The sequence below is a fragment of the Oncorhynchus gorbuscha genome, linkage group LG02 (genome assembly GCF_021184085.1).
Source record: "Oncorhynchus gorbuscha isolate QuinsamMale2020 ecotype Even-year linkage group LG02, OgorEven_v1.0, whole genome shotgun sequence".
NCBI classification, from domain to species: domain Eukaryota; kingdom Metazoa; phylum Chordata; class Actinopteri; order Salmoniformes; family Salmonidae; genus Oncorhynchus; species Oncorhynchus gorbuscha.
This window is the reverse complement of record NC_060174.1, coordinates 97215821-97287909: the sequence shown is the minus strand read 5'-3', so window position 1 is coordinate 97287909 and position 72089 is coordinate 97215821. Positions and strand designations below refer to the sequence as shown.

Sequence of the window (72089 nt, the reverse complement as noted above, 5' to 3'; positions counted from 1 at the left end):
TTTTACATTCTGAAATAGGCTATCTTCATAAGTATTGTATTGTGAGGCTTCATAACCTGGCCTCGTGGTAGAGATTGATTCAACTAGTGACCTGCAGCGTTGGTCATTATACCCCGATGAATACAGCTTGTCTGTCCAAACATTGGTTGTTCAACTATTGCATCTGAGCTCCTAGAGTGTGAGGCTTTCCTTTTCTTTTTCAAGGGCATGATTATAACCTTATCCTCAAACACTAACTACACACAGTGCTGATAGAAGTGCACGTGCGTGAAACAGAACATTCATTAGCTAGATGTTTCAGCCAGAGTTATGTTTGGCATTCGCTTGCATAAGAGGACACAACAGAGGGATGCTCCCAGGCATAATTGGGCTGACATTAGGTGTCAGTCTGATATGTCACGACCACAAGATTGGGGCAACACAGACAGAACACAACAACAGACTCCTTCCATGTTTCGCTGAGTCAGATCAGGGCTGCAGCACTGCAGTCCCACAGCTGTCCACATGGGGACCATGGCTGCCACAAGAGCCATAGTACCTTTTTTAAAAACTTTTATTTAACTAGGCAAGTCAGTTAAGAACAAATTCTTATTTTCAATTACGGCCTAGGAACAGTGGGTTAACTGCCTTGTTCAGGGGCAGAACGACACAATTTTACCTTGTCAGCTCAGGGATTCCATCTTGCAACCTTTCGGTTACTAGTCCAACGCTCTAACCACTAGGCTACCTGCCGCCCCAGCTACATCAGCCCATGATGTCACACCACAGGTTCCTCCCTGTGGTTCCTGGATGGAAATGTCCCCTTTATTTATTACGCATCAAGAGACAATCTGCCCTCACAGCACAAACGGACAGAGAGCGAGGACTTCACTGCGGTGAATCTTTGTTGCGTGGAGTGTAGTGACCTCTTTTTTGCTTGGCCTGTCCCTTTACTTGTGTACCATCCAGACTGTGCTTAGTTTGGTTGTGTATCTGGGAATGACCGGGACAGCTATGACTAAACAGTAATCATCCTCATTCAACCTAATGGACTTTCTCATCTCTGAGACAGAGGTATTACAGTATAGCAGGGCAGGAGACAGTGTCTCTGTCCCAAACAGTAATCATCCTCACTCAACCTAATGGACTTTCTCATCTCTGAGACAGAGGGATTACAGTATAGCTGGGCAGGACACAGTGTCTCTGTTCCAAACAGTAATCATCCTCACTCAACCTAAAATACTTTCTCATCTCTGAGACAGAGGGATTACAGTATAGCGGGGCAGGACACAGTGTCTCTGTCCCAAACAGTAATCATCCTCACTCAACCTAAAATACTTTCTCATCTCTGAGACAGAGGGATTACAGTATAGCGGGGCAGGACAGTGTCTCCGTCCCAAACAGTAATCATCCTCACTCAACCGAATGGACTTTCTCATCTCTGAGACAGAGGGATTACAGTATAGCGGGGGCAGGACACAGTGTCTCTGTCCCAAACAGTAATCATCCTCACTCAACCTAATGGACTTTGTCATCTCTGAGACAGAGGGATTACAGTATAGCGGGGCAGGACACAGTGTCTCTGTCCCAAACAGTAATCATCCTCACTCAACCTAAAATACTTTCTCATCTCTGAGACAGAGGGATTACAGTATAGCGGGGCAGGAGACAGTGTCTCTGTCCCAAACAGTAATCATCCTCACTCAACCTAATGGACTTTCTCATCTCTGAGACAGAGGGATTACAGTATAGCGGGGGCAGGACACAGTGTCTCTGTCCCAAACAGTAATCATCCTCACTCAACCTAATGGACTTTGTCATCTCTGAGACAGAGGAATTACAGTATAGCGGGGCAGGACACAGTGTCTCTGTCCCAAACAGTAATCATCCTCACTCAACCTAAAAGACTTTCTCATCTCTGAGACAGAGGGATTACAGTATAGCAGGGCAGGAGACAGTGTCTCTGTCCCAAACAGTAATCATCCTCACTCAACCTAAAAGACTTTCTCATCTCTGAGACAGAGGGATTACAGTATAGCGGGGCAGGACACAGTGTCTCTGTCCCAAATGGTACCTTATTCCCTTTGTAGTGCACTACTTTTTGAGCCCTAAAGGCTCTGGTCAAAAGTAGTGTACTACAGTGGGAATAGGGGGCCATTTGGAATAGTGAATCATCGCTTTGTTGCCCACAAGCTTAGCTGAGGTCAGTTCCAAATTGAGACATTCAGAAGCTATATATATGACAGAACCCACAAACCTCAATTCAACCACGGTTTAAAGGACAAGTCAAATCAAATCAAATTGTATTCATCACATGCACCGAATACAACAGGTTTAGACCTTATAGTGAAATGCTTACTTACAAGCCCTTAACCAATAATGCTTAAATATGTTAGGAAAAAAAGTGTTAAGTAAAAAATAGATAATAAAACTAACAAATAATTAAACAGCAGCAGTAAAATAACAATAGCGAGGCTATATACAGGGGGTACTGGTACAGAGTCAATGTGGAGGCTATATACAGGGGGTACTGGAACAGAGTCAATGTGGAGGCTATATACAGGGGGTACCGGTACAGAGTCAATGTGGAGGCTATATACAGGGGGTACTGGAACAGAGTCAATGAGGCTATATACAGGGGAGGCTACTGGAACAGAGTCAATGTGGAGGCTATATACAGGGGGTACCGGTACAGAGTCAATGTGGAGGCTATATACAGGGGTACCGGTACAGAGTCAATGTGGAGGCTATATACAGGGGTACCGGTACAGAGTCAATGTGGAGGCTATATACAGGGGGTACCGGTACAGAGTCAATGTGGAGGCTATATACAGGGGGTACCGGTACAGAGTCAATGTGGAGGCTATATACAGGGGGTACCGGTACAGAGTCAATGTGGAGGCTATATACAGGGGGTACCGGTACAGAGTCAATGTGGAGGCTATATACAGGGGGTACTGGAACAGAGTCAATGTGGAGGCTATATACAGGGGGTACCGGTACAGAGTCAATGTGGAGGCTATATACAGGGCGTACCGGTACAGAGTCAATGTGGATGCTATATACAGGGGGTACCGGTACAGAGTCAATGCGGAGGCTATATACAGGGGTACCGGTACAGAGTCAATGCGGAGGCTATATACAGGAGGTACCGGTACAGAGTCAATGTGGAGGCTATATACAGGGGGTACCGGTACAGAGTCAATGTGGAGGCTATATACAGGGGGTACCGGTACAGAGTCAATGCGGAGGCTATATACAGGAGGTACCGGTACAGAGTCAATGTGGAGGCTATATACAGGGGGTACCGGTACAGAGTCAATGTGGAGGCTATATACAGGGGGTACCGGCACAGAGTCAATGTGGAGGCTATATACAGGGGGTACCGGTACAGAGTCAATGTGGAGGCTATATACAGGGGGTACCGGTACAGAGTCAATGTGGAGGCTATATACAGGGGGTACCGGTACAGAGTCAATGTGGAGGCTATATACAGGGGGTACCGGTACAGAGTCAATGTGGAGGCTATATACAGGTGGTACCGGTACAGAGTCAATGTGGAGGCTATATACAGGGGGTACCAGTACAGAGTCAATGTGGAGGCTATATACAGGGGGTACTGGAACAGAGTCAATGTGGAGGCTATATACAGGGGGTACCGGTACAGAGTCAATGTGGAGGCTGTATACAGGGGGTACTGGAACAGAGTCAATGTGGAGGCTATATACAGGGGATACCGGTACAGAGTCAATGTGGAGGCTATATACAGGGGTACCTGTACAGAGTCAATGTGGAGGCTATATACAGGGGGTACCGGTACAGAGTCAATGTGGAGGCTATATACAGGGGGTACCGGTACAGAGTCAATGTGGAGGCTATAAACAGGGGGTACCGGTACAGAGTCAATGTGGAGGCTATATACAGGTGGTACCGGTACAGAGTCAATGTGGAGGCTATATACAGGGGGTACCAGTACAGAGTCAATGTGGAGGCTATATACAGGGGGTACTGGAACAGAGTCAATGTGGAGGCTATATACAGGGGGTACCGGTACAGAGTCAATGTGGAGGCTGTATACAGGGGATACTGGAACAGAGTCAATGTGGAGGCTATATACAGGGGGTACCGGTACAGAGTCAATGTGGAGGCTATATACAGGGGGTACCGGTACAGAGTCAATGTGGAGGCTATATACAGGGGTACCGGTACAGAGTCAATGTGGAGGCTATATACAGGTGGTACCGGTACAGAGTCAATGTGGAGGCTATATACAGGGGGTACCAGTACAGAGTCAATGTGGAGGCTATATACAGGGGGTACCGGAACAGAGTCAATGTGGAGGCTATATACAGGGGGTACCGGTACAGAGTCAATGTGGAGGCTGTATACAGGGGGTACTGGAACAGAGTCAATGTGGAGGCTATATACAGGGGATACCGGTACAGAGTCAATGTGGAGGCTATATACAGGGGGTACCGGTACAGAGTCAATGTGGAGGCTATATACAGGGGGTACCGGTACAGAGTCAATGTGGAGGCTATATACAGGGGGTACCGGTACAGAGTCAATGTGGAGGCTATATACAGGGGGTACCGGTACAGAGTCAATGTGGAGGCTATATACAGGTGGTACCGGTACAGAGTCAATGTGGAGGCTATATACAGGGGGTACCAGTACAGAGTCAATGTGGAGGCTATATACAGGGGGTACTGGAACAGAGTCAATGTGGAGGCTATATACAGGGGGTACCGGTACAGAGTCAATGTGGAGGCTGTATACAGGGGGTACTGGAACAGAGTCAATGTGGAGGCTATATACAGGGGATACCGGTACAGAGTCAATGTGGAGGCTATATACAGGGGGTACCGGTACAGAGTCAATGTGGAGGCTATATACAGGGGTACTGGAACAGAGTCAATGTGGAGGCTATATACAGGGGGTACTGGAACAGAGTCAATGTGGAGGCTATATACAGGGGGTACTGGAACAGAGTCAATGTGGAGGCTATATACAGGGGGTACTGGAACAGAGTCAATGTGGAGGCTATATACAGGGGGTACCGGTACAGAGTCAATGTGGAGGCTATATACAGGTGGTACCGGTACAGAGTCAATGTGGAGGCTATATACAGGGGGTACCAGTACAGAGTCAATGTGGAGGCTATATACAGGGGGTACTGGAACAGAGTCAATGTGGAGGCTATATACAGGGGGTACCGGTACAGAGTCAATGTGGAGGCTGTATACAGGGGGTACTGGAACAGAGTCAATGTGGAGGCTATATACAGGGGATACCGGTACAGAGTCAATGTGGAGGCTATATACAGGGGGTACCGGTACAGAGTCAATGTGGAGGCTATATACAGGGGGTACTGGAACAGAGTCAATGTGGAGGCTATATACAGGGGGTACTGGAACAGAGTCAATGTGGAGGCTATATACAGGGGGTACTGGAACAGAGTCAATGTGGAGGCTATATACAGGGGGTACTGGAACAGAGTCAATGTGGAGGCTATATACAGGGGGTACTGGAACAGAGTCAATGTGGAGGCTATATACAGGGGGTACCGGTACAGAGTCAATGTGGAGGCTATATACAGGGGGTACCGGTACAGAGTCAATGTGGTGGGGGTAGGTTATATGTACATGTAGGTAGAGTTAAAGTGACTATGCATAGATAATAAAGAGAGAGTAGCAGTAGCGTAAAAGAGGGGTCTGGGTAGCCCTTTGATTAGATGTTCAGGAGTCTTATGGCTTGGGGGTAGAAGCTGTTAAGAAGCCTTTTGGTCCTAGACTTGACGCTCCAGTACCATTTGCCCTGCGGTAGCAGAGAGAACAGTCCATGGCTAGGGTGGCTGGATTCTTTGACAAATTTTAGGGTCATAAACTGTATTATTCAGAGACAGGATGGATTAAATTATAACTCACATCACCAGATGGAATGTCTCTCAGGTGATCCAGAGCCACAGTCCAATCTAATCAAACGCAATCAAATGTATAATGCAGCCTGCATCAAAATGCAGAATTCATAGCCTTTCTTTGTCATTCAGATACCTCTGCATCCCAAACCAGTTTCATTGGTCGAAAAGGGGATTTTATTCCTGACATGTTTTGTCTATATTTGTTGTTTTATAAAGTACAGGTGGATACTGTATCAGTTCCACTTTTTTAAATAACTTTCTACAAGCCTGTTGAGAGGCAACACACACACACACACACACACACAATTGTAACAGTACAACATCATACCATCATGCCACTTATGGATGAGAAATGGAAGATTGTTTACATGATGTGATGTACAATTTAAGCTTTCTTCATTTACCCGGATGACAACCAATCATTGAAGAAAGATGATGAGATAGGCAATTCATAGTCAAGCCCAAACAAGAGAGAGGAACCTTTGATTGAATATTTTGAAATGAATCGGATTGTCTTATGTGCTGTATTTAGGTGTTTAGGGTGTCAGGCTGCAGCTCCACCTGATCCACTCAGACTCTTCCTTCCATAATTCATGGATGCACTTACCATGTAGTTGGCATAAACCCAAGACTCTCAGGAAGGTAAGTTTCTCAAGGACCACCTTTAATATGTACAGAATCATGTTTGTCAAATTGTAGTTGCCATGACACACTTCCATCTGTATGCCCCTCTGAATATATGTTGTGAGAGTCCTTTCTGAGTGCCAACTGTGCATGTTTTGTGGTAATATTCTATTCAGATCGCCATTATTAAAACTGTCAGGTACTGTGAGGTGCAGTTGATTACTGCAGACATCTGTAGTATGCAAGCAAGAGGAGAATTTACCTTCGCATCACCTAGATTTTGTAGGACTTCCTTGCCTTTGGTAGTTTTTATCTCTATGCCAGAATATTTATTGTCATAACAAGTGTCACTTTCTTTACATGGAGAGCTCTGATTTATAGGGTTACTCGCCTCCTGCGCGGTCTCCCGTTTAGCAGTCCTAGGGGTTTGGTTCCCCCTCTGACCGACACTCAGAACATCGAAATCAATTGTTTTGCTCTCGTATGCTCCCTCGACGTTGCAGAACATACCTCCGTATTTTTGTCGGCGTACCTGATCGGCCGTTCCGGGAATTGCGAGATACACCGGTAAGTCATCATTCTCCTCCTTGTTCCAATTCCGCTGACGCTCTGCCATAGTGATAGTAATGAGAGGAAAGAGGGCGAAAGTAGTCCTGCAACTGTTCTAGTGTGTAGCTGCGCCGTGCAAGGCAGATGAAGTAAACTAGAGTTTCAAGACCAGTGGTGGCAGTGTTGCCCTGGGTCGGATGACAACAAAGTGATACCTACGCAGCACAAGCCCTTTTTACGCAATCCGGCTGTTCAGTCACACGTTTTAGAGTTTCATCATTATCTTGAATGTTTCAATGATTAAAAAACTGCACCTGAAATTATGGTGTTAGAGGCTAACTGTCATATCATCTGAATAGGCCTAAAAAGTATTATTGTTTTGTAAGGGATAAACAAATGTATACATGTAAACGTGTTTGTTGCTCTCTTATGCACGTGTTTCTGCCACGCCCATCTTCGGCGCTGTCCTTTCAGTGACACACAGGCTATGAAAGTACCTGAGGTTGTCCTTGTAGCCAGGGGCGAAAAAATGTTTGTTTTTTTAAATTACATTTGTTTTGGGGGGGGGGTGCCTGTTTTTCACGTTATTTTGGCATTAATCCATGTCACATAACAGTTTGCAAACAATGTAAATATATATATATTTGTTCAGCACTTTTGAAATGTACAGCCACAGAATTCAGTGAGTTAATAAAGCTGCATACAAACATGGCCTCTTTTTTGTTTTCTTGAGTAAGGCAGCTCCAAAATGCAGGGTGTTTCAGCCTAGCTCAGCACGTTCTATAATAGTGAGACAAGCCAACAGAAAATACAGTGTTGGCTCAGTGTTCTGTCACTCATTGGGACACTACGTCATCGCCCAGTCTAAGAGTAGAGCTGGAAAATTTAAGCCCCTTGGGTGCTGTCAAAGAGTTACATTCGAAGGTTGATTTATTTTACCTTTATTTAACTAGGCAAGTCAGTTAAGAACAAATTCTTATTTTCAATGACGGCCTAAGAACAGTGGGTTAACCCAAGAAGGCTCGTCATTGGCCACAGATAAAATTGACGTCAAATCACATTAAATCTACAGTAGCTTTGATTGGACGGATCATATCAAAATTATACTTTCAAAATCTTAGCTAGCAGTCATCATCATGAATAAAGTTGACAATCTACTGGCAAATCCTTTTTAATTGTTGTCATGTGAAGATAAATTATAGATAAATTGTATCGGTGCTCATCGGCCATTCGACATAAACATTACACAACAAGTTGGAAATCGCAAATTCAACAATGAGGAAGGAATCAGTGGCTAACTGCAAGCATTGTAAAGCAATCATTAGTCTGCTATTCAATGGAGTGGCTGAGTGGTCCCAAGTCTTAGATCAAGAGTCTCTTTTCCTAGTTTAAAATAAACATTCAACATTGTCCATGCTGTCAATGAAGCAAGATATTTGCGTGCTACAAACAACTGTTAACTTGGAACTGCAAAATCTGACTTCAGTGAGTTCAAGACAACTGGGAAATTGGGAAAATGAGCTACGACTGGGATAATACATTTTGAACTTTCATCCAACTCGGAATTGTAAATCAGGAACTCTGACCTCTTTCTAGAGATACGATCTGAAGATCACTGACGTCATCATGATTCAACCTTTTATCAGAGTTCCCAGTTGTCTTGAAAGCACCATAAATCCAGAGAATGCCAGTTTGATGGCAAAAATTTGCCCGCGAAGGCCTGCCTCACCACCTTCCTGTTCAAGTGAGCACAGCAGAACAAGATGAGTCCAAAAATGTCTTGTATGCTGCTGCATTAATTATGTAATATGCCAGGGAGATATGTATACTGTAGCTAAGAAAGTAATACTAATAATACTAAGTGTATGTTGTGTAACAGCCACTATTGTAAAGTGGCTGTTCCACTGGATGTCATAAGGTGAATGCACCAATTTGTAAGTCGCTCTGGATAAGAGCGTCTGCTAAACGACTTAAATGTAAATGTAAATGTGTAGCAAGCTGTTAGTCGCCCATGTGCCTCACATTAATAATTTGGTCTATTTTCACCTCTTCATTTTGCCTACTGTTCTGACTTGGTGGTGCACATGTAGCCTATAACCTGTTTTTGAGAGATGTAATCATCGAATATTGTAAGAGCTTTCATTGTCTGCTTATATGCCCCCTTTATTTATCCTACGGTTCTGACTTGGTTCTGTAAATGGAGAACACTGTAAGAACGGCCCATGATCTGAATTCTGTCGCTGTACATTTCAAAAGTGCTGAACAAATAGTTATATTGACTATGTCCGTCTTAGCTTGCTCATTAATGGTCTTAATTGAAATTACGGATTGCCTCTTATCCACTTGTTGTCCCCTTATGCCATAGTCAGTACATCTCAATTGTCAGTAGAAACCACATTTGTTTAAGCAAGTCAGCTATATCAGCTATGTTTTTTTAAAGGCAGTAAATGAGGCTGAATGAACTGTTTCTCTGCCAGACAAGGTTCCGCTGCCAGGTGTAGCTGTGGTAAGGTGTTGGGACTGCTGTTCGGACTCTGAGGTTGGGACAGCTTTATGTTGGCCCTAACAGTTTTGTGGGCACCGTTTGTCACCGTTATAGTGCAATTCATGTATTGTTTAATGTTGTGTAGTGGGTTTGCTGGCATGCATCCCACATTTATTTTATTAATTTTTTGCCCCACCAAGATTTACATGCTAAAATCACCACTTCTCGTCTCTCATATCTACTGGACAGTGGTAATGGCAGTTCAAAGTTCAAACACACAATTTCCCTCGTATCACTCAGAAAAGCTATATCTTTAAGCACGTGTCTGAGCCTGCAGACGACAGCATCACTGTTCTCTGACACTGGCCTGATTAGCAGAATTATACAGGCGGGTCCAGTGAGCAGGAAGAAAGACGTCCACGTCTAAAAGTGCTAGAGACAAGCAGTCAGCAACTGAGGGATGAAACCTCATTCGACTGACTACGGAGAACCACACAAATGTTTTAAAGGCCCAATGCAGACGTTTTTATATCAATATTACATTTAGTCTTGGGTAACAATTAAGTACCTTACTGTAATAGATTCCCATTATAATGGTAAAACATAGCTTTTCAGTAACCTCTACGGGATTGCTGAGGCCTACTATTATCCATATCAAATATAGTTTAGCAATCTGTGACAAAGGTTTTGATCCTTTGTGGATGTGCTGGGTATCTGAGAGATTATAGTCTGGCCATGAATGTGCACTAAAATGAAGTGTATCTTGAGGGATACTTACTTGTAACTAATGTGTGCTCATACAGTACATTGCCCATCCTGACAACCTGGCCCTCATTTTCAACCATGTGGAAGTGAAAAGCAAGTGGGAGAATAAAAATACTAGTACACCACAAAGTACATGTAATACCTGCATAAGTACAATGTACTGTAGGTGTTACACAGGATTTGGCTAGTTATAGTGAAGTTTATCTTGAGGGGCACTTACTTGTAATTATAGTGTACCGATAGCCAGTGGTGGAAAAAGTACCCAATTGTCATATTTGAGTACAAGTAAAGGTACCTTAATAGAAAATGACTAAAGTAAAAGTGCAAGTCACCCAGTAAAATACTCCTTGAGTAAAAATCTTAAAGTACTTGGTTTTATTAAGTATAAATCATTTCATATTCCTTATATTAAGCAAACTAGACGCCACAAATAAAAAATATGAAAAATATGATGGATAATCTGGGGCACACTCAGACATAATTTACAAACAAAGCATTTGTGTTTAGTGTGTCCGCCAGACAAGAGGCATTTGGGGAGGACCAGGGATGTTCTCTTGATAAGTGTGAATTGGACCATTTTCCTGTCCTGCTAAGCATTCAAAATGTAATGAGTACTTAGTGGCTTATTCCTCATCTGGGATGACACTTGTACTGGACCTGTTTTTGTAAACTCAACCAAGTTAACCCAGATGGTACGCATTATTAACCCAGATGGTACGCATTATTAACCCAGATGGTACGCATTATTAACCCAGATGGTAAGCATTATTAACCCAGATGGTACGCATGATTAACCCAGATGGTACGCATGATTAACCCAGATGGTACGCATTATTAACCCAGATGGTACGCATTATTAACCCAGATGGTACGCATTACTAACCCAGATGGTACGCATTATTTTGGGGGCAAGTTCTAGCAACAACATTGGTAGGAGATATATTTTGAACAGTGCACATTCATGGTTAAGTAATTCAAGCCTATTCAGCATAGGCTATAATCTCTCAGACACCCAGCGCATTCACAACCCAACCTTTGTCACAGTTAATGAATGAGATACAGCTGAGAAGTAACAACAAAAATAAGTTGGTGAATTTTGTGGAAACCTACCCATTTGTAACAAGCATAGTAACAAGCATTCGTTGTTACACTTCTGTAATTACAGACTGCAATTGCTATCATTTACATGTTATTACACTGTAACTATGAGTTATTACAGTTAATTACAATACTTGCTACAGTATAATTACACATGTAACTATTACTGCAATCAATCAAACTACTGACTTATCTTTGCCAGAATAGGGTACCTGGTCATTTGATGAATCATCTTCATATTTCAGATAGGCCTAGTTTGGATGGCTACTGGATATACAGTATGTCTAAAGATAAGCAGCTGTAACATCAATATTATGGGAAGAAGATGTAACATATTCTGGCAAATTTATTACAATATTTATGAGAAAGAACAGGGCTACTTGGCTGGCAACTAGCTCTCTGCAGGCAGGCTGCCCTCCAGAGTGATGACATGGTGCAGACAGAACATGCTTTCCAGGCAGGCTGCCCTCCAGAGTGATGACATGGTGCAGACAGAACATGCTTTCCAGGCAGGCTGCCCTCCAGAATGATGACATGGTGCAGACAGAACATGCTTTCCAGGCAGGCTGGCTTCCAGAGTGATGACATGGTGCAGACAGAACATGCTTTCCAGGCAGGCTGTCCTCCAGAGTGATGACATGGTGCAGACAGAACATGATTTGGGTGGGCATTCTATGTTCCTTTTTCTATGTTTTTTTATTTCTTTGTTTTGACCAGGTATGGTTCTCAATCAGGGACAGCTGTCTATCGTTGTCTCTGATTGGGAACCATACTTAGGTAGCCTTTTCCCACATGGTTTTTGTGGGTAGTTATTTTCTGTTTAGTGTTTTCTGCACCTGACAGGACTGTTTCGGTTTCGTTTATTCTCTTTGTTATTTTGTTATAGTGTTCAGTTTCAATAAAAAGCACGAAAACTTACCACGCTGCGCGTTGGTCCGATTCCTCTTCTTCAGATGACGAAAACCGTTACAGTTTTCACAATTCCTGACATTTAATCCTAGTAAAAATTCCCTGTTTTAAGTCAGTTAAGATCATCACTTTATTTTAAGAATGTGAAATGTCAGAATAATAGTAGAGAGAATAATTTATTTCAGCTTTTATTTATTTCATCACATTCCCAGTGGGCCAGAAGTTTACATACACTCAATAAGTATTTGGTAGCATTGCCTTTAAATTGTTTAACTTGAGTCAAACGTTTCGGGTACCCTTCCACAAGCTTCCCACAATAAGTTGGGTGACTTTTGGCCCATTCCTCCTGACAGAGCTGGTGTAATTGAGTCAGGTTTGAAGGCCTCCTTGCTCGCACACACTTTTTCAGTTCTGCCCACAAATGTTCTATAGGATTGAGGTCAGGACTTTGTGATGGCCACTCCAATACCATGACTTTGTCCTTAAGCCATTTTGCCACAACTTTGGAAGTATGCGTGGGGTCATTGTCCATTTGGAAGACCCATTTGCGACCAAGCTTTAACTTCCTTACTGATTGATGTCTTGAGATGTTGCTTCAATATATCCACATAATTGTTCTTCCTCATGACGCCATCTATTTTATGAAGTGCACCAGTCCCTCCTGCAACAAAACACCCCCACAACATGATGCTGCCACCCCCGTGCTTCACGGTTGGAATGGTGTTCTTCGGCTTGCAAGCCTCCCCCTTTTTCCTCCAAACATAACGATGGTCATTATGGCTAAACAGTTCTATTTTTATTTCATCAGACCAGAGGACATTTCTCCAAAAAGTACAATCTTTGTCCCCATGGGCAGTTGTAAACCGTAGTCTGGCTTTTTTTGTGGCGGTTTTGGAGCAGTGACTTCTTCCTTGCTGAGCGGCCTTTCAGGTTATGTCGATATAGTACTCGCCCCATGGTGTTTATACTTGCGTACTATTGTTTGTACACATGAACGTGGTAACTTCAGGCATTTGGAAATTGCTCCCAAGGATGAACCAGACTTGTTGAGGTCTACAATTATTTTTCTGAGGTCTTGGCTGATTTCTTTTGATAATCCCATGATGTCATGAAAAGAGGCACTGAGTTTGAAGGTAGGTCTTGAAATACATCCACAGGTACACCTCCAATTGACTCAAATGATGTCAAATTGCCTATCAGAATTTCTGGTATTTCTGGAATTTTCAAAGCTGTTTAAATGCACAGTCAACTTAGTGTAAGTAAACTTCTGACCCACTGGAATTGTGATACAGTGAATTATAAGTGAAATAATCTGTATGTAAACAATTGTTGGAAAAATGACTTGTGTCATGCACAAAGTAGATGTCCTAACCGACTTGCCAAAACTATAGTTTGTTGACAAGAAATTTGTGAAGTGGTTGAAAAACTAGTTTTAATGACTCCAACCTAAGTGTATGTAAACTTCCGACCTCAATTGTATGTGCGTTGCACACTGACGCCCTGGGACACATCGCAAGTTCAGGTTGTGCGCGCACATACCAACTGAAACACAAAAATACCATCTGCGATGCATGCGCTTTGTGATTCGCAGACCAAGCGGCTTCAGCGAGCATAGTCTGCAGCTGGATACTTCTCAAGAATTTTGCTAGAACTGTCTGAGAGTGATCTGAGTGGGAGGGGAAAACTCAAAACTCGCTGTTATTGGCAGAGAGGTTTAGAACTCTCTTTGTTATTGGTCTATTAACCAATTTACCGCATGGTGATGTGACCATGGAAAGCTGAAACTTCCGTCCATGCAAACCTGCTGATTAGAACGTCCTGTGTAGATAGTATTTACATCCAGGAACTATCAGGAAATAACACTGATAAAAAACACATTTTTTTACAGTGCTAGTTTCATCAGCTGTTGTACAATATGATATAAAAAACAGGCAACATTTCTTTTGATTGCACTGTGCCTTTAACAAACAAACAGCTCCTTCTCATAAAGTCTGTTTGGGTGCCGTCAATTGGAATTGACCTACTTAGAAATAAACTTGGTTTAATGTCCAGCCTCATCAGGCTTATTATCTGACACTAAGCAGTCAAACGAATAAGGCCGGGCTGCTCTTCATGGGGGACCACTCTCTCATGTCCTAATAGTTACAGTGTAAACACACTTGGATTTTAGGATCAAAAGATGCTCCACTGAATGAAGCCCAGTTGAGTGGTTCCCATGGCATATCAAGTTATCTGACTACTGAGCAGCAACAAATGTAACCAGCGACATCCATCACATGAGAATACTAAACAACACAAGACAACAGATGAAATGCTTCACAGCCTTGGATCATTTCCATCCTTTCAAATGAATGCCACATGTTTCTTCTTATTCAACATGCAAATGTTCCCCAGCTCAGTTGCAAATTTGCCCACAATTGTTGGAAGTCTATTTTCAAACATTCTTCAAGGAAAATGACAAAATCCGCTAGCTATCACAGTAAGTCTAGCTAAAAGATGACATTTAGCACATCGACGTGTAAGAATGACAGTGTATTTCTCTCACATGCATGTGACTAAGGAATGAAGCTTATAGAGATGCCAAATATACAATTATCCTCCTATTTTGATTGCACTCTTCTCTCATACTGCCTGAGAGGCTGATTTCTAGGCCTGACTGGTACACCAAGTATAAGCTATTAGGTCATTTTGTTTCTGGGAGGTATAGTATGATGTTAGTTATAGTATAGTTAGTGTGATCTCATGGCTGCAGTGCAAGCAGATCAAAAATAAATGGTACTGGACATTACAGGCACATCAGAATGAATTCTAAAAAATGGTTCTGATTATGTGCAGTACACATAACCCTGAGAACAAATGCTTATTTACCATGATGGCCTACCCCAGCCAAACCCTGACGACGCTGGACCAATAGTACACTGCCCTACCCAATTCCCAATAACAACCATCCCTCTGATTTAGTCAGATTTTCCCACGTGAATGATGAGATTCCTCTTTGTCGCTGGGAGTTATAGTATCTGACCTTTATATTGTACTTTTAAGATTTAAACTAAACCTTGTGACGCGCAGAATTCCGTTTGGATTCAAGGACATGGTGATTATGCCTACAGGATGCTATTCTATACTTCATTTTGTTTTTAAGCATGAACACTGACCCACATCAGAGCACCGGGAGGATTATCAGACATCATACTATAAAAATTAAAAATCAATGTAGGACTTTGAAATTAATGCCCCTAAAAAAAGACAACAGGTCTCAGTCAGGCATGATACAACAATCCCTTATAATGCCTAGACACATTACACAGTCTATCCTCTTCATGCCTCTTGGCACATAAGGCCTCAGAACCCGTCACACTTAGAAAACATATAAGTAACAAATTATCATTCCTGCAGGATAAATGGTTGATTATTTTTCGCAAACAAATCCATTAAAATAGGGCCCCCACTTTACAGGAATTTATCAGTGTCTATCAACCAGCTTCTTCCATCCTATCTAAGCCACAGCTCCTCTCTCACCTGGTGAATTGGTTGGGGTGGGGATGACTGATGTGGTTGCCGACACACCGTTATAACCTGGGTGGAGAACAACAATTACAGGCCATTGATTTATATTTATTTATATGATGCTGCAGTTAGATCAGGCCAGCTGGCCAGCTGCATCCATTTTTAATGAGAGAGCCTCCCGAGCTGCTGGGACAGAAATCCAGTTAGTAATAGTAATGACATACTGTAAGAGACTCCCAGACGCTGTCACTGTTCTGGTAGAAAAGCAGGAGGACAGTCTGGTCTGGAGATGGCCTTTCTATGAAACACATCCTTGTTGATTCATAGCATGAGCTGTAGCTCAGAAGCCATATGTGTCAGAGTACGAGTGCTGATTGAAAAGGTTCTATTTTCCCAAGTGAACATCTGACAAAAACGTGTTTATATACAGCAATATGTCACCTAAGATGTTGTTTTGACTAGACCACAACTGTGCAGAATTAAGCCATGCTATTTTCTCTACTGTGTAATGATCTTCTTCTGTTGTTTGTAGAAAGTCAGACCGAAATGCAGCGTGTAGGTTACTCATGACTTTTAATGAAGCTAATAAGGTACATGAAATAACGGAAGAAGAAAACAACAAACGAATGAAACTAATACAGCCTATCTGGTGACTAACACAAAGACAGGTACAATCACCCATGAAATACAACGCGCACTCAAGCTACCTAAATATGGTTCCCAATCCGAGACAACTAGAATCAGCTGACTCCAATTAGGAATCGCCTCAGGCAGCCAAGCCTAACTAGACACACCCCTAATAATACACACTCACAATTAATACAAACCCAATACGAAATAACAACATATAAACCCATGTCACACCCTGGCCTACCCAAACATATAACAAAAACACAAGATACAATGACCAAGGCGTGACAGAACCCCCCCCCTAAGGTGCGGACTCCGGGACGCACCTCAAGAGCATAGGGAGGGTCCGGGTGGGCGTCTGTCCATGGTGGCGGTTCTGGCTCGGGACGTGGACCCCACTCCATAAATGTCCTAGTTCCTCCCCTACGCGTCCTAGGATAATCCACCTTCTCCGCCGACCATGGCCTAATAGTCCTCACCCTGATCCCCACATAACTGAGGGGCAGCTCGGGACCGAGGGGCAGCTCGGGACCGAGGGGCAGCTCGGGACCGAGGGGCAGCTCGGGACAGAGGGGCAGCTCGGGACAGAGGGGCAGCTCGGGACAGAGGGGCAACTCGGGACAGTGGGGCAACTCGGGACAGAGGGGCAACTCGGGACAGAGGGGCAACTCGGGACAGAGGGGCAACTCGGGACAGAGGGGCAGCCCGGGACAGAGGGGCAGCCCGGGACAGAGGGGCAGCCCGGGACAGAGGGGAAGCCCGGTACTGAGAGGGGAAGCCCAGTACAGAGAGGGAGCCTAGTACTGAGAGGAAGCTCAGTACTGAGAGGAAGCTCAGGCAGGTAGTAGGCTCCGGTAAATCCTGGCTGGCTGGTGGACCTGGATGATTAAAGTTGTCTGGCCGATCTAGAAGATTTTGGTAGACTGGCACTTCTGGCGGATCCTGGCAGACTGGCACTTCTGGCGGATCCTGGCAGACTGGTGACGCTGGGCCGACTGGCGGCGCTGGGCAGACAGGAGACTCCGGCAGCGCAGGAGAGGAGAACAGCTCTGGTTGCGCTAAACAAGCGGGAGACTCCGGCAGCGCAGGAGGGGAGAAAAGCACTGGCTGTGCTGAACAGGCGATGCGCACTGGACGCGCTGGGCCGACTGGGAGCACTGGTGGCGCTGGACAGACAGGAGACTCCGGCAGCGCAGGAGAGGAGAAAAGCTCTGGCTGCGCTAAACAGGCGAGGCGCACTGGAGGCCTGGTGAGTGGTGCTGAAACTGGTGGTACTGGCGCGAGGACACGCACAGGAAGCCTGGTGAGGGGAGCTGCTACCGGAGGACTGGTGTGTAGAGGTGGCTCTGGATAGACCGGACCGTGCAGGCGCACTGGAGCTCTAGAGCACCGAGCCTGCCCAAGCTTACCTGGCTCGATGCCCACTCTAGCCCGGCCAATAGGAAGGGCTGGTATAAGTCGCAGCTGGCTCTGCACCCGCACTGGAAACACCGTGCGCTCCATAGCATAACACGGTGCCTGCCCGGTCTCTCTAGCCCAACGGTGAGCACAGGGAGTATGCGCAGATTTCCTACCTGGCATAACTATTCTCCCTTTTAGCCCCCCCCAATAATTTTTTTGGGGTGACTTTCCGGTTTCCAACCGCGTCGCAGTGCTGCCTCCTCATACTCACGCCTCTCCGCTTTAGCTACTTCTATTTCCTCCTTGGGACGGCGATATTCTCCCGGCTGCGCCCAGGGTCCTTTTCCGTCTAATATCATCTCCCAAGACCAGAAGTCCTCATATTGCTGCTCCTCACAATTAACAGGGAGAGTAGGCTCAGGTCTGACTCCTGACTCTGCCACTCTCTCTCTGCGCTTTCCCCGTTACCTACGGTTTTCGCTCTGTATAGCCGTGCTCTCCTTTTCGATTCCATCCGTGTATAGCCCTCCTCGCATTGCTGTAGGGAGTCCCAGGCGGGCTCTTGCACTCGCTCTGGGTCGGACGCCCACCTGTCGATTTCTTCCCACATCGTATAATCCATATCGTCCTCCTTCAGATCCTGCCAGTTCACACGCTGCTCGGTCTGTGAATCATGGTGGGTGATTCTGTAATGATCTTCATCTGTTGTTTGTAGAAAGTCAGACCGAAATGCAGCGTGTAGGTTACTCATGACTTTTAATGAAGCTAATACGGTACATGAAATAACGGAAGAAGAAAACAACAAAGGAATGAAACTAATACAGCCTATCTGGTGACTAACACAAAGACAGGTACAATCACCCACGAAATACAACGCGCACTCAAGCTACCTAAATACGGTTCCCAATCCGAGACAACTAGAATCAGCTGACTCCAATTAGGAATCGCCTCAGGCAGCCAAGCCTAACTAGACACACCCTCAATAATACACACTCCCAATTAATACAAACCCAATACGAAATAACAACATATAAACCCATGTCACACCCTGGCCTACCCAAACATATAACAAAAACACAAGATACAATGACCAAGGCGTGACATACTGTCACTCTTCATTTTATCTCGAAAATAAAGTACATTTGTAGACAGGCATTTTAGAAAAACAGATTGTTTAACTGTACCAGTTCTGTCTCCTTGGGAATGACCTTTCTGTCATTAGAGTACATGGTGAAAGGTGGATGGATTGAGAGATGAAAGCCTACTCATGGCAGATACCCACTGGCAGAGGTGTACCAGAGTTCTCAATGGGTCCATTCTATTCTGACAGAGCTTGCGACAGAGAGGATAAGTGAAAAGACAGACTCTTAGCCTGGATTGACTTTGTTCTGAAACATCTAATTTTTCTATTAGTCAGAGAACAGGGACTATTAGCTCTGCCTGGGTGAAATGCCAAAAAGCACTTACTGTAGGATTCCCAAAATTTAGAGGAGCTTTCAGCGACCAGGTCAACTGGGTTCCATAACACAAACATACAGTATTATGTCAATGGATTACCTATTGGACAAAGAAAATGGTCAGAATACAAAACGAACATCATTCAAACCCGTGTATGATAGGTAATGTACAGCAAAAAAGAAAACATAATTAATGTCCCTAACTTGCTGGTACAGATGTAGCATTTTAATTTGAGCCAGTTTGTTACAGCAGGACAATAATCCTGCAGCAACAGGGAATGTGAATTATAATGTGGATTATATTGAATGGACATGTTTAAGAGGGTTGATACATTTTTCATTGGCAAAATTGTCTGAATTTTCAAAGTGGAAATGACAAACTTTTGAAGCCTTTTAAAAACTGAAATACACTACAAGTTTGCATTGCCTGCTGTACAGGAAAATTCTCAGCAACAAACGAGTGATCAAATTACGATCCTACATAGGTAGGAATGGCTACAGTATGAGTACTATTTTGGATGTCGTTTCCAATTGATGGCCAAGTAGAACATCACATACAGTAATATCCCTTAACAACCATGACCAGACCCTATTTCCCTTCCCCACCTCACACAGTAACATCCCTTAACAACCATGACCAGACCCTATTTCCCTTCCCCACCTCACACAGTAACATCCCTTAACAACCATGACCAGACCCTATTTCCCTTCCCCACCTCACACAGTAATATCCCTTAACAACCATGACCAGACCCTATTTCCCTTCCCCACCTCACACAGTAACATCCCTTAACAACCATGACCAGACCCTATTTCCCTTCCCCACCTCACACAGTAATATCCCTTAACAACCATGACCAGACCCTATTTCCCTTCCCCACCTCACACAGTAACATCCCTTAACAACCATGACCAGACCCTATTTCCCTTCCCCACCTCACACAGTAATATCCCTTAACAACCATGACCAGAACCTATTTCCCTTCCCCACCTCACACAGTAATATCCCTTAACAACCATGACCAGACCCTATTTCCCTTCCCCACCTCACACAGTAACATCCCTTAACAACCATGACCAGACCCTATTTCCCTTCCCCACCTCACACAGTAATATCCCTTAACAACCATGACCAGAACCTATTTCCCTTCCCCACCTCACACAGTAATATTCCTTAACAACCATGACCAGACCCTATTTCCCTTCCCCACCTCATACAGTAATATCCCTTAACAACCATGACCAGACCCTATTTCCCTTCCCCACCTCACAGAGTAACATCCCTTAACAACCATGACCAGACCCTATTTCCCTTCCCCACCTCACACAGTAATATTCCTTAACAACCATGACCAGACCCTATTTCCCTTCCCCACCTCATACAGTAATATCCCTTAACAACCATGACCAGACCCTATTTCCCTTCCCCACCTCACAGAGTAACATCCCTTAACAACCATAACCAGACCCTATTTCCCTTCCCCACCTCATACAGTAATATCCCTTAACAACCATGACCAGACCCTATTTCCCTTCCCCACCTCACATAGTAATATCCCTTAACAACCATGACCAGACCCTATTTCCCTTCCCCACCTCACACAGTAACATCCCTTAACAACCATGACCAGACCCTATTTCCCTTCTCCACCTCACACAGTAATATCCCTTAACAACCATGACCAGACCCTATTTCCCTTCCCCACCTCACACAGTAATATCCCTTAACAACCATGACCAGACCCTATTTCCCTTCTCCACCTCACACAGTAATATCCCTTAACAACCATGACCAGACCCTATTTCCCTTCCCCACCCCACACAGTAATATCCCTTAACAACCATGACCAGACCCTATTTCCCTTCCCCACCTCACACAGTAATATCCCTTAACAACCATGACCAGACCCTATTTCCCTTCCCCACCTCACACAGTAACATCCCTTAACAACCATGACCAGACCCTATTTCCCTTCCCCACCTCAGTCAGCAGAGCACCGTGTGATTCCATTAGGTCCATTAGTGGAGCTGTAGCAACTGAGACGTGCTGTAACAGCAGGTTCTGGAGCAACTGAGACACGCTGTAACAACAGGTTCTGGAGCAACTGAGACACGCTGTAACAACAGGTTCTGGAGCAACTGAAACACGCTGTAACAACAGGTTCTGGAGCAACTGAGATGTGCTGTAACAACAGGTTCTGGAGCAACTGAGACGTGCTGTAACAACAGGTTCTGGAGCAACTGAGACGTGCTGTAACAACAGGTTCTGCAGCAACTGAGACGCGCTGTAACAACAGGTTCTGGAGCAACTGAGACACTGTAACAACAGGTTCTGGAGCAACTGAAACACGCTGTAACAACAGGTTCTGGAGCAACTGAGATGTGCTGTAACAACAGGTTCTGGAGCAACTGAAACACGCTGTAACAACAGGTTCTGGAGCAACTGAAACACGCTGTAACAACAGGTTCTGGAGCAACTCTGGAGCAACTGCACTGTAACAACAGGTTCTGGAGCAACTTCTGAGCAACTGAGACGCGCTGTAACAACAGGTTCTGGAGCAACTGAGACGTGCTGTAACAACAAGTTCTGGAGCAACTGAGACGTGCTGTAACAACAGGTTCTGGAGCAACTGAGACGTGCTGTAACAACAGGTTCTGGAGCAACTGAGACGCGCTGTAACAACAGGTTCTGGAGCAACTGAGACGTGCTGTAACAACAGGTTCTGGAGCAACTGAAACACGCTGTAACAACAGGCTCTGGAGCAACTGAGACGTGCTGTAACAACAGGTTCTGGAGCAACTGAGACGTGCTGTAACAACAGGTTCTGGAGCAACTGAGACACGCTGTAACAACAGGTTCTGGAGCAACTGAGACGTGCTGTAACAACAGGTTCTGGAGCAACTGAGACGTGCTGTAACAACAGGTTCTGGAGCAACTGAGACTGAGACGTGCTGTAACAACAGGTTCTGGAGCAACTGAGACGGTTCACTGTAACAACAGGTTCTGGAGCAACTGAGACGTGCTGTAACAACAGGTTCTGGAGCAACTGAGACGTGCTGTAACAACAAGTTCTGGAGCAACTGAGACGTGCTGTAACAACAGGTTCTGGAGCAACTGAGACGTGCTGTAACAACAGGTTCTGGAGCAACTGAGACGTGCTGTAACAACAGGTTCTGGAGCAACTGAGAAGTGCTGTAACAACAGGTTCTGGAGCAACTGAACAACAGGTTCTGGAGCGTGCTGTAACAACAGGTTCTGGAGCAACTGAGACGTGCTGTAACAACAGGTTCTGGAGCAACTGAGAGGTTCTGGAGCAACTGAGCACGCTGTAACAACAGGTTCTGGAGCAACTGAGACGTGCTGTAACAACAGGTTCTGGAGCAACTGAGACGTGCTGTAACAACAGGTTCTGGAGCAACTGAGACACGCTGTAACAACAGGTTCTGGAGCAACTGAGACGTGCTGTAACAACAGGTTCTGGAGCAACTGAGACACGCTGTAACAACAGGTTCTGGAGCAACTGAGACGTGCTGTAACAACAGGTTCTGGAGCAACTGAAACAACAACAGCTGTAACAACAGGTTCTGGAGCAACTGAGAGGTGCTGTAACAACAGGTTCTGGAGCAACTGAAACACGCTGTAACAACAGGTTCTGGAGCAACTGAAACACGCTGTAACAACAGGCTCTGGAGCAACTGAGACGTGCTGTAACAACAGGTTCTGGAGCAACTGAGACGCGCTGTAACAACAGGTTCTGGAGCAACTGAGACGTGCTGTAACAACAGGTTCTGGAGCAACTGAAACAACAGGTTCTGTAACAACAGGCTCTGGAGCAACTGAGACGTGCTGAGACGTGCTGTAACAACAGGTTCTGGAGCAACTGAGACGTGCTGTAACAACAGGTTCTGGAGCAACTGAGATGTGCTGTAACAACAGGTTCTGGAGCAACTGAGAACAACAGGTTCTGGAGCAACTGTAACAACAGGTTCTGGAGCAACTGAGACGTGCTGTAACAACAGGTTCTGGAGCAACTGAGACGTGCTGTAACAACAAGTTCTGGAGCAACTGAGACGTGCTGTAACAACAGGTTCTGGAGCAACTGAGACGTGCTGTAACAACAGGTTCTGGAGCAACTGAGACGTGCTGTAACAACAGGTTCTGGAGCAACTGAGACACTGTAACAACAGGTTCTGGAGCAACTGAGAGGTGCTGTAACAACAGGTTCTGGAGCAACTGAAACACTCTGTAACAACAGGTTCTGGAGCAACTGAAACACGCTGTAACAACAGGCTCTGGAGCAACTGAGACGTGCTGTAACAACAGGTTCTGGAGCAACTGAGACGCGCTGTAACAACAGGTTCTGGAGCAACTGAGACGTGCTGTAACAACAGGTTCTGGAGCAACTGAAACACTGCTGTAACAACTGGGTTCTGGAGCAACTGAGACGTGCTGTAACAACAGGTTCTGGAGCAACTGAGACGTGCTGTAACAACAGGTTCTGGAGCAACTGAGACGTGCTGTAACAACAGGTTCTGGAGCAACTGAGACTGCACTGTAACAAACAGGTTCTGGAGCAACTGAGACGTGCTGTAACAACAGGTTCTGGAGCAACTGAGACGTGCTGTAACAACAGGTTCTGGAGCAACTGAGAACGTGCTGTAACAACAGGTTCTGGAGCAACTGAGACGTGCTGTAACAACAGGTTCTGGAGCAACTGAGACGTGCTGTAACAACAGGTTCTGGAGCAACTGAGACGTGCTGTAACAACAGGTTCTGGAGCAACTGAGAAGTGCTGTAACAACAGGTTCTGGAGCAACTGAGACGTGCTGTAACAACAGGTTCTGCAGCAACTGAGACGCGCTGTAACAACAGGTTCTGGAGCAACTGAGACACTGTAACAACAGGTTCTGGAGCAACTGAAACACGCTGTAACAACAGGTTCTGGAGCAACTGAGATGTGCTGTAACAACAGGTTCTGGAGCAACTGAAACACGCTGTAACAACAGGTTCTGGAGCAACTGAGACGTACTGTAACAACAGGTTCTGGAGCAACTGAAACACGCTGTAACAACAGGCTCTGGAGCAACTGAGACGCACTGTAACAACAGGTTCTGGAGCAACTGAGACGTGCTGTAACAACAGGTTCTGGAGCAACTGAGACGTGCTGTAACAACAAGTTCTGGAGCAACTGAGACGTGCTGTAACAACAGGTTCTGGAGCAACTGAGACGTGCTGTAACAACAGGTTCTGGAGCAACTGAGACGCGCTGTAACAACAGGCTCTGGAGCAACTGAGACGTGCTGTAACAACAGGTTCTGGAGCAACTGAAACACGCTGTAACAACAGGCTCTGGAGCAACTGAGACGTGCTGTAACAACAGGTTCTGGAGCAACTGAGACGTGCTGTAACAACAGGTTCTGGAGCAACTGAGATACGCTGTAACAACAGGTTCTGGAGCAACTGAGACGCACTGTAACAACAGGTTCTGGAGCAACTGAGACGCGCTGTAACAACAGGTTCTGGAGCAACTGAGATGTGCTGTAACAACAAGTTCTGGAGCAACTGAGACGTGCTGTAACAACAGGTTCTGGAGCAACTGAGACGTGCTGTAACAACAGGTTCTGGAGCAACTGAGCTGTAACAACAGGTTCTGGAGCAACTGAGACGGCTGTAACAACAGGTTCTGGAGCAACTGAGACGTGCTGTAACAACAGGTTCTGGAGCAACTGAAACACGCTGTAACAACAGGCTCTGGAGCAACTGGTTCTGGAGCAACTGCTGTAACAACAGGTTCTGGAGCAACTGAGACGTGCTGTAACAACAGGTTCTGGAGCAACTGAGACACGCTGTAACAACAGGTTCTGGAGCAACTGAGACGTGCTGTAACAACAAGTTCTGGAGCAACTGAGACGTGCTGTAACAACAGGCTCTGGAGCAACTGAGACGTGCTGTAACAACAGGTTCTGGAGCAACTGAGACGTAACAACACTGTAACAACAGGTTCTGGAGCAACTGAGACGTGCTGTAACAACAGGTTCTGGAGCAACTGAGACGTGCTGTAACAACAGGTTCTGGAGCAACTGAGACGTGCTGTAACAACAGGTTCTGGAGCAACTGAGCAACGTGCTGTAACAACAGGTTCTGGAGCAACTGAGACGTGCTGTAACAACAGGTTCTGGAGCAACTGAGAAGTGCTGTAACAACAGGTTCTGGAGCAACTGAGACGTGCTGTAACAACAGGTTCTGGAGCAACTGAGACGTGCTGTAACAACAGGTTCTGGAGCAACTGAGACGTGCTGTAACAACAGGTTCTGGAGCAACTGAGACGTGCTGTAACAACAGGTTCTGGAGCAACTGAGACGTGCTGTAACAACAGGTTCTGGAGCAACCGAGACACGCTGTAACAACAGGTTCTGGAGCAACTGAGACGCGCTGTAACAACAGGTTCTGGAGCAACTGAGACGTGCTGTAACAACAGGTTCTGGAGCAACTGAAACACGCTGTAACAACAGGTTCTGGAGCAACTGAGAGGTGCTGTAACAACAGGTTCTGGAGCAACTGAAACACGCTGTAACAACAGGTTCTGGAGCAACTGAAACACGCTGTAACAACAGGCTCTGGAGCAACTGAGACGTGCTGTAACAACAGGTTCTGGAGCAACTGAGACGCGCTGTAACAACAGGTTCTGGAGCAACTGAGACGTGCTGTAACAACAGGTTCTGGAGCAACTGAAACACGCTGTAACAACAGGCTCTGGAGCAACTGAGACGTGCTGTAACAACAGGTTCTGGAGCAACTGAGACGTGCTGTAACAACAGGTTCTGGAGCAACTGAGATGTGCTGTAACAACAGGTTCTGGAGCAACTGAGACGCACTGTAACAACAGGTTCTGGAGCAACTGAGACGTGCTGTAACAACAGGTTCTGGAGCAACTGAGACGTGCTGTAACAACAAGTTCTGGAGCAACTGAGACGTGCTGTAACAACAGGTTCTGGAGCAACTGAGACGTGCTGTAACAACAGGTTCTGGAGCAACTGAGACGTGCTGTAACAACAGGTTCTGGAGCAACTGAGACGTGCTGTAACAACAGGTTCTGGAGCAACTGAGAAGTGCTGTAACAACAGGTTCTGGAGCAACTGAGACGCGCTGTAACAACAGGTTCTGGAGCAACTGAGACGCGCTGTAACAACAGGTTCTGGAGCAACTGAGACGTGCTGTAACAACAGGTTCTGGAGCAACTGAGACGTGCTGTAACAACAGGTTCTGGAGCAACTGAGACACGCTGTAACAACAGGTTCTGGAGCAACTGAGACGTGCTGTAACAACAGGTTCTGGAGCAACTGAGACACGCTGTAACAACAGGTTCTGGAGCAACTGAGACGTGCTGTAACAACAGGTTCTGGAGCAACTGAAACACGCTGTAACAACAGGTTCTGGAGCAACTGAGAGGTGCTGTAACAACAGGTTCTGGAGCAACTGAAAACAACGGTTCTGGAACAACAGGTTCTGGAGCAACTGAAACACGCTGTAACAACAGGCTCTGGAGCAACTGAGACGTGCTGTAACAACAGGTTCTGGAGCAACTGAGACGTGTAACAACAGGTTCTGGAGCAACTGAGACGTGCTGTAACAACAGGTTCTGGAGCAACTGAGACGTGCTGTAACAACAGGTTCTGGAGCAACTGAGACGTGCTGTAACAACAGGTTCTGGAGCAACTGAGACACGCTGTAACAACAGGTTCTGGAGCAACTGAGACGTGCTGTAACAACAGGTTCTGGAGCAACTGAGACGAGCTGTAACAACAGGTTCTGGAGCAACTGAGAACTGAGACGTGCTGTAACAACAGGTTCTGGAGCAACTGAGACACGCTGTAACAACAGGTTCTGGAGCAACTGAGACGTGCTGTAACAACAGGTTCTGGAGCAACTGAAACAACGGTTCTGGAGCAACTAAACAACAGGTTCTGGAGCAACTGAGAGGTGCTGTAACAACAGGTTCTGGAGCAACTGAAACACGCTGTAACAACAGGTTCTGGAGCAACTGAAACACGCTGTAACAACAGGTTCTGGAGCAACTGAGACGTGCTGTAACAACAGGTTCTGGAGCAACTGAGACGTGCTGTAACAACAGGTTCTGGAGCAACTGAGACGTGCTGTAACAACAGGTTCTGGAGCAACTGAAACACGCTGTAACAACAGGTTCTGGAGCAACTGAACAACAGGTTCTGGAGCGTGCTGTAACAACAGGTTCTGGAGCAACTGAGACGCGCTGTAACAACAGGTTCTGGAGCAACTGAGACGTGCTGTAACAACAAGTTCTGGAGCAACTGAGACGTGCTGTAACAACAGGTTCTGGAGCAACTGAGACGTGCTGTAACAACAGGTTCTGGAGCAACTGAGACGCTGTAACAACAGGTTCTGGAGCAACTGAGACGTGCTGTAACAACAGGTTCTGGAGCAACTGAAAACAACAGGTTCTGGAGCAACTGAGACGCTGTAACAACAGGTTCTGGAGCAACTGAGACGTGCTGTAACAACAGGTTCTGGAGCAACTGAGACGTGCTGTAACAACAGGTTCTGGAGCAACTGAGACACGCTGTAACAACAGGTTCTGGAGCAACTGAGACGCACTGTAACAACAGGTTCTGGAGCAACTGAGACGCTCTGTAACAACAGGTTCTGGAGCAACTGAGACGTGCTGTAACAACAGGTTCTGGAGCAACTGAGACGTGCTTCTGTAACACAACAGGTTCTGGAGCAACTGAGACGTGCTGTAACAACAGGTTCTGGAGCAACTGAGACGTGCTGTAACAACAGGTTCTGGAGCAACTGAACAACAGGTTCGTGCTGTAACAACAGGTTCTGGAGCAACTGAGACGTGCTGTAACAACAGGTTCTGGAGCAACTGAGACATGCTGTAACAACAGGTTCTGGAGCAACTGCTGTAACAACAGGTTCTGGAGCAACTGCTGTAACAACAGGTTCTGGAGCAACTGAGACGTGCTGTAACAACAGGTTCTGGAGCAACTGAAACGTGCTGTACGTGCTGTAACAACAGGTTCTGGAGCAACTGAGACGTGCTGTAACAACAGGTTCTGGAGCAACTGAGACGCGCTGTAACAACAGGTTCTGGAGCAACTGAGACGCGCTGTAACAACAGGTTCTGGAGCAACTGAGACGTGCTGTAACAACAGGTTCTGGAGCAACTGAGACGACGCTGTAACAACAGGTTCTGGAGCAACTGTGCTGTAACAACAGGTTCTGGAGCAACTGAGACACGCTGTAACAACAGGTTATGGAGCAACTGAGACGTGCTGTAACAACAGGTTCTGGAGCAACTGAAGCAACTGAGACACGCTGTAACAACAGGTTCTGGAGCAACTGAGAGGTGCTGTAACAACAGGTTCTGGAGCAACTGAAACACGCTGTAACAACAGGTTCTGGAGCAACTGAAACACGCTGTAACAACAGGTTCTGGAGCAACTTCTGGAGCAACTGAGACACGCTGTAACAACAGGTTCTGGAGCAACTGAGACGTGCTGTAACAACAGGTTCTGGAGCAACTGAGACGTGCTGTAACAACAGGTTCTGGAGCAACTGAGATGTGCTGTAACAACAGGTTCTGGAGCAACTGAAACACGCTGTAACAACAGGTTCTGGAGCAACTGAGACGTGCTGTAACAACAGGTTCTGGAGCAACTGAAACACGCTGTAACAACAGGTTCTGGAGCAACTGAGACACGCTGTAACAACAGGTTCTGGAGCAACTGAGACGTGCTGTAACAACAGGTTCTGGAGCAACTGAGACGTGCTGTAACAACAGGTTCTGGAGCAACTGAGACGTGCTGTAACAACAGGTTCTGGAGCAACTGAGACGTGCTGTAACAACAGGTTCTGGAGCAACTGAGACGTGCTGTAACAACAGGTTCTGGAGCAACTGAGACGTGCTGTAACAACAGGTTCTGGAGCAACTGAGACGTGCTGTAACAACAGGTTCTGGAGCAACTGAGACGTGCTGTAACAACAGGTTCTGGAGCAACTGAGACTGTGCTGTAACAAACAGGTTCTGGAGCAACTGAGACGCGCTGTAACAACAGGTTCTGGAGCAACTGAGACGCGCTGTAACAACAGGTTCTGGAGCAACTGAGACGAGCTGTAACAACAGGTTCTGGAGCAACTGAGACGTGCTGTAACAACAGGTTCTGGAGCAACTGAGACACGCTGTAACAACAGGTTATGGAGCAACTGAGACGTGCTGTAACAACAGGTTCTGGAGCAACTGAAACACGCTGTAACAACAGGTTCTGGAGCAACTGAGAGGTGCTGTAACAACAGGTTCTGGAGCAACTGAAACACGCTGTAACAACAGGTTCTGGAGCAACTGAAACACGCTGTAACAACAGGTTCTGGAGCAACTGAGACGTGCTGTAACAACAGGTTCTGGAGCAACTGAAACACGCTGTAACAACAGGTTCTGGAGCAACTGAGACACGCTGTAACAACAGGTTCTGGAGCAACTGAGACGTGCTGTAACAACAGGTTCTGGAGCAACTGAGACGTGCTGTAACAACAGGTTCTGGAGCAACTGAGACGCGCTGTAACAACAGGTTCTGGAGCAACTGAGACGCGCTGCAACAACAGGTTCTGGAGCAACTGAGACGAGCTGTAACAACAGGTTCTGGAGCAACTGAGACGTGCTGTAACAACAGGTTCTGGAGCAACTGAGACACGCTGTAACAACAGGTTATGGAGCAACTGAGACGTGCTGTAACAACAGGTTCTGGAGCAACTGAAACACGCTGTAACAACAGGTTCTGGAGCAACTGAGAGGTGCTGTAACAACAGGTTCTGGAGCAACTGAAACACGCTGTAACAACAGGTTCTGGAGCAACTGAAACACGCTGTAACAACAGGTTCTGGAGCAACTGAGACGTGCTGTAACAACAGGTTCTGGAGCAACTGAGATGTGCTGTAACAACAGGCTCTGGAGCAACTGAGACGTGCTGTAACAACAGGTTCTGGAGCAACTGAAACACGTTGTAACAACAGGTTCTGGAGCAACTGAGACGTGCTGTAACAACAGGTTCTGGAGCAACTGAAACACGCTGTAACAACAGGTTCTGGAGCAACTGAGACGTGCTGTAACAACAGGTTCTGGAGCAACTGAGATGTGCTGTAACAACAGGTTCTGGAGCAACTGAAACACGCTGTAACAACAGGTTCTGGAGCAACTGAGACGTGCTGTAACAACAGGTTCTGGAGCAACTGAAACACGCTGTAACAACAGGTTCTGGAGCAACTGAGACACGCTGTAACAACAGGTTCTGGAGCAACTGAGACGTGCTGTAACAACAGGTTCTGGAGCAACTGAGACGTGCTGTAACAACAGGTTCTGGAGCAACTGAGACGTGCTGTAACAACAGGTTCTGGAGCAACTGAGACGTGCTGTAACAACAGGTTCTGGAGCAACTGAGACGTGCTGTAACAACAGGTTCTGGAGCAACTGAGACGTGCTGTAACAACAGGTTCTGGAGCAACTGAGACGTGCTGTAACAACAGGTTCTGGAGCAACTGAGACGTGCTGTAACAACAGGTTCTGGAGCAACTGAGACGCGCTGTAACAACAGGTTCTGGAGCAACTGAGACGCGCTGTAACAACAGGTTCTGGAGCAACTGAGACACGCTGTAACAACAGGTTATGGAGCAACTGAGACGTGCTGTAACAACAGGTTCTGGAGCAACTGAGACGTGCTGTAACAACAGGTTCTGGAAAAGTCAGTCACAACCACAAATGAGATTTGGAGATAAGATGTCACAAAAATACTGACACTTAAAACTGCAAGCCATGAACTTTTATTTTCATCATTATCCCTTTTTGTTTGTTTAATATACTTGAAAGAAGAGGAGGGGGTTAAATTCTCGTTGGAAGACAGGAGGGTAAAGATATAACAAATCAATGTCCTCGGTGAAAAGAAATGTACAACATTACATAATCATACTAACTGATCAAAAACATAATCATTAAAAATAACTTACAAATTGATGGGGAAAGCGCATTTAAGGCAATCGCTAGTTGGCTGAGTTTGTTCCAAAATAGTGTCAATCATTCTCCCACAGTGTAATGTAAGAGAAGTGGGACATGTACAGGTATGTAATGGGATGCTTTGGGTTCCTAGGCCGCTAAATAGGGCCGGGTAGGGGAGCTAGCGTGGGTGGGTGAGGGGTTAGACAGGGACATGTAGTTAATATTGCAAGACCAGGACATAGTCAGGGTGAAAGGAGAGAAGCAGAACCAGTAGGTAGACATTTCGTCAACTTTCTCCTATTTCAGTTGGGTGATGGGGATGGTGGGTTAGTAAGGTTAGAACCAACCCCTGTGGTGTCCATGGTGCTGAAAGAGGTGTTAGTCAAATACAGTAGAGCAAAAAGGCATGTCATTGCTGAAAGAGGTACAGTATTCCTTTTCGTTTTACAGTATTCCTGATCGATTTGCTGAGAAGACAATGACCAGAATCAGCCAAAGCTGTTTAGGATGCAGGTAGGTAGCTGGGACGTAGTGTTTACTGTTCATTTAAAGGGAGTGGTAATCGTCATTCAGTATAAACCATGAAACTCCTGCTGGTAGGCTACAACTGACCATCTTGAAAGAGTACAAAAGAGAGGGAATGTGAAAGGAAAAAGAGTGGAGGAGAATATCGATATTCCAATTATTTTAAGTTCAGTACAATTGAGGAAGTAAAGTTCATTTGCAGCTGTCACCACAATAAACAGAGTGTTTCATACGTAGGGGTATTTAGAAACGGCTGAGTAGTTCTACTGTTCAAGCTGCAGAGGAGAAAGAGGTCATATTCACAGAAAGAAGAAAAGAGACTACAGAAATCATCAAGACACATGTACATATCAACAAATCTATATATTACACAGCCATATAGAGGAGAGGGTCTTCTTTTTTCTCTGTGGAAATCTTGGTACATGGGGATCGACTGGGACTTTTGGTTTATTAAAAAAGGAAAGGAAGTAGAACCAGAGACCTAATTCCATTCTGTCTGCTGGTTTAAAAAATGACAGTGAAAAAGGATATCTGGTGGATCCGTGTGTGAGCACATAGTGGTTCCTCTCTCCCGTACTTCTCTATCTCTGCCATCACCTGAGCTGTTCCATGTCCTGTGCCTCCTGGTCACAGAACAGTCAGTCAATAACCATCAGATCAGTCAGTCATAATCAGAACAGTCCATCCCAACAGTCAGTGGGTCAACATCAGATCAAACAGTCACCATCAGAACAGTCAGTCAGTCACCATCAGAACAGTCAGTCAGTCACCATCAGAACAGTCAGTCAGTCACCATCAGAACAGTCAGTCAGTCACCATCAGAACAGTCAGTCAGTCACCATCAGAACAGTCAGTCAGTCACCATCAGAACAGTCAATCAGTCACCATCAGAACAGTCACCATCAGAACAGTCAGTCAGTCCCCGTCAGAACAGTCACCATCAGAACAGTCAGTCAGTCACCATCAGAACAGTCACCATCAGAACAGTCAGTCAGTCCCCGTCAGAACAGTCACCATCAGAACAGTCAGTCAGTCACCATCAGAACAGTCAATCAGTCACCATCAGAACAGTCACCATCAGAACAGTCAGTCAGTCCCCGTCAGAACAGTCACCATCAGAACAGTCAGTCAGTCACCATCAGAACAGTCACCATCAGAACAGTCAGTCAGTCCCCTTCAGAACAGTCAGTCCGTCACCATCAGAACAGTCAGTCTGTCCCCATCAGAACAGTCAATCAGTCCCCATCAGAACAGTCACCATCAGAACAGTCAGTCAGTCCCCATCAGAACAGTCACCATCAGAACAGTCAGTCAGTCCGTCACCATCAGATCAGACAGTCACCGTCAGATCAGTCATTCAGTCACCATCAGATCAGTCAGTCACCACACTCACAGGCCCTGATCATGTCTCGTCACTCCTGTGAAGAGGTGCATTCACACATAAGAGCGCCCGATCAGGTTTATAAGAGAGAGAGGAGAGGGAGAGAGTTGGAAGAACTGTGGTCTGTTGAGGCCTGTTGATGTAGCCTACAGCAGTCTTTCCTGTCCTCTTCTGTGTGTAGTCTGGGGGTAGTCGGAGGGTACTCTGGGGGTAGTCAAGGGGGTACTCTGGGGTAGTCGGGGTACTCTGGAGGTAGGCTAGGGTAGTCGGGGGGTACTCTGGGGGGTAGTCTGGGGTTAGTCTGGGGGTTACTCTGGGGGTAGCCGGTATGTAGCCAGGGTGTAGTCTTGGAGTAGATGGATGGTGTAGCGTTCCCCTGCATGGCAGAGATAAGATCTCCTAGACTTTGGTTTCCTTTGTCTTTAAAAGTGGGTTGATGTATGTGTGTGCATGCGTGTGTGTGTTTCCAGTATGTTTGTATCAGCGTGTACAGTGTATATGACTGTTTACACGTGTGTGTGTGTGTGTGTGTGTGTGTGTGTGTGTGTGTGTGTGTGTGTGTGTGTGTGTGTGTGTGTGTGTGTGTGTGTGTGTGTGTGTGTGTGTGTGTGTGTGTGTGTGTGTGTGTGTGTGTGTGTGTGTGTGTGTGTGTGTGTGTGTGTGTGTGTGTGTGTGTATGTGTGTGTGTGTTTTCCGACTGAGGGTTCTGTTCCAGTTATCCCACTGAGTTGAGAGAAGTTCCATGGTCCAAGGATCAGTCCAGTGCAGTGCAGCATACATTATGTATATCCCCAGAGTGAGGTCCCAAATCAAACAGGTGTGAATTCCCAGCCATGTCCAACACACAACAGTTCCATATCCACTCACTGTTACAATATGAGTCACAAAGTCGACTCTCTTCTCCCCAAAATAAAACCCACTGCAGTCACTAACACAATCTCCAGGTTTCCACGCTGTCTGCAAACAGAGAAGAAAGAGACAACGATAGAAGAGTATGAGATCAATCCAACAATGGTTGTGTGTACATTACAGCATTATCCATACGGAGGACTAAGAAGCGGCCGAGCAGCTGGCAGACCAAACAAAGCTTACATGCCAAGAACACAACGTCCCAGTCTGATAAAGGTTAGCACTAAATAATGCTCTTCTTCATAACTGTGAAGGAAAAATGGGTTGGCTTCAATGAAAAGGAAAAGTATTAGTTACATATAGCGTGATTCCCTAAACAATGGAACTTCATGAATCACAACTGTGGAAAGATACATTGGCTACACTACAAAGACGATCATAGGTCCTGATGGTCGCTAGGGAGATGAAGAACAACAGGGGAAACAGATGAGTGTAGAAAGGAAGATGAGAAAATTCTCTTGAGTTTATTGACCAGGCCAGACTCACCTCTGCTGCAGGAGATGTCACAGACATCAAGGCCAAAGGATAAAGGCAAGAGAAAAGAATAAGAACAGAAACAAAAACTACAGAGAGTGAGAGAGACAGCGAGAGAAAGAGAGAGAGAAAAAGAGAGAAAGAGAGAGAAAAAGAGAGAAAGAGAGAAAGAGAGAGAGAAAAAGAGAGAAAGAGAGAAAGAGAGAGAGAAAAAGAGAGAAAGAGAGAGAAAGAGAGAAAGAGAGAGAGAAAAAGAGAAAGAGAGAGAAAAAGAGAGAAAGAGAGAAAAGAGAGAGAGAAAAAGAGAGAAAGAGAGAGAAAAAGAGAAAGAGAGAAAGAGAGAGAGAAAAAGAGAGAGCGAGAGAGAAAAAGAGAAAAGAGAGAGAGAAAAAGAGAGAAAGACAGAGAAAAAGAGAGAAAGAGAGAGAAAAAGAGAGAAAGAGAGATAGAAAAAGAGAAAGAGAGAAAGAGAGAGAGAAAAAGAGAGAAAGAGAGAGAAAAAGAGAGAAAGAGAGAAAGAGAGAGAGAAAAAGAGAGAGCGAGAGAGAAAAAGAGAGAAAGAGAGAGAGAAAAAGAGAGAAAGATAGAGAAAAAGAGAGAAAGAGAGAGAAAAAGAGAGAAAGAGAGAAAGAGAGAGAGAAAAAGAGAGAAAGAGAGAGAAAAAGAGAGAAAGAGAGAAAGAGAGAGAGAAAAAGAGAGAGCGAGAGAGAAAAAGAGAGAAAGAGAGAGAGAAAAAGAGAGAAAGATAGAGAAAGAGAGAGAAAAAGAGAGAAAGAGAGAGAAAAAGAGAGAAAGAGAGAAAGAGAGAGAGAAAAAGAGAGAAAGAGAGAGAAAAAGAGAGAAAGAGAGAAAGAGAGAGAGAAAAAGAGAGAAAGAGAGAGAAAGAGAGAAAGAGAGAGAGAAAAAGAGAGAGCGAGAGAGAAAAAGAGAGAAAGAGAGAGAGAAAAAGAGAGAAAGATAGAGAAAAAGAGAGAAAGAGAGAGAAAAAGAGAGAAAGAGAGAAAGAGAGAGAGAAAAAGAGAGAGCGAGAGAGAAAAAGAGAGAAAGAGAGAGAAAAAGAGAGGAGAGAGTCAGAAAAACATAAGACATGTTAGTTACAAGCAGAAACAGGATGCTTAAGAAACACTGTTCTACTAGGTGGGGAACTATCAATGAATCAATGAATTGAACTTGATTTAAATACAGAGAAATCTAGTCCTGATTTGGCTATAGCCTCTATGGTGTCAAACAGACCATAGCCATTACAGAACATCAGCAAAAAGCCATTCTGAGTCATGTACAACTTAGTTCATATACAACTTTTCATTTATATTTAACCTTTATTTAACTAGGCAAGTCAGTTAAGAACAAATTCTTATTTGCAATGACAGCCTGCCCCAGCCAAACCCTAACAACACTGGGCCAATTGTGCACTGGTATTTGACTCCCAATCAGAGGCGGATGTGATACCTGGAATCGAACCAGAGTCTGTAGTGACGCCTTTAGCACTGAGAGACCACTGCACTACTCGGGAGCCACTCAGGACTTTAACTCTAACAGGGCCGAGGTCCTGACTATATGTGCTGACCTGACCAAACCGCACATCCCCCTCTGTATCGTGCAACAATGGAAGCAGAACTACTGGCCACGCCTCATTATGTTTGGTTCATTAACTAGTCAGTGATGTGGGGTTCAGTGGGACAAAGGTCTGCCTGATGCTTGACTGTAAGGATACTATAAGGAGAAGACAGACTGAATGTCAGTCAAGTGGAAAGCCTTAGGGATAACAACACATTATATTTAATCTTTTAACAGACCCCTTCAGGTCACAGAAGCATCACAGGGGCTGAGTTCCTATTTCCCATATAGTGCACTACTTTTAACTAGGGTCCATAGGACTAGATAGGAAATAGGATGGCATTTGGGACACAGTCATAGTCAGTTTATAGCCAACAGGGAGGAGAGAGAAAAACCTGTGTGAGGGTAAATAACTCTGACGGCCATCTTACCTTCTCCTCCAGATCCTTAATCTGTCTCCTCTGAATGTCTGTCTTATCCTCCAGGTCTCGGATTCTCTGAAAACATTGTTGCTCCCTTAGTGAGTATATCCAATCTATTCAACAGTAACATTGCATGCTATAGCTGAATTAACTTTATGCCAAGCCAACACAAATATGCTCCATAAATCTATATTTTACATACACTTTTGAATCACTGCTGGAAATATAAATAAACTTTACAACAAACGTTAAGAAAACATATTTGTATTGTACAGTCAGGTAGACATCAGTATTACAGTTTTGGTGTATCAAAATGATTTAGATAAATTTGGGGTTTCATTGGAGCATCTGCCTGTGGCATGGTTTATTGAAACATGAAATGCTTTCTGTAAAACCATGGGTGAGACAGGTATGCTGACAGCTCTGCCCTTGGAGTAGCCTGGTAAGGGGTTCAGCAGCTGCTTGTGTGTGAGAGGCTGCCACACGATGCTGCTATCCTCTGGAGTGGATCAGCCAGTGTAAACTGTAAATCAATGGAACATCGCCCTCTACAGTAGCATTTAGGAACTGCAGCAGCTGCATCATCTTTGTTCCACGTTACAGTAAATTACAATTCGGGTTGAACAATCTCTTGTTCATTCCAGAAAACATATGCTGTTCTGTTAAATGTTGTAACTGCTTAGAGTAACAATATAAAGTTGATGTCAGGTGTAAGTGTTGCATACTAAGTATTGAACTGATGTTAGGACTGAGGATCTGTGAAAGCTATCTTCTGTTCTTTCTAGACATACTGTATTTTATTGATCCTTCTTTCATCAAAGTGGGTACAAGTGTGAATTCCTCATGTTAAGTGAATGGCATATGTTGACTCCTATGCAGATGCATCAGGGTTCTACTGGTGTGACTGTCTGCTTTGTCCTGGTCTAACCACCATAGAATTAGACATTAGAATACCTTGGTGTAACCACCATAGAATTAGACATTAGAATACCTTGGTGTAACCACCATAGAATTAGACATTAGAATACCTTGGTGTAACCACCATAGAATTAGACATTAGAATACCTTGGTGTAACCACCATAGAATTAGACATTAGAATACATTGGTGTAACCACCATAGAATTAGACATTAGAATATCCTGGTCTAACCAACAGGTATCGACCCTGGGTTGTCTGTGTGACTTAGACATGTGTCCACTAACACAAAGCTTCAGGTCTAAAGTCTCAGACAAGGCGACTCATAGAGAAAACAGTTTCACCTGCAATTCCATCAGACAGCCCTCATCTGTTGAGTCATGTCTCATGTTGAGTCATCAAAGGGAGTGTACTTATAATACATTTAAATGGATAATGGGTTTGATTTCCACTGGGGCCACCCATGAAAATGTACATGTATGAATACACTGTAAGTGACTTTGGACAAAAGCGTCAGCTGAATGGAATATATTGTGTGACTGTATATTGTACCTGATGGGCCTGGTGGAGCAGCTCCATCCTCTCAGCCAGAACCTGACAGTCGAACTCTCTGCTCTTCCTCAGCATCTGTCTGCGTAGCTTCTCCACAGATGTACGTAGCTCGTCCTTCTGCATGTCACTCAGAGGCTCGCCGTACCCGATCACCTTGTCCTGCTGCAGCGCGTTGTAGAGAGTAGCCTCCAGCTCCTGGATTTGCTGTGGGTGGAGGTTGAGAGGGTAGTTAGCCAAAGTGACGATAATATAATGTATGTAGATAGCCATCATCTACAAGTCGGTACTGGCTAGGGGAGAGGTGTATGCATTGCACACAACAATAGATGTTACACTTACAGTATGTTCAAAGTTCACTTGAAATGGAACACGTTTGTGGCCAATGAAAAAGCAATTGTGTATTTAAAGGCAGGAGGTTGAATGAGGGGGAATGCAACAGTTACCGTGTAGGCCTGATCCAGGGCTGACTTCCTGTAGTCCAGCTCCTCCTCCAGATAGCCTTTCTGCTTACAGAACATCTCCTGTGGGGGACAGTGCTCTCGGGTCAGTGTTTTGATCTCAATACTGTGACTGAAGAAGTCAGTACCATCCTCAACAGTTCCTAACATCACATCAACAGGTAGTGATACAGGTAGTGTTGTCTTTACACCTCAGCGATATTGACAAGACTGGGAGGAAACCAGGAACACAGGAGAGTAAATATCTTGTGCACATACACTCTTCATTTACGTCATTGAGCAGAGGCTCTTATCCAGAGCGACATACAGAAGCAATTAGTGTCGAGTGCCTTGCCCAAGGGCACATCGGCAGATTTTTCACCTAGTTGGCTCGGGGATTCAAACCAGCGACCTTTCAGTTAGTTACTGGCCCAACTCTCTTAACCACTAGGCTACCTGCCGCCCATAAACCATATAAGCAGCAATATGACATTTTAATTCCATGAAACGCAGTAAAAACTACTCAAGTCAAGCCGAGCTAGCGTGATGTGACAGTGAGTGAGGGATGTGAATGGAGAAGGAACTCACCATCTCGAGTTCCAGGTCAATCATCTTCTGGTGCAGCGCTGCCTCTGTTCCCTCAATCTGTTGTATCCACTAGGGGGAGACAAAGACAGCACAATGCACAACAATGACTGATAAGTAACAATGCTATATGAATGGCTATGACATTGCTTACAAGTAACTTTGAACTAAGCAACAATATTTGTTTTGTATTGGCATACCTTTTCAGCAAGAGAGAGGACAGTGCTAGCTTGAATAATGGCCACTTGCTCCTCATTTCGCAAGTTCTGAATAAATAAAATAAAAATAAGGTAAAACAATCTTGATTTTTAATAATTTGGCAAAGAAGGAGTGATAGGATAACATTGGCAAAACATCAGTAACAACATATTATAGAGCCCATTCCAACAGACTTACCCCATTATCACCCAGAATGTCTAGGAGCTTGATCAGGTCAGGTACACAGACATCCTGGGAAAGGTTTGAAATAAACAATAAGCATCCTATTTCGCCTGACATTGTTTAGCAGGAAGACAAAATATCACGTGTTGTAAAAAAAAAGAACCGACTTTGCTGAGGAAAAATGTACTTGATACGATTGTGATGTGTTGTTGTCTCACCAAGCTATTTTAAGATGAAGGCACTAACTGTAAGTAGCTCTGGATAAGAGCGTCTGCTAAATGACTAAAATGTCAAATGTTACAACGCAATCAGATATTATTGAGATGGGTTATACCTTCACTCCTTCCTTCATACAGTAGATCTGTAGGGCGCTGACACCCTCGGAGAACGGATGCATGCGGAGATGATTAAACGGAGGGGACTTTCGCTCACGCTCCTACAGGAGGAAAATTACATTTATTTAATCAGTTAAAAGCATTGGTTAAAAGGATGGAACCGACGAGGTGAAAAATCTGTTGATATGCCCTTGAGCAAGGCACTTAACCCTAATTTGCTCCAGGGGTGCCATACTACTATGGCTGACCCTGTAAAACAACACATTTCCCTGCATATATCTGTTGTATGTGACAATAAAACATATATACAGTACCAGTTAAAAGTTTGGACACCCCAACTCATTAAAGGGTTTTTCTTTATTTTGAAAAGAAGCAAACAAATGCTCAGAATATGTGGGAACTCCTTCAAGACTGTTGGAAAAGCATTCCTCATGAAGCTGTTATACAGAATGCCAAGAGTGTGCAAAACTGTCATCAAGGCAAAGGGTGGCTACTTTGAAGAATCTCAAAAATAACATGATTTGAGTTGGTTAATACTTTTTTGGTTACTACATAATTCCATATGTGTTATTTCATAGTTTTGATGTCTTCACTATTATTTTACAATGTAGAAAATAGCTCAAATAAAGAAAAATCCTGGAATGAGTAGGTATGTCAACACTTTTGACTGGTACTGTATATATATTTTTATGATTAGACAAAGAAGACTGTGGAGGGATTCAGTGCAGGGATATTTTCTGTTGTTCTATTCTTTATCCAGTAGATGGAAGCACCATCCTTTTGGGGGCTTATTGCAGTATCTGCACTGCAGCACAGAATGCACAAAGCCCTGTGTTCTGAGCCTGTCTCATGGCCATGCAATTGATTAGCATGTTGGCAGAAGCAGCAAGCAGTGCCGGGCTGGGCTGTAGGTCTTGGGGCAGGAATTATCATGCTCCGCACGGCCAGGGCCTAGATGTGCTCGGAACAGAGAAAATAGCCTGCCAAGTGTGTGTGTGTGTGTGTGTGTGTGTGTGTGTGTGTGTGTGTGTGTGTGTGTGTGTGTGTGTGTGTGTGTGTGTGTGTGTGTGTGTGTGTGTGTGTGTGTGTGTGTGTGTGTGTGTGTGTGTGTGTGTGTGTGTGTGTTGGGGCTGAGAAACACTGAGCTGAGAGACTGTAACACTGAATACAAAGGTTCCCCAAACAAGCCTGAAGTAAAGTGTTTAATGTGTCCCTCTCTGTTCTTGTCAATTTAGTAAAACATCTATTGATGGGAATATTACAAACCCCTTATATATATTTATCTAGTCCACCACTGATCTTAGACAATTTTATTTAAGTAAACAGCTGTGATTCCATTCAAATGTACAGTATGCTTCATTAACCTGCCCACCTCTAGTTCCAGTATTCTGAATTCCAAGAGCTCATTCTGGTCCTTGGAGTCTTGCAGCTCCTGTTGCTGTCGACCACATTTTGCATCTAACTTCTCCACCTGCAGAAGACCAGATGTATAGCATGAAGGTCAGAGCCTGCCAGTTGCATGGACTTCTATACCTCTGCAATATCAAGTGGTGCATAGTGAATGTTCAGATCCAAAATGTCTACCATGCATCACCTTTCTCAGAAGTGGACATTAGTGGAGGGCGAGGTGAGTTGACTTTACTGCAGAAAGTAAAGTGCTTCCATGTGATGAATGGTGTAAATGCAACACTATTATAACATCAATGATATCATAGAAGGACAGACCTTTTCCAGCAGCTCCTGATTCCTCCTGAAGAACAGCTGTTTCTCCTCTACCCACTTGGAGTCCTGCCAGAAGAGAACCCAGTTTCAATGAGGGAAACATTGTCTTCTGTTACTTATAACCATGGAATTAGAGTGAGTGTACTAATGAGTTTACCAGTTTATTTCTCTGGTTACAACGTACTGATGAGGCTTGTCTTATGAAATATCTAACATCTATATATAATAACAATATATTATAACATTATATAATGTATATATGCTCCCGTAGATCGATATCGTACACTGAGTGTACAAAACATTAGGAACATCTTCCTAATATTAAGTTGCACCCCCACCCTTTTGCCCTCAGAACAGCCTCAATTCGTCAGGGCATGGACTATACAAGGTGTCAAAAGCGTTCCACAGGAATGCTGGTTCATGTTGAGTCTAATGCCTCGCACAGTTGTGTCAAGTTGGCTGAATGCCCTTTGGATGGTGGACCATCCTTGGTACACACAGGAAACTGTGCAGCGTTGCAGTTCTTGACACAAACCGGTGTGCCTGGGACCTACTACCATACCCCATTCAAAGGCACTTAAATATTTTGTCTTGCCCATTCACCCCTGAATGGCACACATACACAATCCATGTCTCAATTGTCTGAAGGCTTAAAAATCCTTCTTTAACCTGTCTCCTCCCTTTCATCTTAAGAGTTAACAAGTGACATCAATAAGGGATTATAGCTTTCACCTGGATTCACCTGGTCAGTCTATGTAATGGAAAGAGCAGGTGTTCCTAACGTTTTGTACACTCAGTGTAGCTATCCCATTATGGATAGCATTTCAGTTTGTTAACTGATCTGACCAACAGTGTATGAAATACTAGCTTCGATCACAACTCTATTCAAAATTGTCATTCTGTGTTGTGGGGCAACCGAATCAATACCATTCATTGACATTTCCTCTTGATCACCAAGACGAATCACTACGAAACAGTCCAACACTCTTTTTTTCACAGCCCTGTTACATTTGGTACTCGTAGTACGATGCGACTGGGACATTGTGTATAGCCTTTCTCTATGTCGTAGGACCCATCCCAAATGGCAGCCATTTCCTTTTATAGTGTTCTACGCTGACCAAACAGAGCCCTGGACCCTGGTCAAGAGTAGTACACGATATAGGAAACAAGGGTTCCATTTGGGAAGCAGCCCATGTCTTGTGTTGGTCTGTATTGGGAGTAATGTCATTGGTCTGTATTGGGGGTAATGTCATTGGTCTGTATTGGGGGTAATGTCATTGGTCTGTATTGGGGGTAATGTCATTGGTCTGTATTGGGGGTAATGCCATTGGTCTGTATTGGGAGTAATGTCATTGGTCTGTATTGGGAGTAATGTCATTGGTCTGTATTGGGAGTAATGTCATTGGTCTGTATTGGGAGTAATGTCATTGGTCTGTATTGGGGGTAATGTCATTGGTCTGTATTGGGGGTAATGTCATTGGTCTGTATTGGAAGTAATGTCATTGGTCTGTATTGGGGGTAATGGCATTGGTCTGTATTGGGGGTAATGTCATTGGTCTGTATTGGGAGTAATGTCATTGGTCTGTATTGGGGGTAATGTCATTGGTCTGTATTGGGGGTAATGCCATTGGTCTGTATTGGGGGTAATGTCATTGGTCTGTATTGGGGGTAATGTCATTGGTCTGTATTGGGAGTAATGTCATTGGTCTGTATTGGGGGTAATGTCATTGGTCTGTATTGGGAGTAATGTCATTGGTCTGTATTGGGAGTAATGTCATTGGTCTGTATTGGGAGTAATGTCATTGGTCTGTATTGGGAGTAATGTCATTGGTCTGTATTGGGAGTAATGTCATTGGTCTGTATTGGAAGTAATGTCATTGGTCTGTATTGGAAGTGATGTCATTGGTCTGTATTGGGGGTAATGTTATTTACCTGTCCTTTGTGGGCGAGCTCCTTCTCCAGGTCTTCTATCTTGGCCTTGTACCTGAGAATGTCTGCATGTAGCTGCTCCTGAGCCTGGGACACACAACATTATTCACATTAACATCATCCACTGGATACAGCTGAATGTGACTGGTTGGTGTTGTTTTAGAATGCATGAGCAGTGCTGTAGTTGTACTGGGGTATATGTTCTTAATATTTTGTACACTTAGTCTAGAATGCATATGCAGTCTTATCAGCATTTTACTGAATACAGAAACCAATCTGGCATGACCCCATCCCTATTGTCGCAGAGGATGGCCAAATGCAATCTTATGTGGGTGATATTTTACTGAACATTAAAGCCACTGTACACCCCAGCTCATTTTTAATTGTCTTTGTTTTGTTGATGAAACGGAGGAGAGGAGCATCCAGCATCGTGGTAAAATAATCATCTGCAGTAGATAGTCTGCTGTTCTGGCGCTCGAGGGGAAAACGGTGTTCGCTGTTTGAAGTACCTACTTTGTTGTTGTAATATCACAACCGGACGAGGCAGTTTCACCAAGACCACATTCCAGCTTTAATGGCACTCATATTTAACTGAATATTAATGGCAGTGATATTTAACTGAAAATTAATGGCAGTGATATTTATGTAAAAAATATAATTTAATTTAGCCTTTATTTAACTAGGCAAGTTAGTTAAGAACATTAATGGCAGTGATATTTAAGGTAACATTAATGGCAGTGATATTTAAGGTAACATTAATGGCAGTGATATTTAAGTTAATATTAATAGCAGTGATATTTAAGGTAACATTAATGGCAGTGATATTTAAGGTAACATTAATGGCAGTGATATTTAAGGTAACATTAATGGCAGTGATATTTAAGGTAACATTAATGGCAGTGATATTTAAGGTAACATTAATGGCAGTGATATTTAAGGTAACATTAATAGCAGTGATATTTAAGTTAACATTAATGGCAGTGATATTTAAGTTAACATTAATGGCAGTGATATTTAAGGTAACATTAATGGCAGTGATATTTAAGGTAACATTAATGGCAGTGATATTTAAGGTAACATTAATAGCAGTTATATTTAAGGTAACATTAATGGCAGTGATATTTAAGTTAACATTAATAGCAGTGATATTTAAGGTAACATTAATAGCAGTGATATTTATGTAAAAAAATATAATTTAATTTAGCCTTTATTTAACTAGGCAAGTTAGTTAAGAACATTAATGGCAGTGATATTTAAGTTAACATTAATAGCAGTGATATTTAAGTTAACATTAATAGCAGTGATATTTAAGTTAACATTAATGACAGTGATATTTAAGGTAACATTAATGGCAGTGATATTTAAGGTAACATTAATGGCAGTGATATTTAAGGTAACATTAATAGCAGTGGCACTGTACCTTAGCTTCTATCTCAGCGTCCAGAAGGCCCCCTTGATGTTCCTGCAGCAGGGCATATGCCCTCTGTAAGGCCTGGTACTCTCTGGTCAGCTGCCTGAAGCGCAGCTCCGACTCCTCATTGACCAGTCCCTATGACCATGAACAGACCCCAGGGTTAGAGAGAAGACATTGGGAGGAAAGCCAGGAAATGTCACACCTGCTCCCATAGAGAGATTAGAAACACATTGGTTCAGGAAAAGTAGATGCTGATGTGCTGCTGGTGCTTGTGAAAAGGTTATTGATCACTTATCATAAATAAAGTTCCTTCCCCACCCAGGGACTGTGTCAATTGCCTGTGACGTGAACAGGTCTCACCTCATCCAGGTCTTCATCAGGAGTGGCTGGAGTGCGGTCCATGCGAAACGAAGCCACGGAGGACGTCTCTGAGTCCATGGATTCCTCATCGTATCCAAAGAAGGTGTCCACTACAATGTGTCTCTGTGTAGAGAGAGATCACAGGATTGTGGGGAAAAAGATATTTCCCAAGGCAGATGAATGTATTATTGTACTGATATTTTTTATTGTGTTGTCATGGGAAGAAAAAACTCTACCTTTATTGGTCTGTTGCTTCGTTTATGCCTCTTCTTCCGCAATAGTTTTTCCCTATCCTAAAACATATCAGGCATGTCAGAACAGTTAGAGCTATCCAGGAATCCTTGGGACCTCCCTACCATAACCCCTACCCTAAACCTAACTCGAACTATTCCCCTTACCTAACCTTAACCCTAACCTTAACCTTTGCCTTTCTAAATGTAAACTTCAATGGGGTGACATCAGAGTGTCCCAAGGACACCATTTAGACTTTTCCATTTTCAACTACCAACAAACAAACATACAACTTCAGCAACCATGGATACATTTCCTGAGATCAGCCAATTGTACCTGTCAAAGAGCAAAAGAGTCAGATACTGTGTGTCCACAAGTTCTCCAGATACTGTGTGTCCACCAGTTCTCCACATACTGTGTCCACCAATTCTCCAGATACTCTGTGTCCACCAGTTCTCCAGATACTGTGTGTCCACCAGTTCTCCAGATACTGTGTGTCCACAAGTTCTCCAGATACTGTGTGTCCACCAGTTCTCCAGATACTGTGTCCACCAGTTCTCCAGATACTGTGTCCACCAGTTCTCCAGATACTGTGTCCACCAGTTCTCCAGATACTGTGTGTCAACTAGTTCTCCAGATTCTGTGTGTCCACCAGTTCTCCAGATACTGTGTGTCCGCCAGTTCTCCAGATACTGTGTCCACCAGTTCTCCAGATACTGTGTGTCAACTAGTTCTCCAGATACTGTGTGTCCACCAGTTCTCCAGATACTGTGTCCACCAGTTCTCCAGATACTGTGTGTCCACCAGTTCTCCAGATACTGTGTGTCCACCAGTTCTCCAGATACTGTGTGTCCACCAGTTCTCCAGATACTGTGTCCACCAGTTCTCCAGATACTGTGTCCACCAGTTCTCCAGATACTGTGTCCACCAGTTCTCTTTCTCTCTCTCTCTCTCTCTCTCTCTCTCTCTCTCTCTCTCTCTCTCTCTCTCTCTCTCTCTCTCTCTCTCTCTCTCTCTCTCTCTCTCTCTCTCTCGGAAGGCCTGAGCCCTAGGACTATGCCTCAGGACTACTTGGCATGATGACTCCTTGCTGTCCCCAGTCCACCTGGCCGTGCTGCTGCTCCAGTTTCAACTGTTCTGCCCGCAGCTATGGAACCCTGACCTGTTCACCGGACGTGCTACCTGTCCCATACCTGCTGTTTTCAACTCTCTAGAGACAGCAGGAGCGGTAGAGATACTCTCAATGATTGGCTATGAAAAGCCAACTGACATTTACTCGTGAGGTGCTGACCTGTTGCAACCTCGACAACTACTGTGATTATTATTATTTGACCATGCTGGTCATTTATGAACATTTGAACATCTTGGCCATGTTCTGTTATAATCTCCACCCGGCACAGCCAGAAGAGGACTGGCCACCCCTCGTTGCCTGGTTCCTCTCTAGGTTTATTCTTAGGTTTTAGCCTTTCTAGGGAGTTTTTCCTAGCCACCATGCTTCTACATCTGCATTGCTTGCTGTTTGGGGTTTTAGGCTGGGTTTCTGTACAGCACTTTGATATATATAAGCTGATGTAAGAAGGGCTATATAAATACATTTTATTTTATTTGATTAAAAAATATATACATTGGGGAATTCAAATTTGTAAAAGGAGAACTCACTCTTGTCAGCTCGTCGATCATGCTTTGTTGCTCCAGCACCTGCAGCTTGAGGAACTCAATCTCCTGGTCATCATGCGCCTGGTCCAGATCATTCAGAGACTTACAGTTGGCTTTCTTCAGTGGCAGGTGGGAGCTGATCTTCTCCTTCTACAGAAACAGAAAAGACCTTTATGAGTGGAGCGAGTTGTAGTTGAGTTAAACAACCCTCTATATTGCTCAGTATGGGCTCGTCATTAGTCAAGTAGATTTGTGGTGGTTGTTAGGGCACTGAGGCCAAAGCTGCAATATCATGGATTTCTAAATCCACAAGACTAATGCAGACTGTACTTTGATAAGGACTGTAATCATAGCTCATGTGTTGCAGACAGTCTTCATAAGCACTGAGCTATTGTGGCATGCTTGTATTATTATTATTATTGTAATTTACAAAATAGCCCCCAACACTCTACTTGGCAAACTGGATGTAGTCTATCACAGTGCCATCTGTTTTGTCACCAAAGCCCCATATACGACCCACCACTGCGACCTGTATGCACTCGTTGGCTAGCCCTCGCTACATATCTGTCGCCAAACCCACTGGCTCCAGGTCATCTATAAGTCCTTGCTAGGTATAGCCCCATCTTATCTCAGCTCACTGGTCACAATAGAAACACCCACCCATAGCACGCGCTCCAGCAGGTATATTGCACTGGTCATCCCCAAAGCCAACGCTTACTTTGGCCGCCTTTCCATCCAGTTCTCTGCTGCCAATGACTGGAACTAATTGCAAAAATCTCTGAAGCTGGAGTCTTATATCTCACTCTCTAGCTTTAAGCATCAGCTGTCAGAACAGCTTACCGATCACTGTACCTGTACACAGACAATCTGTAAATAGCACACACAACTACCTCATCCCCATATTATTACTTACCCTCTTGCTCTTTTGCACCCCAGTATTTCTACTTGCACATCATCATCTGCACATCTATCACTCCAGTTTTAATGCTAAATTGTAATTATTTTAGCCTCTAGGGCCTATTTATTGCCTACCTCCCTACTCTTCTACATTTGCACACACTGTACAAACATTTTCTATTTACCTTTTCTTTTGTTTTATTGACTGTACGTTTGTTTGTGTAACTCTATGTTATTGTTTTTGTCGCACTGGTTTGCTTTATCTTGGCTAGGTCGCAGTTTTAAATGAGAACTCAACTGGCCTACCTGGTTAAATAAAGGTCAAATGTAAAAATGTTTACTAAACTATTGGAGCCCTAATCATCTGTGCGATGATTCCACTCACCATAGAATAGAAATAGAATTACTAGAATGGGGATTCCCAATTTAAGACAATGGTCTGTAGTTCTATTTCTATGCCACTCACCATCTCCAGGTTCTCCTTGGCCAGGCCTTTGAGTTTCTCTTCCATGCGCTGCAGGGTCTGGCTGAGGTCATCATTCCTCTTATTCAGCACCTTGTTCTTTTCCAGCATGGGCTTGCACTGCTTCTCAGACTCCCGCACACGCTTCAGCTGAGAGGATGAGAGAGAGAGAAAAGAGAGAAAGAGATAGAGAAAATAGAGAGAGAGGAGACAGAAAGACAGACAGAGAGAAAGAGAAAAGAGAGAGCGAAAGGAAGAGAGAGAGGGAGAGAGAGAGGAGACAGACAGAGAGACAGACAGAGTGAGATAGCGACAGGGAGCGATAGATGCAAATGAAGATAGAATAGAAGGGGAACAAAGGGAGAGGGAGGGATGAAGAGTTTCACTCAGTCCAGTGTGTCAACATGGCAGGGGTCTAGACTAGGTACTGTATTTATAAATTATTTACAGGTGTTTTGCCAGGTGCATTCAGTGTATGTTTAATGAATCCAGATTAAAGAGGACTGTTATCCTTCAGTGACAGAGGACCAAGGCTGCATTCCAAATGGGAGCCTATTGCCTACACCCTTCTGGGCCCTGGTCAGAACTAAATAGGGAGCCATTTGGAATGCCCCAAGATCTTTATTTTTATATTTTTATTTTACTAGGCAAATCAGTTAAGAACAAATTCTTATTTTCAATGACAGCCTAGTGGGGCTGTTCAGGGGCAGAACAACAGATTTGTACCTTGTCAGCTCGGCGATTCAAACTCGCAACCTTTCGGCTACTAGTCCAACACTCTAACCACTAGGGTACCCTGCCGTGATTCATTGCTAGGCTCTCTGCCAGGTAGGAGGAATTCAGAATGACCAGATCATACCAGTTCATTCCTCTCATCCACCAGCAGTGAGTTGCGGTCCTCCAGCTTGCGGATGGTGGAGTTGAGGTCAGCCATGCGCCTCTGGTTCCTGCGCATGTCCTGGGTTGTTGAAACAGAACGCATGGCGTGTTACGACACACTACATTCACTATACGACAAAAATGATATGGATTATTGTGAATTATACACAAATGCATTATTGTGAATAGTTGTATGATATGAATAATTTCAATGACATACATGTTGGGAACAGATTTGTTAGGAAAATACACATTTATAGGACATTTATTTCTGGAATTTACTTATAAGGTAATTATTTAGACGTATCAGTGACACATCTCTTTAGAAAAAAAAAGCCAAAGACAAATAGTTTTCTGTCATGTGGTGATTTTCAAGCAGACCATGACTAATCCAGAATGTGAGACTGCATTAAAACCTCACAGACTTCTTAACTGACTAGCAGTCTTCTTGACTGACCAGCAGGCTTCTTGACTGACCAGCTATCTTCAGATACAACGGCCTTCAGATCCCTTCAGTTTTCTGTTCAATACCAGGTAGGAGCTTGATTTATTGTGTAGTAAATTGGCAGGTACTCTTTTAGAAGATAGGAGTATTTATCTAAATACTTGTTTTTTTGTGTTTTTCATTTGACATATTACCTAGTACTACTTTGTCATGTTTAAAAAGTAATATTACCATCATAGCAAGTAATTCATTGAGCATAAAAAGTGATATTTGCATTAGAAGATACTGTATGATGGGATGCATTTGCCCTATTACGAACATTTTGTTGGTGGGGCACTATGGAGTGGGGCTTTAAAAACGTTTCGATATTTTTGGTCTTAAAATGTGGTATTATCTGAGTCACAAAATCTCCATATAAAGAATGGCCACACCCAAACTGTGCTTGTTTGACTGTGTGAAAGCAGCTTGATAATTGTCCTGTATTGAGCAAAGACCATGTTTCCGCATGTGGATGATGGTATTACAATTCCAGAGTTATTTCATATTTTTTTATGACCACTTGTTTATGTCATTTGTCTTGTGTTTTTTCCGCATAAACTACACAGGCTGCTTCTATACATAGCCTATACAGTAGGCACTACGTAATTGGAGTGTGGCAATTGGCTATACTGTACATAAACTAGTGTAGGCCTATTTTACCTTTCATTATGGGTTAATTGTCAGATTAATTTCAAAGTAATTTATTTTGGACTGGCTTCATTATTACATTTCTATAATCTACAGACTGCATTTGTACCATTTCCAAGTTCCCCTCTGCCTTTCTATGTCGTACCGGGCTGCCACAGTGTTCTGCCCCGTCCCCAGCCCGTCCAGGGATCTCTCTCTTGGGGCTACCCAGGTTACACTCTGCCTCCTTGACCAGGAACAGCTGGTCGTCCAGGGCATCCTTCTGCATCTGCAGCTTCTGCAGCAGGCCAATGGCATTCTCCAACTCCTTCTCCAGAGAGAAGATGGTGCGCTCTTTAGACTTGATCTCATCCACCTGAAGGAAGGAATAGGAAACAGGAAACTCGGTGACTCAGAGAGACGGACAGGACAGACGGAACGACAGACGTGCACAGTTCTAAAAGTATAATTTGAAGATATGATGTATCATACTGTATGTATCACACCCTGATCTGTTTCACCTGTCTTTTTGCTTGTCTCCACCCCAGGTGTCGCTCATGTTCCCCATTATCCCCAGTGTATTTATACCTGTGTTCTCTGTTTGTATGTTGCCAGTTCGTTTTGTTCGTCAAGCCTACCAGCGTTTTTCCCCTTGCTCCTGTCTTTTTCTAGTTCCGGTTTCCTAGTTTTCCTGATTTTGAGCATTCTGCCTGCCCTTACCCTGAGCCTGCCTGCCGTTCTGTACTTTGTCACACCACCCTGGATTATTGACCTCTGCCTGACCTTGACTTGTTGTTTTGCCTGCCCCCTGTTCTAGTAATAAACTTTTGTTACTTTGACACTGTCTGCATCTGAGTCTTCCCTGAAACATGATAGTATATATCAAATTGTATCATGTGAAAGTCTGCCTGGAAAGAACGTGACAGAGTCTGACCTTTGCCAAGATAAAAGGGCTACTCCTTGCTAATTGATTGCTTTGGAACAAAGTCATAACTTTGGCAAAATTTGATTCGATTCCAACTAGCTTTGATAAGGATCATGATAATTAGGTACAAATGTAGGATCTTAATTTGATCACCTTGTTGCAGGAGAACCTTCATGCAATGCAGAAAATATCAAACTTGTAGTGTATCTGAGGTTTAAAAAGGCTTCGGAATTTTGTAATTTCCACTTAGAAATTTCAGACTTGATTTTTCCTTATGAAAAATCAGCACCTCTCCCCAAAGGTGTGATTACTACCTCTGAGGGTTTAGAGCTTGAGGTTGTCACCTCATGCAAGTACTTGGAGTATGGATAGACGGTACACTGTCCTTCTCTCAGCACATATCAAAGCTGCAGGCTAAAGTTAAATCTAGACTTGGTTTTGTCTATCGTAATCGCTCCTCTTTCACCCCAGCTGCCAAACTAACCCTGATTCAGATGACCATCCTACCCATGCTAGATTACGGAGACATAATTTATAGAAAAGGCACGTAAGGGTTGTCACACCCTGACCGTAGAGATCCTTTTTATTCTCGATGTTTGGTTAGGTCAGGGTGTGACTCGGGTGGGAAAGTCTATGTTTTCTATTTCTTTGTTTTTGGCCGTGTGTGGTTCCCAATCAGAGGCTGTCTATCGTTGTTTCTGATTGGGGATCACATATAAGTTGTCATTTTCCTTTTGGGTTTTGCGGGATCTTGATTTCTCTTTAGTGTCTGTACCTGACAAAACTGTGCGCTTTCGTTTTCACGTTTATTATTTTGTTTGAGTGTTTTTGAATAAAATATCATGAACACTTTCCACGATGCGCTTTGGTCCACTCCTTTCGATGAGAGCCATGACATGGGTGCTCTCGAGCAGCTAGATGCTCTTTACCATTTGGCCATCAGATTTGCCATCAATGCTCCATATAGGACACATCACTGTATACTCGTCGCAAAACCCACTGGTTGATGCTTATTTATAAAACCCTCTTAGGCCTCACTCCCCCCTATCTGAGCTACTGCAGCCCTCATCCTCCACATACAACACCCGTTCTGCCAGTCACATTCTGTTAAAGTTCCCCAAAGCACACACATCCCTGGGTCGCTCGTCTTTTCAGTTCGCTGCAACGATTGGAAGGAGCTGCAACAAACACTCAAACTGGACCGTTTTATCTCAATCTCTTCATTCAAAGACTCAATCATGGACACTCTTAATGACAGTTGAGGCTGCTTTGCGTGATGTATTGTATTCTCTACCTTGCCCTTTGTGCTGTTGTCTGTGCCCAATAATGTTTGTACCATGTTTTGTGCTGCTACTATATTGTGTTGCTACCATGTTGTTGTCATGTTATGTTGCTACCATGCTGTGTTTTCACGTGTTGCTGCCTTGCTATGTTGTTGTCTTAGGTCTCTCTTTATGTAGTGTTGTGTTGTCACTCTTGTCGTGATATGTGTTTTGTCCTATATTTATATATATTTTATATTTTTTGTTTTAATCCCCGCCCCCGTACCCACAGGAGGCCTTTTGCCTTTTGGTAGGCCATCACTGTAAATAAGAATTTGTTCTTAACTGACTTGCCTAGTTAAATAAATAGAAATGAATGGAGCAATGAGAAAGAACAGCTAAGGCTACATCTAGTGTTCAGCTAGACATGCATTCTGGAGATCAGACCGTCTGCAGACCCTCAGCCAGTATTCACCAGTCTGCGGATGTCCCTCTCGCTGTCCCACTTGATCTTGGAAATCTGCTCTTGGTGAATCTGGTGCTCGGAGCGCAGGTCCCCAGCCTTCATCTTATCTGCTTGGATCATGGTGCTGAGCGCCTCGTCTGTCTGCTTCTTGGTCTGCTTGAGCTCGGAGATCTCCTGCAGCAGCTTGACCCTCTCCACGTCGAAGAAGCGCCGCGCCTCTTCTTTGGCCTCCAGGGTCAATGCTGTGCGCACCTTCTCTCCGCTGCCGTCCCGCATGGCGCTCAGTGCCGCCTTGAGCCGCTGGTTCTCTTGGTCCTTGATCTTGGCGGTGCGGGCCTGTTCCTGCTCGTGCTGGCGGACCAGGTTCTCTCTGAGCGCCTGGAGCTCCTTCTGCTTCTCCTCGTGCCATTTGGCTCGCTGCTCTGTCAGCGTGGCCGTGTGCCGGTGCTGCTCCTGCTCCCGGATGCGCTTGCACTCCTGCACCTTCTCACGCTCCAATTTACTCACCTAGCCCCCAGGGAGAGAGGAATAGGAGACAAAGAGAACTGGGTTACACTACAAAGGCATGTCAGAGAGAGGACTACATACAGCCCGGAGGCAATTCTCTTGATCTAACACCGGTTAAGTTGATAAATTGATTAACCCTAAAATCACCGACAGGGGTCAATTTTGACCCATTTTGACCCAACTTTTTGTAAAGTCATAATTTCAAATAGATCCTTCTTAAATTGTTGGACTTTGTCAAGCAACTCATTACCAACAAAAAGCATGTGCCATCTGCAGTTGAAGACACTGTTATATACTGAGTGTACAAAACATTAGGAACACATTCCTAATATTGCTTGCAGCCCCACCCTTTCACCCTCAGAACACCCTCAATTAGTCAGGGCATGGATTCTACATGGTGTCAAAAGCGTTCCACGGGGATGCTGGACCATGTTGCCTCCAATGCTTCCCACAGTTGTGTCAAGTTGGCTGGATGTCCTTTGGATGGTGGACCATTTTTGATATACACGGGAAACTGTTGAGTGTGAAAAACCCAGCAGCATTGCAGTTCTTGACACAAACTGGTGTGCCTGGCACCTACTACTATAGCCCATTCAAAGGCACTTAAATATTTTGTCTTGGCCATTTACCCTCTGAAAGGCACACATACACAATCCATGTCTCAACTGTCTCAAGGCTTAAAAATCCTTCTTTAACCTGTCTCTTCCCCTTTATCTACACTGATTGAAGTGGATATAACAACTGACATCAATAAAGGATCATAGCTTTCACCTGGTCAGTTTATCTCATGGGAAGAGCAGGCATACATAATGTTTTGTACACTCAGTGTAGGTGTGTTTAAGAAGGGAAGATTTACATGTAATGTAGTGTTCCAACGTGGCCTACCTTGCATTTCTCTTGATGAAGTTCTATTTGAATGTCAGTCAGTTTGGACCTGAGATCTTCGTTAGCTGCCTGTAAAGCAGAGATGAGCGCTTCGGGCTTCTCGCCCTTGGTGCGTCCCTTCTTTGCCATTGAGTCAAATATTACAGCTGCTCCAATGCTTTCATTGAGACTTCATAGAAACGAACAGAGGCCCTCCTGTGGTTTCCAGTTCTTCCTCTTCCTCATGATCTTAGTAGACAGAAGAGCTAAGTGTGGAGAGGAATAAGAAACATTTTAGACAACTGTCATTGAAGGATCAGGAAGATAACCTCAACTTAAGTGTTAACATACAGTAGCAAGAAAAAGTATGTGAACCCTTTGGAATGATCTGGATTTCTGCATAAATTAGATCCGAGCTTCATCCAAGTCACAACAACAGACAAACACAGTCTGCTTAAATTAATAACACACAAATTATTGTATTTTTCTTGTCTATATTGAATACATCATTTAAACATTCACAGTGTAGGTTGGTAAAGTATGTGAACCCTTAAAGACTTCTCCAAAAGCTAGTCGGAGTCAGGAGTCAGCTAACCTGGAGTCCAATCAATGAGACGAGATTGGAGATGTTGGTTAAAGCTGCCCTGCCCTATGAAAAACACTCACAAAATTTGAAGCATTGCCTGATGTGAACCATGCCTTGAACAAAAGAGATCTCAGAATACCTAAATTTAAGAATTGTTGACTTGCATAAAGCTGGAAAGGGTTACAAAAGTATCTCTAAAAGCCTTGAGGTTCATCACTCCATGGTTAGATAAAGTGTCTATAAATGGAGAAAGTTCAGCACTGCTGCTACTCTCCCTAGGAGTGGCCGTCCTGCAAAGATGACTGCAAGAGTACATCTCTGTTGACGACTCTACAATACGTAAAACACTAAACAAGAATGATGTTCATGGGAGGGCACAACGGAAGAAGCCACTGGTATAAAAAAAACATTGCTGCATGTCTGAAGTTCGCAAAAGATGGTCCACAGCGCTACTGGCAAAATATTCTGTGGACAGATGAAACTAAAGTTGAGTTGTTTGCAAGGAACACACAACTGTATGTGTGGTGAAAAAAAGGCACAGCACACCAACATCAAAACCTCATTCCAACTATAAAGTATGGTGAAGGGAGCTACAGGCCTCAGGGCCTGGACAGCTTGCAATTAACAACATAAAAATGAGTTTCCAAGTTTATCAAGACAATTTGCAGAAGAATGTAAGGCTATCTGTCCGCCAATTGAAGCTCAACAGAAGTTCGGTGATGCAACAGGACAACGACCCAAAACATAGAAGTAAATCAACAACAAAATGGCTTCTACAGAAGAAAATATGGCATCTGGAGTCCTAACCTCAACCCGATTGAGATGTTGTTGTGGCATGACCTCAAGAAAGCGGTTTACACAAGACATCCCACAAGACATCCCAAGAATATCGCAGAACTGAAACAGCTTTGTAAAGAGGATTGGTCCAATATTCCTCCTGACCGTTGTGCAGGTCTGATCCTCAACCTGGGTTGCACATTTGGGTAATATTCAGAGGTGGAAACTTGTCGTGGGAATTAACGGGAATATATGGGGATTAACCGAAATATAGGCAAATAGATATTAATACCATTTAAATGTAGATGTTTTTTGCATTGTATATACAGTTGAAGTCGGAAGTTTACATGCACTTATGTTGGAGTCATTTAAACACATTTTTCAACCACTTCACAAATGTCTTGTTAACAAACTATAGTTTTGGCAAGTCGGTTAGGACATCTACATTGTGCATGACACAAGTCATTTTTCAAACAATTGTTTACATACAGATGATTCTACTTATAATTCACTGTATCACAATTCCAGTGGGTCAGAAGTTTACATACACTAAGTTGACTGTGCCTTTAAACAGCTTGGAAAATTCCAGGAATTGATGTCAGAGCTTTAGAAGCTTCTGATAGGCTAATTGACATCATTTGAGTCAATTGGAGGTGTACCAGTGGATGTATTTCAAGGCCTACCATCCAACTCAGTGCCTCTTTGCTTGACATCATGGGAAAATCAAAAGAAATCAGTCAAGAAAAAAAATAGTCGACTTCCACAAGTCTGGTTCACCCTTGGGAGCAATTTCCAAATGCCTGAAGGTACCACGTTCATCTGTACAAACAATAGTACGCAAGTATAAACACCATAGGACCATGAAGCCGTCATACCCCTCAGGAAGGAGACACGTTCTGTCTCCTAGAGACGAACGTACTTTGGTGCAAAAAGTGCAAATCAATCCCAGAACAACAGCAAAGGACCGTGTGAAGATGCTGGAGGAAACAGGTACAAAAGTATCTATATCCACAGTAAAACGAGTCCACCATCGACATAACCTGAAAGGACGCTCAGCAAGGAAGAAGCCACTGGTCAAAAACCACAATAAAAAAGCCAGACTATGGTTTGCAACTGCACATGTGGATAAAGATTGTACTTTTTGGAGAAATGTCCTCTGGTCTGATGAAACAAAAATAGAACTGTTTGGCCATAATGACCATCGTTATGTTTAGATGTTAAAAGGGGGATGCTTGCAAGCCGAGGAAACACCATCCCAACCGTGAAGCACAGGAGGGACTGGTGCACTTCACAAAATAGATGGCGTCATGAGGAGGGGAAATTATGTGGATATATTGAAGCAACATCTCAAGACATCAGTCAGGAAGCTAAAGCTTGGTCGCAAATGGGTCTTCTAAATGGACAATGACCCCAAGAATACTTCCAAAGTTGTGGCAAAATGGCTTAAGGACAACAAAGTCAAGGTATTGGAGTGGCCATTGTGGGCAGAACTGAAAAAGCGTGTGCGAGCAAGGAGGATAACAAATTTTACTCAGTACACCAGCTCTGTCAGTAGCAATGGGCCAAAATTGACCCAACTTATTGTGGGAAGCTTGTGAAAGGCTACCTGAAACATTTGACCCAAGTTAAACCATTTAAAGGCAATGCTACCAAATACTAATTGAGTGTATGTAAACTTCTGACCCACTGGGAATGTGATGAAAGAAATAAAAGCTAAAATAAATCATTCTCTCTACTAGTATTCTGGCATTTCACATTCTTAAAATAAAGTGGTGATCCTAACTTACATAAGACAGGGATTTTTTTTTTACTAGGACTAAATGTCAGGAATTGTGAAAAACTGAGTTTAAATGAATTTGGCTCAGGTGTATGTTAACTTCCGAATTCAACTGTATTTACCATATCATACAGAGACAGAAACATAAACCTTTTACCTTATCATAAGTAGACATAATTGCAAATGATTAAATCCTTCCAATAGAAAAACAACAATTTAGTTATGAATTTAACTTTAATTAAATGAGTTGATTCTTAACATGGGATGATTTCACTGAAAACCAAAAGAAAATGAATATTGAATTATCCCCAATGATCCATCGCATCTCCTAAAAAAGTTTTCAACATACATAGTCTGATAGTCATGATAGTCCACCAAACTAAAGATTTGGTTGTCTTCCTCTCAGGCTTCCCTGTCTTCTCCCTGGACCTCCTCAATTAGCTACTTTTTATTATGTTGGGAATCTTGATCAACAGCGCTACTAAGGGGACATTTTTGGGAATCCTCCAATCAGAGCGCCGATATTGGTATATGATCAGTGTGCTGTTCCAAAATATTTTGGAAAACATGGCAACCATTTTTGAGCTGAAGCAAGAGAAAATCAACTCCCATGTTGGAGTTAAATGGGACAAACATGCTATGAGTGGTGGCCAGTCCTCTTCTGGCTGTGCCAGGTGGAGATTATAACAGAACATGGCCAAGACTGTCAAATGTTTATTATTATTATATTATTATATTATATAAATGACCAGCATGGTCAAATAATAATAATCACAGTGGTTGTCGAGGGTGCAACAGGTCAGCACCTCATTAGCTTTAGAGGGTAATGTTATGAACAATCACTGCTGAAGCAAACTGTTTTTCTAACTTTACTAATGTCCTACTCATCCCAATTTGAAGTACTGTGCACATGTTACTGTATACATGTTGTTAGGTAAGAGAAAGGGTTTTGTTGGCGGGTGTTAGAGTAGAGCGTGGGGAGGCATAGCCACCCCCTGAAAAATCAGACATAATATAATTTTTAAAATTATAATTTTGTTTTTTTCTTCACAAAAGTAGTGCAGTGGGCCTTTACTAATCTTGTACTAGTGGGCCGATATAGCTGTCTGTAGCGCGGATAAAAAAATCATCGCAGCATCCCCACCCCCAAACATCTTCCTATGGGTATAGGGGGAAGGGCAGAATACAGTGGGGCACAGCATTGTGCTGCTGTGTGTTTGCATAAGGAGATATGACAGTGGTCTGATATGATTGGCTGAGGCTAAAGACCATGACAGAGGGAGATGTTGGAGTTTGGAGGCAGTCCTGGGCATCCATTGAAAGAATGGCCAGGCGTAACCTAGCAACATGTTTGTGAAATACAGCAATCTCCTACGCACATCAAGCCAAAGAGAGGAGACAGAAGAACCTCCCCCACACCGGGAGAAATATTAAAGACTAGCCTCTGACTCACTAGCAGCAGTCTCTCTTTGTTAAGGAAGTGGAGAATCCCTCTCATATTTTTTGGGACGCTTTATTGACAGATAAGAAATAGTGAGAGAGAGGTGAAGAGACACAGGGATTGAATCCCACTCTCCAACGGGGAGTCACAAATGTTACCACTAGACCACTGCCCAGAACTTAGCAGCAGTCTCTTACGAAGACTGTAGAACCCATGCTCTGTAATTTCAGCCACTGTTCACACACTGCAATAGCCTCCTTGAATACAATATCCTCATTATCAGAGGCAGGTTGACATATAATGATGATTAAAACATCACACTAAGATTTCAGATGAAGATAGTAGTCATCTCACCTGCGCTTACCAGTCGCTAGGCTTTTTATTTATCTTTTTGTTGAATTTTTACCCCTTTTTCTCCCCAATTTCGTGGTATCCAATTGTTTTTTAGTAGCTACTATCTTGTCTCATCGCTACAACTCCCGTACGGGCTCGGGAGAGACGAAGGTTGAAAGGAGACGAAGGTTGAAAGTCATGCGTCCTCCGATACACAGCCCAATCAAGCCGCACTGCTTCTTAACACAGCGCGCATCCAACCCGGAAGCCAGCCGCACCAATGTGTCAGAGGAAACACTGTGCACCTGGCAACCTTGGTTAGCGCGCACTGCACCTGGCCCGCCACAGGAGCCGTTGGTGCACGATGAGACAAGGACATCCCTACCAACCAAGCCCTCCCTAACCCGGACGACGGTCCGTGGGGCGACACAATTGTGCGTCGCCCCACGGACCTCCTGGTCGCGGCCGGTTACGACAGAGCCTGGGCGCGAACCCAGAGTCTCTGATGGCACAGCTGGCGCTGCAGTACAGCGCCCTTAAGCACTGCGCCACCCGGGAGGCCTCGCTAGGTTTCTTAAGTGCTTTCAATCAGTGAAGTGTTGCTTGTGGTCGCTGTCCATGGACCATGGCTGCTTTGTAGAAATAGGCTACAGTTCATATCTTCGTGTGAATATGCAGACGAAATCCCAAGAGAATACGGCTCATCCACCATTCAAAAGAAAAGCAACCTAAACCACTCTCTGGAGTCTTTATGACCTTTCTCATAGCAAGTTCGTCTGGTATGGCTCTTTCTGGTCTGGACTAGAGGTCGGCCGATTATGATTTTTCAATGCCGATACCGATACCGATTATTGGAGGGCCAAAAAAAGCCGATACTGATTAATCGGCCGATTTTTGCAAATGTATTTGTAATCATGAAAATTACAACAATACTGAATGAACACTTATTTTGACTTAATATAATACATCAGTAAAATCAATTTAGCCTCAAATAAATAATGAAACATGTTCAATTTGGTTTAAATAATGCAAAGACAAAGTGTTAGAGAAGGAAGTAAAAGTGCAATATGTGCCATGTAAGAAAGCTAACGTTTCAGTTCCTTGCTCAGAACATGAGAACATATGAAAGCTGGTGGTTCCTTTTAACATGAGTCTTCAATATTCCCAGGTAAGAAGTTTTAGGTTGTAGTTATTATAGGAATTATAGGACTGTTTCTCTCTATACGATTTGTATTTCATTAACCTTTGACTACTGGATGTTATTATAGGCTCTTTAGTATTGCCAGTGTAACAGTATAGCTTCCCTCCCTCTCCTCGCCGCTACCTGGGCTCGAACCAGGAACACATCGACACATCGACACCTAAACCACTCTCTGGAGTCTTTATGACCTTACTCATAGCAAGTTAGTCTGGTATGGCTCTTTCTGGTCAATGCTGATACCGATACCGATTATTGGTGGGCCAAAAACAGCCAGGAACACATCGACAACAGCCACCCTTGAAGCAGCGTTACCCATGCAGAGCAAGGGGAACAACCACCCCAAGTCTCAGAGCGAGTGACGTTTGAAACGCTATTAGCACGCACTAGCTAGCCATTTCACATCGGTTACACCAGCCTAATCTCCTGAGTTGATAGGCTTGAAGTCACAAACAGAGCAGTGCTTGAAGCATTACGAAGAGCTGCTGGCAAAACGCACGAAAGTGCTGTTTGAATGAATGCTTACGAGCTTGCTGGTGCCTATGTAACAGTATAACTTTAGACCGTCCCCTCGCCCATAACCGGGCGCAAACCAGGGACCCTTTGCACACATTAACAACAGTCACTCACGAAGCATCGCTACCCATCGCTCCACAAAAGCCGCAGCCCTTGCAGAGCAAGGGGAACCACTACTTCAAGGTCTCAGAGCAAGTGACGTCAATGATTGAAACGCTATTTAGCTCGCACCACCGCTAACTAGCTAGTCGTTTCACAACCGTTACATCTACCATCGCTCAGTCAGACTGCTCTATCAAATCATAGACTTAATTATAACATAATAACACACAGAAATACGAGCCTTAGGTCATTAATATGTCGAATCCGGAAACTATCATTTGAAAACAAAACGTTTATTCTTTCAGTGAAACACGGAACTGTTCCATGTTTTATCTAACGGGTGGCATCCCTAAGTCTAAATATTGCTGTTATATTGCACAACCTTCAATGTTATGTCATAATGAAGTAAAATTCTGCCAAATTAGTTCTCAATGAGCCAGGCGGCTCAAACTTTTGCATATACCCTGACTCAATGAACGAAAGAGAAGTGACACAATTTCACCTGGGTAATATTGCCTGCTAACGGTTCTTTTAGCTAAATAGGCAGGTTTAAAAATATATACTTCTGTGTATTGATTTTAAGAAAGGAATTGATGTTTATGGTTAGGTACACGTTGGAGCAACGACATTCCTTTTTCACGAATGCGCACAGCATTGATTATATTCAAAGCAGGACACGCTAGATAAACTAGTAATCTCATCAACCATGTGTAGTTATAACTAGTGATTATGATTGATTGATTGTTTTTTATAAGATAAGTTTAATGGTAGCTAGCAATTTACCTTGGCTTCTTACTGCATTCACGTAACAGGCAGGCTCCTCGTGAGGCAAGTGGATAGAGCGTTGGACTACAAGATTGTAAGGTTACAAGATTGAATCCCTGAGCTGACAATGTAAAAATCTGTCGTTCTGCCTATGAACAAGGCAGTTAACCCACCGTGAAGAAGTAAATTCAGAGCATTTGGCTCTTGGATCGTTTAGAGAGCACACTGGATGCTCTGGCCAATGAGTAGGGTCGATCCAAGGATTCTGACATCACAACAGCAGTCAAGCACCCAAGATAACTGGCTAAAGTTGGCTAGCTTGCTATCTACTTCCAGATACAAATGAGAGAACATCTCACTCTGACCATTTTACTCACCCTAGCAGGGGTGGTTCTGCTGTTTTCATGTTGTCTAGAGCGTTGGTGATTGTAACTGTGCTGCTGGCAAGGATTTAATTAAGTTTTAATTGTCTTTCATTTTTTGCTCGTTGTTTTGCTGTTGAATATGACACCGGTCATATTCAATGGGTATTGCGTGTTCGTAAATTCATCAGTTATTCTGTGCTCTGGCACACAAAAATACTCTGAAATCAGAGTAGATAGCCAGAGTGAATTTAAGAACATACCCATAGATTCATGGGCACTGTTTCTTCATAGCACTTCTGGACGAGGGCAGGAAAGCAATGGACATGAGTGATGAACAGGTTACTCACAGAGCATAGTGACACTGAACGGACCACTCCTACCTAACAAACTCATGATAGTGGAAAATCACAGAGAACTGGTCTCATTCAATACTGAAATGCAAAACTAATGCAATGACGCTCAACAAAATGGCATTGAAATGAATGCTGACAGACACTACAATGTCCAATTGTACTGTGGCTGGATAAATACATATAGACAGTCTGTCTGTGAAGGGCTGTCTGGCTTCAATGCCATCAGTGACATTCTTATACAAACTCCAGATTTAAATGTATTTTAAATTTTGTATTTAACCTTTATTTAACTATATTTAACACATCAACATTTGTAACATTTGCATAATACACATTTGGTGTAATTAAATAACATGGTTTTGGTCACATCGACTGAATTGAAAACGATTTATAGGTTTTTAGGTAACAATCAATATCACAACAATGTGTAAAAATGTGTTAGCCTAAGGTAATCCACAATCAAACACTAAAAACTAAGGAAAGAGGATTTAAATCTTAGAGGCCGTGTTTTGTGCTCGTCAAAGGCCTGCTCAACTCTTGGGACTGGTCGTCTTTGAATCTGACAGATTCCTTCAGTGTTGCTGGTCCTGTGGTGTTATGTGTTGTGATGATGGGGATGGTGGTCATGGTGTGTGTGCTTGTGTTTGTTGGCGTGTCCGCCTAAGAATGTGTGTGTGTGACATGGTGAAGGGGTAATGGGAACAGGGGAGCTGGTGGGAGTAGCATGAGGTTTGATCAGGGCTGTTCCTAAATGCTCTAAATCCCACAATACTCCTCTGGAGCTTGCACAAGTACCCCTTCGTGTCGTCACGCCAATTGAGATGTAAGGGCCAGGCTTTTCAGGCAGTGCCCGGAGGGCTTGCTTCTGTCTGTGATGCACCAGAAGACATGGAACATGGCTCAGGCAGACCCTCCCCCCTTCACCCCGTCCCAATACCCTCGTCCTCCTTCTCACCCTTCCTCAAAAAGCCAAATGAACCCATGCAGGGGGTGGGGGAGTGCTTTCATGGCAGTCTGTGATAAGGAAAGGTCATTAGGATTGGACGGGAGGGTAGAGGGGTTAAATCCACTCAAAGGACCCTTAGATCACAGGAGCACAGGGCAACCAGGCCTTACTAAAAGATGTTGAGTGTCTGCCGTATCCTCGTCTGGAACCTCTCTAGAGGAATCAACACTTTGTGTTTACTAGAAATAGACACGGACACATCAAGCACCAATTCAATTTGATAAGCGCTAGTTTGAAGAATAGCATGGAATCTAATTTTATAAGAGCTATTAGAGCAGTTAACTCAAGTGCAGTTTTCGTCATTTTTGTGCAAAAATCGTTTTTATCGTGATTAGTCTGACATTGTTCAAAATTCATTGAAAACATCCAAAATAAATAATCTACATGGCTAAAAACAACAACGCAGTGTCAAACAAATTGACATTGAGGTTAAAGATAGTTTGCTTTACCTGATTTTGCTGTCCATTAGTGATTTTGCTGTCCATTAGTGATTTTGCTATCCATTAGTGATTTTGCTATCCATTAGTGATTTTGCTATCCATTAGTGATTTTGCTATCCATTAGTGATTTTGCTATCCATTAGTGATTTTGCTGTCCATTAGTGATTTTGCTATCCATTACTTATTTTGCTATCCATTACTGATTTTGTTATTTATTTTGCTATCCTTTACTGATTTTGCTATCCATTACTGATTTTGTTATTTATTTTGCTATCCTTTAGTGATTTTGCTATCCATTAGTGATTTTGCTGTCCATTAGTGATTTTGCTATCCATTACTGATTTTGTTATTTATTTTGCTATCCTTTACTGATTTTGCTATCCATTACTGATTTTGTTATTTATTTTGCTATCCTTTAGTGATTTTGCTATCCATTAGTGATTTTGCTGTCCATTAGTGATTTTGCTATCCATTAGTGATTTTGCTGTCCATTAGTGATTTTGCTATCCATTACTGATTTTGTTATTTATTTTGCTATCCTTTACTGATTTTGCTATCCATTACTGATTTTGTTATTTATTTTGCTATCCTTTAGTGATTTTGCTATCCATTAGTGATTTTGCTGTCCATTAGTGATTTTGCTATCCATTAGTGATTTTGCTATCCATTAGTGATTTTGCTGTCCATTAGTGATTTTGCTATCCATTACTTATTTTGCTATCCATTACTGATTTTGTTATTTATTTTGCTATCCTTTACTGATTTTGCTATCCATTACTGATTTGGCTATCCTTTACTGATTTTTCTATCCATTACTGATTTGGCTATCCTTTACTGATTTTGCTATCCATTACTGATTTGGCTATCCTTTACTAATTTTTCTATCCATTACTGATTTTGCTAACCATTATGTCAATATTCTTGTTGCTTTTCAATTTGAGCAAATTCTGAATTAATCGTGATTAATCACAGCAATCCTGCAATTAACTCGATAATTTTTTTGTTATTGTTTGACAGGCAAATTGTATACAGTACTGCACAAAAGTCTACTTTGTTTAGGCCTACTTGGCAGATAGATAATAAAGTGACATCAATTCCTATTATGTCATTGTGGCAATGGTAGTGTAAGTCACTCTGGATAAGAGCGTCTGCTAAATGACTTAAATGTAATGTAAATTAGAGTGTCTTGTGTAACATAATTTGTTATTGGAGTCTTTTGTGTAACATAATTTGTTATTAGAGTCTTTTGTGTAACATCATTTGTTATTAGAGTCTTTTGTTTAGCTGTGCTGTTTTGTTTGGATGACATCCAGGCTCTTGGGTAAAAATACTGGGCTATGTATCAACAGGCAACATTGTGTAATCTACAGAAGGTCAGAGATCACAGAAACCTTCAACAAATCAACTCAAACATAACAGCAAACCATCCCTCATATGAAACTGACCATCCTGTGTAAAAAATAACCCTTATGTCAAAACACAGAGATAAAAAAAAATGTTTTAGTACACACACTGAGCAGGTACAGTATATCTTTCAGCCTGTCCACTGCTCCAAATGTACCCCCTTCCTCCTGTCCCTCTCTCCTTGCCTCCCAGTCCTCCTACCTCCCTCCCTGCCTCCCAGTAAGTACTCTTACTTCCCTCCCGCCCTCTCAGTCCTTCTCCCTCTCTCCTTGTCTCCCAGCCCTCCTACCTCCTTTCTCCCTTCCTCCCTCCCTGCCTGCCTTACAAACACAGTTGTGTGGAGGATAGCCTTAATAAGTCATCTGGAAGGAGGAGTTATGGCATCAGTTATCCTGTTCTCACCAACACAACAATGCGCTGTACGGTACCGCTGTTAAATACGCCACAGTGGCAGCGCTCTTCACTATGGATGAATTAAGGATGAGATATGATAATAAGGCCTAAACCTCAACTTGCCCTAGGTATCAAATACAATTGTACAAGATTTCCTTTATGGTATTGGAAAAATGACTGGCATGCTGAAGAGTAGATTATATAAACTGCAATTGTCCTGTACTGCAAAGCTATTATTATTTCTTAGAATACACCTTTTGTCTCACCAACCTGAAGATATAATATAATAGCATTTTTTGTCCCGTTATAGTATTTAAATGATTACAGGAAACAGTACTGGTCAGGTACATTTTCAGGTGAATCACTGTAGATGTCGAACATAATATAACGTTCGTAGAAGCCAATTTATATTTATTAATTTAAACTGAGTTCATCTTTCATACTTAATTAAAGAACATTCATACATCATTACTTATTGTTGATATCATTTCAAGGGATTGATAGCAGTTCATATGACGTTGGTTCTGGAATTTAGCTGGCAAGAAGCTGTCTATGGAAATTGCTAGTCAATCAACTATTTAGTCAGCCTTTTTTTGTTGCCAAGGTTGTATTCAACGTTTTCCCTGCACCAGAGTCAGAATCAAGGCCACTGGCTTCAAATTGTACTGGGGGATTGGACGTTCAACATTATTTTCAGTGGACCTCATGGAGATCAATCTATATAGTTGTTAATCCATAAATATTCCCCATGGACTGGTCCATGCTGTGACCAAGACCTGGCACATGTTGGGATGATGGTGGGTACTACTACAGACCATGCACTAGCAGACTACAACAGGACACAGCTGTCTCTCCTGTTACACTACACTATACATGAGCACTAATGCAGCATTAACCCAGAAACTGCCCATGTTAGAGGGATGCTGCGGTAGACTGCAATCGGCCAGAACCAGGGGCGGGGTTACATTAAGCTGTAGGCTACATATAAATCTGATTATTGGCCCGTTCCACATTTGGTGCTGGGACATAATCCAAAGGCGTTTTTTTTCATTTACATGGGGTTTGTCCCAATTATTTATCCTTCCTCCCAAAGTGTGCACTTGTTCACATTTCATCTCTGACTTAAAAGGAATGACTGGTAAAATAAATATGGTGGAAACTCCCAGTTGCCCATGCCTCCACCAAACCGACTTCAAAGGAATGACTGGTAAAATAAATATGGTGGAAACTCCCAGTTGTCCATGCCTCCACCAAACCGACTTCAAAGGAATGACTGGTAAAATAAATATGGTGGAAACTCCCAGTTGTCCATGCCTCCACCAAACCGACTTCAAAGGAATGACTGGTAAAATAAATATGGTGGAAACTCCCAGTTGTCCATGCCTCCACCAAACCAACGTTTTTAGATTTGTGGAAATAAGTGAATGAGTGCACACTTCAGGAGAAATTAGATATTATTGGGACACACAGTATAACTCTTATACATTGAGTGTACAAAACATTAGGAAATTGTTGCCAGTGTGTTATTGTGTTGGGTACTAATGTCATGTTTTTTTTATGGTAGATTTCTAAGCACCAATGCTGTTTGGTGCCACTTCATTTGTGGCAGTAATTAGTAAATGCTACTGCTAGACTCAGGACAACCGTTTAGCACATTGCTACAAATGTCTTTCTGTCTATTCGCAAGGCTTTGGCACCAATTTTATCTTCCGCTCAAAACAAATAAAATAACTTTATTGCCATTCTGGCATAAACAACGACAAGTAATAAAAGAAGATACATGCTACATAGTCCATACATCATATTAATGTAACCAAGCTATTCACATACAATTCATATCATACAACATATTCAATTCCAGCTTGTTTTGCAAGTCTCGCTGTATTTGCACATGCATAACTTTTTCAGATTGCATGCTGCTGGAATGTAATACACTCCTAATGCCAGGCCTTGACAGCTCGGATTTTGGTTTGCTCCAAAATGCCCCTGTCGTGCTATGCCCATGTAATTTCCAGACAGGGAGGGAATACAACATTTTGTGTCACATTTCTTAAGAGAATCAGGGTTATGCAATCTTTGCAGATGGTGCAGTTGGGCCACTCTACGTCCCGAATGGCACTGACATCCTATTCCTCATGAGCCCTGGTCAAAAGTAGTGCACTTTATAGGGAATATGGTGCCATTTGGGATGCGGCCTCTGATTTCAGTGCTGGCTATGCCAGAGGACCTGATTCCAGTGCTGGCTATGCCAGAGGACCTGATTTCAGTGCTGGCTATGCCAGAGGACCTGATTCCAGTGCTGGCTATGCCAGATGACCTGATTTCAGTGCTGGCTATGCCAGAGGACCTGATTCCAGTGCTGGCTATGCCAGAGGACCTGATTTCAGTGCTGGCTATGCCAGATGACCTGATTTCAGTGCTGGCTATGCCAGAGGACCTGATTTCAGTGCTGGCTATGCCAGAGGACCTGATTTCAGTGCTGGCTATGCCAGAGGACCTGGGGTTTAATCACTCTGCATGGCAGTGAATGTTATCCTTCCTGACTGTACATACATCTTTCTATTTACCTTTTCTTTTGTGTTATTGACTACGTTTGTTTATGTGTAACTCTGTGTTGTTGTTTCTGTCGCACTCCTATGCTTCATCTTGGCCAGGTTGCAGTTGTAAATGAGAACTTTTTCTCAACTGGCCTACCTGGTTAAATAAAGGTGAAATTTTAAAAAATAAAAAATAAATAAAAATAAAGAGCAAAAACCAAGCCATTAGGTCGAAGGAATTGTGTCTAGGCACAATCCCCATCATGGTGTGGGGATGGTTTTCAACGGCAGGGACTGGGAGACTAGTCAAGATCAAGGCAAAGATGAACAGTGCAAAGTACAGAGCGATCCTTGATGAAAACCTGCTCCAGAGCGCTCAGGACCTCAGACTGGGGCAAAGTTTCATCTCCAACAGGAGAACGACCCTAAGCGCACAGCCAAGACAATGCAGGCTTGAGGAAAAGCCTCTGAATGTCCTTGAGTGGCCCAGCCAAAGCCCGGACTTGAACCCAATCGAACATCTCCGGAGAGACCTGAAAATAGCTGTGTTGCAACGCTCCCCATTCAATCTGACAGAGCTTGAGAGGATCTGCAGAGAAGAATGGGAGAAATTCCCCAAACACAGGTGTGCCAAGTTTGTAGCGTCATACCCAAGAAGACTTGAGGCTGTAATCGCTGCCAAAGGTGCTTCAACAAAGTACTGAGTAAAAGGTCTGAATACTTACAGTACCAGTCAAAAGTTTGGACAGACCTACCCATTCCAGGGTTTTTCTTTATTTTTGCTATTTTCTACATTGTAGAATAATAGTGTAGACATCAAAACTATGAAATAACACATATGGAATCATATAGTAACCAAAAAAGTGTTAAACAAATCTAAATAGATTTTAGATTCTTAAAAGTATCCACCCTTTGCCTTGATGACAGCTTTGCACACTCTTGGCATTCTCTCAACCAGCTTCATGAGGTAGTCACCTGGAATGCATTTCAATTAAATGTTATGTTTGCCTTGTTAAAAGTTAATTTGACAAATTACCAAAGTATTTGACAGTCAGAAAACCAAAGCTTTTAGTTGTTTTAACTTCCCAAAGTTTGTAACCTGGATGCCTTAATATTTTAACCTGTCAACTTCCTATACAGTTGAAACAACTACATTGACAATTACACATTTCAGAACTGAGTAAGTCCTTGAAATGATATAATAGAGATTTCATTATGCTCCCCTCTCTCTCTTGCTCATGTTTTAGCTTTTACACCAGTTTCAAAACAGTCAGTGAACTCAGCAACCAACCAACAGACCACTTTAACTACAACTAAATTCTTGCTAACGGTTACAGAAACACTTGACTTTTTACATTTGGTTGTTCATCTATCTTCATTGACTGCACTAACTGAAGTCACTCTGGAGAAAATTGTATGCTAAATTACCAAGATGTAAATGTAAAAAATGTATGGTTGTAACACATGATATTATTCCAATGAGTTTCTCCCCCAAAATAAATTGAAATCATCTGAATTTGACATTTTCAGTTGCTTTAGATTGTTTGACTTCTTGGTTGTGAATTTCCTGAGTTGAGTAACCATGTAGATCTTAGCTGATTCAACTTGATTTCATAAGTTAAGACAATTTGATATGTTGTAGTTATCTAAAGCGACTTTATTGTTGTGAATTTCTAAGTTGAGTTCTAAGTTGAGAAAACACATAGTTTTTTGCTAAATCAATTTGATTTAATATGTTTTGACATTTTGAGTGAGTTGAAGTCAATTCAACTTAAAACATTTTGTTAACTCAACAATTTAGTTGACACGGGCAAGTAAAATGATTCATTTGGACCGAATCTCAATAAATGTTTTAAAGTGCAGGCAATGGCATCTAGCATTTAATACCAGCACCCCTCTGGTTGAAAGCTCACTTCCCAATAACCCAATTGATGGTTTGTAATAATACATCTAGGCCTCCATGCATGCCCTCTGGTAGGCCTACCTTGTCATATTGGTGTGTTGTGTGTAAATAGTTGACACAGTTATTATAAACATCTTCATTCAGATTAGAGAAATAAGCAAGACAAATGTTTGGTTTCAGTTTTGCTGTTAGATGGTGTTTTTCATAGTAACGAATTGTTCTTATGGCTATTACACACTATGTTAACACTATGTTGAATATGGGCCTGCCTATGTGCTGGCCTATGAATATCAAACACAACAATAAGCATACCAGATGGCCCGGGACAGGTAAATGATGGCGACAACAGCACTAACAGTTAGCACTATGCTATTGCTAGTGAAAAATAGCAATTCACAGCTGGTTTTTCAACAACCGATGAGGATTTATCTAACATATGTCCATTGGCAGATATCAGTTACAGTAGCTAACAGAAAGACAGGTGTTGTCAAAGCATCGTATAAATTCATCTTTTAAAATGGCCCTGACCATAACATGCCAGCCAACAGCAATTTCCTCGTAATATTTGAAGGACTGTATCTGTATGCGTCCTAATGCACAGGCCAAGATTGTTACTTCCCGACCATACAGTTCCTTCCGACCGTCACAAACCTCAGTGCTTCCGACAGATACGTTTAAATACTTAACAATTATCCAATACATTCATTGTGAAAAGCATAAGATGACATATGCCTAATAATACATTGAGGCAATGCAATGTCCTGACATACGCTTGACGATAACGACAGTAATAACACAAACATGACGCTTACTCTTCCTGAGGATTCCTATCAACCTGCTGTAAAAACATATCTCTCTCCTATCGCTCTCTCTTATTTATAGCTGGTCCAACATTTAAAATAACAACTTAACATTTTAATAGAAACCAAGCGTTCTTACCGTGTAATTAATCTCCACAATGTATTAAGGCCTAAGGTTTTTATACCCGTCTCCATGGCCCTTGGTTTTTCCTCCGCTGCTGATCAGCATCAGCAGCCTTACAATGAATTGAGAGCGATGATGCTACGAGACCCCGCCCTCCTTCCCGTGCAGCGAGAACGAGCTCACGGACTTCAGCACCCGGGAACTGCAGTGTCTGTAACTCCACCATTTCTAAACCCCCGTTCTGTGGGTTATTTGCCATACCCGAAGAGGAAGCTTGTACACAAGATATACACGGACCTAGTCTCAGTTTCTTTCTTCTTTACCTCCTCTCCATCCCCCGTTCGCGGAAATGGTGTCAACCGCTCATAGACAAAAGGATGACAAGCAGCCAGAAGCCCTTTCGTCGCAGTGGAGTCAGCCATCACTGTCGCTTTCAGATAGGGCGTTAGGCAAATAAACAATATAAATGGCAAGGCTAGGCCATTTATTGAGGATGAAGACACTGCCTTCCGTTCACTACATATATAGCCTAATAGGCCTGCTTGGCCATACAATATAAATATCCCACCTACCTGTAAAATATAATATACTAAAAGTGGCTCAAAGTTATTTAAAAAAAAAATGTAACAACATAAATCAGTCAGTGTCAGAGTTACATGTAGATGCCCAACTGGCTACACACTGGTTGAGTCCAAGTTGTTTCCACGTCATTGTTGAACCAAGGTGGAACAGACATTGAATTGAAGTCTGTGCCCAGTG

The 72089-nt window shown here is 43.5% G+C and overlaps 2 protein-coding genes across 6 annotated transcripts in view; both read right to left on the bottom strand.

Moving 5' to 3' along the window:
• The window catches only part of dpysl3 (dihydropyrimidinase like 3), a 64801-nt gene extending 57543 nt beyond the window's left edge, over window positions 1-7258 (bottom strand). For both annotated transcript variants that reach the window (XM_046328482.1, XM_046328491.1), the window contains exon 1: window positions 7056-7258. In XM_046328482.1, coding sequence (XP_046184438.1) covers window positions 7056-7139 — 84 coding nt within the window. In that variant the 5' untranslated portion in view covers window positions 7140-7258. The remainder of the gene's footprint in view (window positions 1-7055) is intronic.
• Window positions 7259-32751: 25493 nt separating this feature from the next.
• jakmip2 (janus kinase and microtubule interacting protein 2) lies at window positions 32752-71483 on the bottom strand. 4 transcript variants are annotated; one of them, XM_046328461.1, is made up of 22 exons: window positions 71346-71483; window positions 54532-54776; window positions 53149-53646; window positions 50617-50862; window positions 49356-49454; window positions 48500-48646; window positions 47140-47286; window positions 45486-45542; window positions 45250-45372; window positions 44896-45024; window positions 43479-43562; window positions 41550-41612; window positions 41197-41295; window positions 39824-39925; window positions 39505-39558; window positions 39309-39374; window positions 39112-39180; window positions 38530-38607; window positions 38087-38290; window positions 36628-36693; window positions 34652-34728; window positions 34076-34213 (listed from the first exon to the last, which is right to left on the bottom strand). In XM_046328461.1, the coding sequence occupies exons 2-21, from the start codon at window positions 54658-54660 to the stop codon at window positions 34678-34680; spliced, it is 2511 nt and encodes an 836-aa protein (XP_046184417.1). In that variant the 5' UTR covers window positions 54661-54776; window positions 71346-71483; the 3' UTR covers window positions 34076-34213; window positions 34652-34677. The 4 variants fall into 4 exon arrangements, with proteins under 4 accessions (XP_046184402.1, XP_046184409.1, XP_046184417.1 ...); XM_046328470.1 differs by having other exon boundaries at window positions 50653-50862; XM_046328446.1 differs by lacking the exon at window positions 34652-34728 and having other exon boundaries at window positions 32752-34213.
• Window positions 71484-72089: the final 606 nt, after the last annotated feature.

Excerpts from the sequence above, each read along its gene's own strand:
- jakmip2 (XM_046328446.1), bottom strand. The coding sequence starts at position 54,660 with ATGGCAAAGAAGGGACGCACCAAGGGCGAGAAGCCCGAAGCGCTCATC. Across the intron at positions 53,647-54,531 it reads TTCATCAAGAGAAATGCAAG|GTGAGTAAATTGGAGCGTGA; the intron begins GTAGGCCACGTT and ends CCTGGGGGCTAG. Across the intron at positions 34,214-36,627 it reads TTAAGGATCTGGAGGAGAAG|ACAGCGTGGAAACCTGGAGA; the intron begins GTAAGATGGCCG and ends CTCTGTTTGCAG.